Below are 53,567 nucleotides of genomic sequence, written 5' to 3' on the forward strand. Positions count from 1 at the left end.
AGGGTGACAGGATGGGAAGAGTGATAGAAATTCTAATGAGAATTATAAATCCCCAGGAGCAGCTGCACTGCCTGGCTCACACTGGGACACCCTTCTCAGGCACTTGTGAAATCAGCAGTTATTTCAAGGGAGCCCAAACCACACAATTTGTGCTGTTATTTGGATTATTTTAATTCTATTTTTTATTCAAGCTGTCAGGCAGTTTGGGGATTAATGGGTTGTCTGTGTTAAAGGCAGTTACAGAATGATGTGAGACATTGCCTTGATGAAGTTCTGTTTAATTACAAAGCAGACAAGTCTTTCCTGGAGTGTTGAATTAAATAAACCACACATTTTTATGCTCAGTGCTTTGACCAAAGCCAGGATTTGAACAAAAAAAACCCCCCAACCCTCTCGAAGTTTCTCTTGCATCAGCAGCCTCAAAAGGCAATTTTCCTTTTTCTCCCTCTGTGCCCCTGCTCTGGGCATGTATTTGGCTTTTTTCTCTCCCACAAACACAAAGCTCCAGGTTTCCAGTGGCCTTTTTGCACTTTGTCAGGCCCCAGGGAAGCCATGTGGACCATGGAGCTCTGCCATGTGCCTCTCCTTTGAGCAGGACTTGCTGTGCTTTCAGTTCTCTGATTCCACAGAGACATTTGTTCATTTTTTTTTGTGTGTGTATGTGTTTTCTTGAAGGAAGAATTCTGGTTCCCCACCAATTTCCATGAAATTCCACAAAAGAGATTTTCCTTTCTCCCCAGAAATTTGAATGGTGCCATCATTTTGAGGGTGCATCACTCTTTTTAGGGCCTTATTCTGAAAAATGCCCTTCCTCCCTTGTGAGCCAAGGACTGCTTTTGCACATTTTATCTTGGGTTTTATTTCCTCTTGTCAAAATGGCCATTTTCAACAATAGGATCCCATATCCAGCACATGCTGATACTTGAAAGCCTTAATTTTAAAAACAATTACATCCTTAGGCATCAGGCCAGTGGAAAACCTCTACATCCACTAGGACTGACAAAACAGATGAAGATGAAATTGTTTCTGGTTTAAACTTTATTTTCTCCATGAGATTTAGAGCCTTGGGGTGGTTCTCTGCATCCCACTGGTTTGTTCCATTGGATTGCAGAAATAATGTTATTTTTGTGTGGTTTCTTGGTGTTCTCATGGCAGTTTTTGACCTGTGCTGGAGGTCACAAGGCCAAAATGCTCAACAGATGTAAAAAAAATGAGAAGCTGGTTATGACTATCATTAAAAGCAATCTGCAGGCAAAGCACCAGGAACTAATTGGGTAACAGCAACAACACCCAATGGCTCCAGAGGCTCTGAATCTTTGAGCTTTGCTGCCTTGTACAAATAAAACTGTCCAAATTCTGCAAAAAATGTCATTAAAACTGATAAATAGGACAATGAGAACATTTCTTCTTTGTGCCACCTGTGCCAGTCTTCAACACAGCACAACTTTTGTATTTTTTAGTCTGAAATGTTGATATGATCTCACAGAACAAGATCAGATTAATGGATCAGGTCCCCTCTCAGTGTCAGCCAAGCAGGCTGCTTATTCTTTTATGTACTTCAGAAAATGGACAGAAATGTTCCATTTTCTGAAGTTGAAAACACTTCTTGAGACCAGACATGAGAAAGTATTTCTGCTTTCTGCAGTATGTGAGCACAGACCTCTCTGAAAATAAGTGACTTGCTCAGGATCACACAGAAAATCAATATTGCTGAGGAAAAAAAACATTGAATTTCTTTCATCTCAAGTCTTATTTTGACTACTGTGCTTCCTCTCTCCTCATCACTATTACAGCTAATAAGTGTTTATGTCTGATGGAGTGTGAACCATGCTTAGGTCAGAGAAGCTGCTGGCTTGGTGTGCAATCCATCATGCAAAGTCATTTCCCCTGAGATAAACACTGAAATAATGGGGGAAATGAAAGATAAAATGAGCAAAAAAAAGCTACCCAGCTGACAAAAACGGGGTTTTGGACTGATAGCTGAGAGAGGGGTAAAACTGCTCTGGTCTAAACACCCCAAACAACAAACAAATGATTAAAAAGTAACTAAATAAAGAAAGATGTCCTGGTTGCTGTGTGACATCCATGTCAAATTGCACATGCAACCATCCCAGCCCCACCCTCTGCAGTCACTCAGGCACTGCCTGGCTTTGCTCAACCGGTGGATTCCAGAACAAAACATAACAAGGACTATTATGAATAAGTTCCTTATAAAAATAAAGATTTAATTGCTTTAATTGCTTAAGCAATGAGTTGTCAAGTGCTCAGTTCAGACTGCAATGCAGGAGAACTGGAGAAATCCAATTAACAGGTAAATACTGGCTGGGAATTTCAGTTCCTCTTCCCAAACCAGGACAGGAGCAGCTCCTTCATGGTGTGTCCATAGGATTGGCATTTATTGGATTATTCCTTACTGAGCTTGTTGGCACATGCACTGTGAATGTTTTTGCAGCAGTTCTGAGCTCTGAAGAGAGGGAGGGCAGGGATTAAGTGAAAATCTGCTGGGAAAAAGAGGTTCAGCCTTTCCTTCATGACAAGGTACATCCTGAGCAGCCAGTCCCTGGACATCTGGCAATTTGGCAACTTTTTCCTCACCACTTGGCCCAAAAGCTGTGGGAGTCCCATAAAAGCACCTTCACACTCCAGCCAGAGCATCCTCTCTTAATTGAGGTTAAACCCAAAAGTGTCAGAGCTGAAACACCACTGTTCTGTACAAACCTGCACTTTGTCTTGCAGCTCAGCCTCAGTTTCTCCTGAGGATCCTGGTCCCAGAAGGATTCTCACTGCAGAGCCAAAGGCAGTGGCTGCCCCCCTGAGCCCAGTGCCTGCTGTGGCAGCTGGACAGAGCCTCCCTGGGCTGGAACTGCAGCCACCAGGTCACTGCACAGCTGCCAGGTAAAAATAGGTGCCTGGAGATAACAAGGCATCACATCTTATTATCAATTCCCTGGGAAAGCCAACATCCCTCTCTCTTTCCTCTCCAAAGGATGCTTTATTATAATTACATATCACTTTATTAGGCAGCTGAAGCAAAGAGCACATTTGATGCTAATGAAGTGCTGCTGTGGTTGAGGCTGTCACTATTTTTGGAGCTGCACATCTCCAGCACTTTTCATTGGGTGATGGAGGCTTTGGATGTCTCTGGCTTCTTCTGTGGGGGCTGCCCAGGAAAAAGCAGTGACTCAGCGAGCCCAGCTGCAGAATGTTCACATGCTGGGAATGGGAAATGCTGGGGACAGCCAGAACACACACAAAGGCTCTTTATGTGCTGCAAGTTGTGCTCAGGTAGGGCTCAGCATTATCTGAATTAAAAATTCCCTCTGTGCTGGTCACCTGCACAGGCCTTGTTTTTCCTGTTTTCCATCCCTCACTCTGCAGCTTTTCAGAAAGGAGGCAGATTTCACAGAACTCAGGGAAAATATTTGGGAGGTTGGAGACAGACACATCACAGCTGATCACTGGCTGCCTCTCCTTATGGAATGTGAGGGTTTTGCCATCTCCATTTCCTGCAGCAAAGCCTGAAGTAGGAAGGCAGGATTTGGTGTTCCCATTTCCCAAGGTGTGACACTGGCATCCAGCTGGGCCAGTGACTCAGCTCAGGGATTGACAGGAGCAGAGATTCCTCCCTCCATCCTCACCTTGCAGGGTGTGTTACTGTCACCACCTCCTCACACAGTGACAGGAACAGGGCAATGGCAGCACGTGAGGTCACTGCTCCAGACCAGCTCCTGTTGATAACCAGTTCCCATTTCCAAATCACTTCCTGACAGCACACAGGCAGACAAAGCCTCCCCTCCCAGCAAACAAGGCCAATGCTTCCAGCTGCCTCCTGATCCACAAAGCAGCAATGTGTCAGAGCAAGCAGGAATTGCAGAGAACACCCTTGGATCTCCACACCCCACTGCTTTTGGGGCTACTTTGTTACTGCAACTTCCCCATTCCCAAAGGGAAGGGAAGGACTGGAGCATTCATGTCCTGCAGTTCTTCCTCAAGAGCACAAGTGTGTGACTGAATTTGGGGTTGCAGACTGCAATGCCATGTGCTCATATAAAATCTTATGATTCTCCCTGCTGGATGGGGATTTCCCTTTTTAGTGTTCCACATACAAGTTTGAATTTCCTAAGCATTTGAATTTTACTCCCTTAGGAGTAGCAGGGAGATGTGTACAACCCTTCTGTATCTTTTTAGAGCTGATTTACATCAACAGGCCACTCCCAGAACTGCAGGAAAAACTCCCTTTAACTTAAAAACCTCTGACTAATCTCATTATCCAGCAAACCACACACAGGAGAAGATGTAACCAATGACAGACTCAGCTCCAATGGCAGGGGAAATAAAGAACACAGGGCAGAACACAGCACAGAGCAAGAGACACCTCCCAGGCAGGCCAGGAATTCTGACAGGACACAGGCAGCTCACTGCCTCCCTCTGCTGAGCCTCACAGAGAATTCCAGGCTGGTTTGGTTTGGAAGGACTGCTCATCCTGTTCCAAGCCCTGCCACTTCCACCAGCCCAGGCTGCTCCAAGCCCTGTCCAACCTGGCCTTGGACAATTCCAGGGATCCAGGAGCAGCCACAGCTTCTCTGGGCTGTGTCAGGGCCTCCCCACCCTCACAGGAACAATTCCTTCCCAATAGCCCATCTAAGCCTGTGTCCTGTCACACCAGACCTTGTCCCAAGTGCTTTTCCAGCTCTCCTGGAGCCTCTTCAGACACTGAAATTAGTTTTAAGGTCTCCCTGGAGCTTTCCCTTCTCCAGCTGACCCCCCTCAGCTCTCTCAGCTGTTAATCACCAACGGGACCATGGTGGGAGTGCCCAGTGCTTTCACTTCCAGCCACTCTAACACCCACCAGCCCCAGACTGCAGCCCCTTGGTGCAAACCAGCTACTCCACAGGTGTCCAAGTTCTTTCACTGCTTCTGGAGCACTCCAAACCCAATTCCTCTTCCCCACTGAGCAAGGCTCCCACCCCAGGCAGGGCTCTATTGCTCTTTCCTATCCCGTTTTCATGGAGTCCGGATGAATTTGATAAAATCTCTATTTCTCATCAAGCCTAACCCTGTTGACTACCTCAGCTCAGAATTACTGGGCAGACAGATGGTGCAGTTACATAAACCTGGATTCCTGCAGAAGTCTGGCTAAGGAAGAGCTCCAGAGTGCCAGACTTGGTGAACTGTACATGCCTGGTTTGTGTAACAGCATTGATTTCTGCCGAGTTCAACACAGCACTGAGCTCTCCACTCACATTCCCATACTTTTATCCTGCAAAACTGTGGAGTAGTCCCAGCATTTCCACTTCAAAATCAAAGCATAAAAATAGCTCTAAAAAGTTATTTATTTGCTGAGGTTCAGCATAGACATATCCAGATTTTATCCTGCACCATGTCAGCCCAGCATTCACTGCTATTCCCAAAGAAAAATCAGTTCAGGATCCCCTCCCAGCTCATTCAGTTAAGAAAGCTGAATTCCTGCTTATGTTAAATAGGTCAAGAAATTCAACAACCACCACAAAACTACAACAGCCAAAACTCCACACTCCAAATTCTGGTCACTACCTACAGTTCCACCCCACAGCAACAAGCACTGCAACACCTGCTGTCACAGGCTGCAATGAACACACCACAAACCCTTGTCTGTTTTTTGTTTTTTTTTTCCTTGGAGTTTAATGTGGTGATTCCAGAAGGCTCAGAACACCAATTTGTGAGGATAAACTCCATTTGAGAGAGAGAACGTGGAGCGCAGGTACCCCCGGAGCTGAGGCACCTTCTTGATCTGTGCCAGGATCTGGGAATCCACGGCCTTCTGGTCAGCCTTGCGCTGCTCCGTCAGCTCGTATTTCTGCAAAGCACAAAGAGCAACACTCAGATCCTGCCAGCAATGCAGAATCATTCAGAGAGAGGAGAAAATTCAGGGCAAACCCTGAGATTTGGGATTGTTCCCCCTTTCCAGCCTAGCCTGGAGCATTGAGAAGGAAGGAACCACCCTGTCCCTTACTTCTTTCTCAGTGTCAAAGATCTCTCCTTCCTGGTGCTTGGGCTTCCTCAGCCTCTTCTTCTTGAAGTAGGAATCAGTGAGATGTTTGGGAATTTTCACCCCAGTGAGATCCACCTTGGTGGATGTGGCGATAACGAATTTCTGGTGGGCCCTGCGCAGAGGGACGCGGTTGACAGCCAGGGGGCCTGAAGGCAGGGAAGAAAAGAGAGAACAAGGTCAGCTTTTCTACTGAACACCACTGCCCTGAAGCTGAATTTTTGTAGTCTGTGTGATGATCAGTTCTTTCAGAGCTGCCTACAGATAAAATCTCAAAATATTCCAGAAATACAAAAATCTTCTTGAGCTCCTCCAGGTAATCAGATACTGAAGCTTAATTATCTACCCCCTCCACCTCCCTGCAAAATCTCAAATATTAAGGTTGGAAAAGATCTCCAAGATCATCAAGTCCAACTTTTGACTGATCAGCACCTTGACAACTAGAGCAGATCACTGAGTGCCACGTTCAGTTGTTCCTTGGACACCTCCAGGGGTGGTGACTCCAGCACAAAATGTGATTCCCCACTGATGTTCCAAACCAAACATGTGCAGATCTGTTATGCTACTGACCTGAGACAAAACCTAAGAAACCCAAAGAACCCTCCCAAAACAAAAACATTGTGTTTAAATAAAAATTTTTACCTGTAACAAGCAGAAGGCCAGTATCAAGCTGCTTCAGGAACACAACACGCTGAAAAGAAATGAGATGGGACATCAGTGCTCATGTCCCAGTGCTCCCACTCACAGCCAAACTGGGATTGTGCCTCTGGTGCTGGTACAGGCACTGACAGTGCTCCAGGCTGGAGCTGTGCCACCCTGTGAGCCAAGCTACAGCACTTCAGGTACCTCCTCTCCAACTGAGTGTGGCTCTCCACAAACTTTATCTCTCAAGGCTGAGCAAAGCCAAATTACTCCAGTTTTATTCTTTCCCCATCCCACAGGATGGCAGCAGCCATCCCAGCACCCAAACCCTTTGTATGAGTTACAGGCAGGAATTGGATGAACACCACAAAAACCCCACAACACCCCATGGTCAGAACCATCCCCCTGTTGTGTTTTGTTCCTTCTGGTCAAGGTTTCCTTCTCTGAAAGCATTCTTTATGGAATCAAGGAAACCAAAGACAGAGAATTCTTGAAAATAAAGGATGCCTGTTGTGTTGGTGACCATCCTGAGGATGGAGAACCCAATATAACAATGCAGTGTTACCCTGATGAGTACATTAAGAACAAAATTTTAATTTTTCCTTTGCAGTAACTGCTGTAGGAGAAAATTTTGTCTTTGCAGGAGCAGCAACAGAAACAGCAAGACATCTTGCATTTTGGCTGAGCGTGTTTCACTTCCAACAACCTTAATTTAATAAACATTTCACCTCTGCTTCTCTGGACAAGGAAAACACCCAGAGGCTGAGCAGAGTGGGATGAAATCAGCGGTGTCTGTGCCCACCTTGCCGCGGTGCCGGCCGGTGAGCAGGATCAGCACCGTGCCGGGGGTGATGGACGCGCGCAGGCGCCGCTTGTGCTGGCAGAACGGCTTCTTGCCATGGCTCAGCAGCTTCCGGGGAACGTCCTCCGTGGGGTAGTACCTGGGCTGGGAACAGAGCACAAGCACCTTCTGCCACCTGTGTCTCACACCTGCCTCACTGCACAGCATCTCCTCCAGAAGCTTCTCCCCATTTCCCCACAGTTCAGCTTTTGGAAGGATTGCTGCTGCACACACAGTGAGTGTTTTTGTATTTGTGTGTGCTTCCACCTCAGCACAGCAACGCACAGGACAGAGAATTCCCACCTCAATTCCCACCATCTCCTGAGAATGCTGGGTCTGTACTCAAAGCAAGCACAGCTGAGGTCCCTGCATCCCCCTGGGCACGAGGCTCACCACCCTGCAGCAAACCCCGAGCATCCCGGAGCCTTTCCGTACCATTTTCCGGATTTTAACCACCCGGCTGCCTCCATTCTTGTCTCCACCCACTGGCTTAGTGATGGTGGCACGGGGCATCTCCTTCTTCTTCTTCTCTATCTGTGTGCAAAGAACAAGGCAAACTCAACACATTTCAAACCAAAGACACCGTGACAAAGTTGATTATTCCCCCAGTGCTCCCCACCCCACCTTTGTCTCCGGGGCCGTGTACTTGCGCTTGTACAGGGCTTTCCTGGCGTACATGGCCGAGCGGGAATACCTCCCGATGCCCCGGGCCAGGACGGGGTTACGGCTGGCATGGTACTTCTTCACCCTCTTCTTGTCCCCTGCTGCTTTCTTGGGCTTCTGCTCTGCCGGCTTCTTCTCCCCTCCCTTCTTCTTGGCCGGCTTCTTGTCAGCCTTCTTCTCCGGCGCCTTCTCACCCGCCATCTGCGATCACACACAGCAGGGTTACAGAGCAGACATAATAAAAATAAAACACTCCAAACCGTCCTTCACACCTTTCTAGTCGCTGTCAGCCACCTCCTCCAGCAGCTGACCAAGCCCTGCTCCCTGTGCGCATCTACATGACTTAAAACGCTCCTGCACGCTGGTTACAACAGCTCCGGCGCACATCCGAGCGCTCCTCGGTGACAAGGCCGAGGCGACGCGAACACATCCCGGGCCTGCAGCCGCCCCTGTCCCGGCGCTTTGAGCTGCCGGGCCCTGCCCCAGCGGCCTCCCCGTCCAGCCCCAGCCCAGCTCCCGGGAGCCTCCGGCGCGGCCTCCGCATCCCGCCGCGGCCTGGCCCGCTCGGACCCGCGTCACTCCCGCTCCTCCCCATCCCCGCGCCCATCCGGGCCCCCCTCCGCTCCCCGAGGCTGCCGGGCCGCGCCTGTAACCGTGGCGGGACCACCGGCGGGCGGATGGCAGCGGATGGAGCGCGGCGGGCCCGGCGCTGATCGCAGCAGCTCCGCCATCCTCACCTTCCGGGGGAGCAAAAGGGACTCACATCCGGGTGCGCGGGCTAAGGACAGCGCGGCGTCTGACGTCAGCGCGCCGCGCGGGGCAGCACGGGACTCGTAGTCCGCGAGCGTCCGCGCCGCCCGGGGCAGTCCCGGGTCACCAGCGAGGGGGACACCGGACCCCGCGCCCGCTCCGGGGGCTGCGGGACCCCCGGCCCGGAGAGCGGCCCCGCCGCGCCGCCACCGCTTAACCCGCGTCCGCTCGGGGCTCGGCCGGCTCCGCGCCCTGCCCCGTGAGCAGGCGAAGCTGTGGAAGCCCCGCGCTCCGGTGCCGGGGGTCCCGCAGCCCCCCGGGCGGAGCGGCGGCGCGGGGCGGGGCGCGGCGCGGGGCGATGACGGCGCGGGCGGTGACGCGGGGCGGGCCGCGCCGCGCTCGCGGGCCCGAAGCCGCCGTTGTTCGCGCTCCCCGCAGCGCCCGAAGGCCGCGGCCCCGCCGGGACCCCCATGTGAGCGGCGGGCGGCGCGGGGGGGCCGGCGCACCGCGACCCGCCGGGGCCACGGGGGAAGATGACATCGCGGAGGTGAGCGGGGAGCGGCGGCCGCGCCGGCGGGGAGGGCGGCGGGCAGGGGCCGCTGCTTCTGGGGCGCCTCCGCGTTCGCTCCCCGGGGCTGCGGGGACGGGGCCGCTCCCTGCGGGCGGGCAGCACCCCCGGGAGCCGCTCCCGTCCCTGCTCCCGGGGCCCGCTCCTGGCTGTTCCCCTCCTGCAGCCCCCACCCCGCCCGTTCCCGGGGGATGTCCCCGCTCCCGGCTGTTCCTGGGGGATGTCCCCGCTCCCGCATCCCGTTCCCAGGGGAACCTACCGGGGCTGGAGGGGTCGGGTGGCTCCGAGTCTCTCCGAGTCCCCGTTTTGGGGGGTTTCAAGGGAGTGTCCCCACGGAGCAGCAGAGCCGAGGGATGGATTGTTGGTGTGTGAGCCCTGCTCGCTATGGACGGTTCGTGTTCCACGATTTACCCACCCTAAAACACGACCCAGCTGCACAACCCGAGTGTTCCCTGCGTTCTTAATCGGTTATCAGCGTTCGCTCTCATTTCACACCCTTGTGGCACTGTGACAAACAGCCAGCCCCATTTCTTTGTTGTAGTTTCTCACTGTCCGTAGTGGATTTTAATGTTTGGTACCCGGTGTCCTTTTGGGCTCAGAGGTTTGGGTGAATGTTGGGCTTCAGAGGAATTATTGTCACATAAAAGAGTATAAATGTATTTATCCTTTTTAACAGGATAAATGTTTGGGATTTATGGAATCCCAGAATGGTTTGGGTTGGAAGGGACCATAAATTCATCCCATCCCATGCCCTGCTGTGGGCAGCAACACTTTCTGTGATCCCAGATTGCTCCAAACCTTGTCCAGCCTGGCCTTGGACACTTCCAGGGATGGGGCAGCCACAATTTCAATTCACCTCTATAAGTAATTCCTATTAAATTATAATTTCTCCAAGGGTAAGTTGTCCTCTCTCTTCTGCTCAAAATGGTGAATCTGGATGAGTTGGTTTTAATCCATAGCCATTCATAGTAGGATTTGGGGTTTTTTTAATTGTTTGGAGGTTTTTTTAGTGTAAAATGGTGTTTTCTGGATGTCCCTGCTCCCTCTGGGAACAAGGCTACGAGTTACCTTTTGCAACACTGTGAACTTCCTCCTTGCCAGGAATAATACTGTTCCTGTGCTCAGAGCCCTAAATTGTAACTTGTGAGGGAGACTGAAAAAAAACTGGGAAATATCAACTGATGAGCCTATAAATAGGAGTAATTAAAGTACCCGTCAGCACATCCCCAGTGCTGTGGTTGTGACAGCTGAGACAGAACTGATTTCATCTCTCCTTTGCTCTTGCAAAGGTGATTAAAAAACCCAATCACTGCATGGAAAATTGTATTGATTTATTTCTTTGTTGTTTGGTGAGAGAGAAACGTGCTGGCAGTGTGTGGCTCAGGGAGCACAGATCCTGCTGCTATTTGCTGGACCATGATAACAAAAAAGGGATAATTGTGTGAAGGATGGATTTTCCACCATGGTTTTTTTTTCATCAGAAGATTCTTTGCTTTACTGATACCCCCTTGGTTTTATAAATGAACCTGCTATTTCACTGTTACTTTCTTACCAACATTTCCACCTTGCTGTGAATTAATTCTGGCCAGGTCATGGTGTATTCCAAGCCCTTGGGAAGGATGGTGAGGAGCCAGTTTGGCCAGAGCGTGGGTTTGGGTGACTTCTGTGATTGTATTTACTGCCCTTGGCTGGGCCAGCTCTGCACCTGCTCCCACGGAGATGGGGAGGGAAAGCAGGATAAAAAGCCCAAAATGCATTCCATCCCTATAAAAGGAAGCGGGAGAGCAGGTCCTGGGCTGTCACTGCCGAGCTCTGGCCCTTTGCTGTCCCCTCCCAAGGTTGGGAGCGCTTCAAGGAGGATCCAGAACCGCTGGCAGGGATCCCTGACACCCCCATTCTGCTATTTGGGGTGGCTGACAAATGCAGCTTCCTACTCAAAGCCAAAAATACGGAGCTGAGGGAGCAGCAGGACGAGGTGCCAGCACAGCCAGACTTACTTAAAGTGCAAGAAACCCTCCCAGGTGCAGCCTGGCTTTGCTGCATTTAGCATCTCTGTGTGGATTTGGGGGAGAGATTTTGGGGTTTGAACCGTGGATTGTGTGTTTAACCTCTCCTTTAAGTGCTGGTTAAATATTTGTAGTCACCTCTGTAGATAAGTTATTATTTTTTCCTTTATTCATGTGCAGCTACTTCCTTAAGGTTCAGGGTGGGGTAAGGAAGATATTCCCTTGGTTAATGTTTATGGAATGGCAATATAATAAATCTGGAGAACCAATCCCAATAATTACTCCTCTCTCTGTTTAGACATTTTTTGCTATAAACTCCAAAACTTACCAAGATTTCTCTTAAATCCTGTGCATATTTAAAAAGCTTTACAAACTGTTCAAATTATTACTGCACTTTTTTGTGGTTTTTTTTTAAAATTTTCTCCTAATAGCAGTAAAATTTTGGGAGTAGAAATGTGATAAATATATGATCATCTTCTCCAGGCAACCTTTTGTGGGCTGAAATGTGTTATTTAATATTCAGTTCATCCCAGGTACTGATGCTTGTGCAGGTTCTTTTGTCAGAACTTTCCTTGACCCTTGAATTATCATTAAATAAATGGGACATTATTAACTAGCTCATTCCCATTTGCTGTGATAATTTGGAAGTATTTTTGAATAGATTTTCCCATTCATAAACAAATTTCCATTTGTGCATAAATTGGATATTTTCTGTGTTGCTCTTTGGTGAAAGATGGGGACTATTCACTAGATTTTCGTGGTGCAAGCAGAATCTTATTAACTTGGGGAAAAAAAGATTCACAAGAAGATTCACAAAATTTACTTCTGAAATGGATCCTAATTCCCATTTTAATGATTTGCTAGAGATTTGGATTTTCTAGAATCCTGAAACTCCAGAAGAGAATGGTCTGGAGAAGGCTTTGGTGGGAATATTGGCAACTTTTCAGTAGAGAAGGAATTGCTGCAACAATTGAAATTATAACCCTAAATTCAGACCTGTGCTCTCATATTTTGCTGATTTAGCAATTTAGCCTGAAATGCTGACTGGATGAGGAAGGATCAGGAATGCTGTTCAATTTTTCTGGATATAACATCCCTCTCTCTCTGTGATGAGCCTGACTGTGGAGCTTTTTGGATAAAACCCAGAGGTGAACAAAGAGGAGCAGGCTGAGTTCTTTCAGCACACACAAGAATGAGAATTTAACTCTGAGAATTAAAGGTGATTTTTAATTGCTGAGTGCAAAGGTGACTGAGCTGAGCTTGGGGGGGTGCTCACATCCCTACTCTGATGGTTTATTTTTAGAATTTGCCTTCTAAAATCCTCACCAAGTCCTGTCATGCAGAACTCTTTCAGGGCTGCAATAAAAATGGGTAAATTCCTGATAAGAGCGGCGGTGACACCGACTGGCTCCAAATAAGTCTCCAAAGTCAATGCCAGAGGTGGGGACATGGAGCTTTGGCCAGAGCCCAGCCCCAGCTCTGCTGGGCTCTGGGATAGTCATTGAGGGCACTTTGTGGGTGGTGAGGATCAATAGGAGATTCCTCTGTGCTCGTATTTAAGTGAGACAGAGCCGACCCCAGCTCCACATTCCTGGGAGGAAGAGCAGTGGGGTGTCCATGCAGGGAGTTCCTTCCTGACCCCCTCAGCTGTGCCCTAAACCATGAGGTTTTGTTCAGTTTTTAACCTTCAAAATGTTGTCAAGTGTCACTTTGGATGTTTTGTTTTATTTTTAGGTATTTTTCCTGTTTGTCTTTCAGTTTCTTTGTGTGCTGTGTTTTGCTGGAGTAAGGAAATACCACTTCTGGTCTGTGTTTATGTTGTGTACCTTTGATATCATTTTAATCCAGGCAGTCACAGTGGGGATAAATGTAATTCTTGAGTATACAAAAAAAAATGCAATATATAAAGTTGCAATATGAAACTAATAATGAACAGGAATTTTATTAATTTAGGTGCAAAACTCAGTTTGGATTGCTCTGTGTGAGTTAACTCTGAAAACCTGCTGTTTATTTATTAATATTCTTCATTTTTAACCTCTTGTAGATGGTTTCATCCAAACATCACTGGGGTGGAGGCAGAAAACCTGCTGTTAACAAGAGGAGTTGATGGCAGCTTCCTGGCACGGCCCAGCAAAAGTAACCCAGGAGACTTCACACTCTCTGTTAGGTGAGTTTGGATCTTTCCAGTCTTGCCCCAGCTTGGTAATAATCTTAATTTGCTGCTGTCCTGTGGGGAAGGAGCTGTGGATGAGCTCCTTGACAGAGGTGAAAGAATGCTCAGATCACTTTTTAGTGTCATTCACTTTTCTCTCTTCTTTTTCTCCCATTTTCTCTGAGGAGCTTCTCAAACACAACACTCAGCTCTGGGTTGGAGGGGAGTAAATTCTGATTTTACAGCAGGACAAAAATGTTCAGGGGAAGCAGAAATAGCTTGATAATAACATTGCTTTTATCCCTTTACAAATCCATTTGATAACCAGCTGGAAGGAGCAGAGGTGTTGGGAATTAGTGATCCAGCAGGAAATCCAGACTGTCCTCACACAGGAAAAGTCAGCAAGTTTTTAAGGGCAACTGTGGCTTTTTGAGCTTCCAAAACAGGCTTTCTGTGACAGTTGTCCCCTGACACTACATGGTAGGGATGGGGAAAAGACAGCAAGAGGAAGTAGATAAAGGAAAAGGGAAAAGTGGGATTGGTGATAAGAGTTGTGCTGCTTGGATACTTGTGAGATAAGAGCCCTTGTGGCACAGGAGGGGATTCCTGCTGGGAGCTGCTCTTCCTTCATCTCAGAGACTGTGGCAGCAGGCAGAGGCAAATGTTTCCTGAGGGAGAGACCTTGGGAGCTGCTGGCAGTTCTGGAGAAAGGAGCAAACCAGCTCTGCTGGGTCTCTCCAGAATGTTGAACTCCTCTCAGCCTCCACCCTTGTGCTTGTGTGTGGGATTTGCTGTGGCTCTGGGGGTTTCTGGTGGCACTCCTGAGGTTGTGCCTTCAGGGACCCCTCCAGCACAGAATTGTTTTCCTGTTCTCCCTGCCTGCTGGGCAGAGAAGCTGAAGCAGAGGGGCAGTAGTTTGTGCTGGAATTGTGAGTATGGATTTCTCCACCTCAGACATCACCAAATATAAAAGTGATTGGCTCCTCAGCTGATTGGGAAGGGTTTTTTGTCCTCTCTTTCAAATCTTAGACGAACTGGAGCTGTCACCCACATCAAGATCCAGAACACAGGTGACTACTATGACCTCTATGGGGGAGAGAAGTTTGCCACCCTGGCTGAGCTGGTCCAGTATTACATGGAACACCATGGGCAGCTCAAGGAAAAGAATGGAGATGTCATCGAGCTGAAATATCCCCTCAACTGTGCTGACCCCACGTCTGAAAGGTCAGAGAAGTGGTGGAACCTCAATGTCCTTGTGCTTCTTAATAAATGCTTTTTATCCCTGTTATCACTCAGCCTCCAGCTGGGAAAAGGGTGGCCACCACCTTGGATTTGTTTCAGGGAGGTTCCTTGCAAAATGGATGAATAAATGTGGTTAAAGGTGAAGCAATGCAAGCCTCAGAACCTGTTCCCTTCAGCATTCTTCCTTGGGTGGGACAGGACTGGAAAAGAGGGCAGAATTCCCTTTATTTTTACTGGGAGAATGTTTAATTGGAGAAGTTCTCCTGGTGCTGTTGTTGCTGCAAGGAATTCCCAGGGATATTTCTGAGCATTACTTTTTGTGCTTTTCCTAGCAGTTGTCAGAAAGGAAATGCTGTACAAACCCTCAGATTCCTCAGACTCCTGTTTTGAGGAGCGTGGTTAATAAGGAAAATTTGAAACTCTGGGTTTGAGGAAATGTCAGGGATTAGAGCTAAACCTGTTTATTCCTAGAAGTGAAAAAATGAGGAAAAATATTGAAAAATATTCAAAAATATTCTCACTCCTCAAAATGCTTTAACAGAGGTGGGGAGGATCAATGTTTTTTTGGCCCTATTTCCTGAAGAATTGAGATTGCTGGGATTATCCTCTCCAGTTCCTAATGGGATAGAAGAGTGAGGTCTCAAAAATATTACATTTCCACGAGTTGATCAGGGAAGTTTCATGAAGGAAATTAAAGAAGAATGAGTGCCTTGGCTGAGAGGAAGGTTGGAAGGTGTTTATTGGGGTTGTGAAGGATCCAAATCAAAGCTTCACTGGAAGCTTGTAGGAAACTCCATGGAAGTGCTTTGAAGTATTTCTGTCCTCCCTGATGTGCACCTGGACACTTCCAAGGCTTGTTTTATTTATTATTTTTACCACCTGAGGTTTTCCCTAGACCTGGCCATTATTGCTGAGTGAACAGAAGGATTCAATTTCATAATAAACACCTGCATTGAGCTGGAATGCTGAGCTAATGTCTCCCTCTGTGTCTCTTTATTTCCAGGTGGTTTCATGGGCATCTCTCTGGGAGAGAAGCTGAGAAACTCTTGACAGAGAAAGGGAAACATGGGAGTTTCCTGGTGAGGGAGAGCCAGAGCCACCCTGGGGACTTTGTCCTTTCTGTGAGGACGGGGGATGACAAAGGAGAGAGCAACGATGGCAAATCCAAAGTGACACACGTCATGATCCACTGCCAGGTAGGAAAAGCAGGGAATCCATGGCCCAGGAGCTCTGATATATTCCCTTTGTTCCCTGGGTTTGCTGCAGGTCATCCCTTTGATCAAAGTGACTCCTTTGATAGCATGAAAATTGCAGAATTTGCTTGGCTGACTGGCTCCTGTCAGGGCCTTCTGGCTCCAATCACACTTTGCTGTGCTCAGGGAGCCTTTGCAGGCTCCTGGATGGATTCTGTCAAAGTTGGAGTGATGGAACAAATGGGGATCCATCCACAGATGTCTCTCTCCTGTCAGTTCAGGCAGTTTCACCTGATGGATGATCAACAGCCTGTAAAAGAGTGTTCACTCCAAGGAGTGCCCTGAAATCTAAATCTAATTTAGTATAAGGTAGTTCTTCACTGAAATATTATTAAATTACAGTTTTGATATTTAATCTATCTCCATGGACTGCTATTTAAAAAATAATAATATATATTTTTAATGAATTTTTATTATTCTCTTTTACTTCTGTTGTGCCCAAGGACAGTGCAATGACTAAGTTATATAAAAACACCTCAAGTGCAGCAACAGAAGTAGCTTGGTGGAAGAAATGACCCACCAGGACTGTAAATGCTGAATTACCAGAAATGTTTATTTTTTCAAGAAAATTTCTCTGATTTGCAGTTAGCATTTATATCTTTGAGGAAAATAATTTGGCATTGCTTCCTTACAATCAGGAAGGTGCCAGGCAGTGCCAACCTTTCAGGACCCAATCATACACTTAAGTTTGGAAATCAATTCAAATCCCTAATTCCTGAATTCTCATCCTGTATCTCCAGAGCTGCCTGAACCCTGGTTCAGAGGGAATCAACTCTCTAAAAAAGCAGATAAACTGATTTTCAAAGAGATGGCAAATCCTGCAGTGTTCCTGTTATTAAAATCCCTTTAGCAGAAGGATTTCAGTAGATTCTTATACACAGAATTTTAGATTTTTAGAATTTCTGATGCAAGGCACAGCCTAGAGGTGCTGTGGCTGTGCTGGTGGGAAGTGAAATTATTTTGAGGAGATTTTTCTTTCCAGGATCTCAAATATGATGTTGGTGGAGGGGAGAAGTTTGACTCTCTGACAGATCTGGTGGAACATTACAAGAAGAACCCCATGGTGGAAACTTTGGGCACTGTATTGCAACTCAAACAGGTGAGAAGGAGAGCCCAGCCCTGAGCTTTGCCACCTCCAGGATTTGTTGTTGAAATGCAGCTTTTCCATACATTCTGAAAGACTTTTTGCTTTTCTGGAGGAGTTAAACTCCATGAAATGGATGACAAAGTCATTTAAATGGGAGCAATTTTTGTTAGGCTTGTGAAGGGGTAGAGTGTTGTTGCAGAATTTCCTGGTGTCATCCTGGGCTGTAGATTTCTCATCCAGAAATAAGAATTTAATTTATTAAATAAAAACTGTGAGACTTTAAAAACAACTTTTCACTCTCCCCTTCCTCATTGCCCTTCATCTGGATTCCAAAATTCTGACATCCACACAGATGCCTGGATCCTAAAATTCCCATTAAAATCTCCTTATCTTTAGGGATTTGTGTTTGTCTTGTCTTCCCATGGTTGTTATTTGCTAACCCTGAGCTGTTTGGGGTTTGTCCCAGCCCCTGAACACCACCAGGATCAACGCTGCAGAGATTGAGAGCCGGGTGAGGGAGCTCAGCAAACTGGCAGAGACCACAGATAAGGTCAAGCAGGGCTTCTGGGAAGAGTTTGAGGTAATTCCTTACATTCCAAATTGTGTTTCCCCCCAGTGTTTTTCCTTCCTCCCAATGTTTTTTTTCCCTTTCCTCCCAATGTTTTTTTTCCCTTTCCTCCCAATGTTTTTTTTCCCTTTCCTCCCAGTGTTTTTTTTCCTTCCTCCCAGTGTTTTTTTCCTTCCTCCCAGTGGTGTTTCCTTCCCCCCAGAGTTTTCCCCCAGTGTTCAATCTCACCCTGCTAAAGTCACATTGGGTTCTGGTGTTTCCTCCTCTCCATCACCTCAAATCCCTGGTTTTGCTCCCATCTCCAGGGCTTTGCCAGCTCCACTCTTATGGCTTGAAATATTTACCTTTTTTTCCTGATTCTCAGAGTGCTTTTTCTCCACAATCCCTCCTGGATATCCTCCCCACCGTAAGGGAGCCTCATGTGTTTGTCCCACCAGGATAATCCTTCAAATTCCTTCTGCTCTTTGGGAAGTTGGGAACCATTTCTTTAGGGAAACTTCCATTTCTCAGTCCATCTATTGCCACTGTACTTTTTAATACTCGTTTTGGGGGGATCTTAAAGCCATTGTGAAGTGGTGGAAAGCTCTGGGATGATGCAATGTGGATTATATGCATTCCTTGTACTTCTGGAGATTTATTTTTGGTTTGTTTTGGTGTTTCATTTCTCTCTGCAGGCAAAATTTCAATTTTCTTCCAGAAAGAGTGTGTAGGGACATGACAGGGGGAATGGCTTCAAACTAGAAGAGGTTTAGGTGGGATATTGGGAAGAAATCCTTCCAGAATTTGGAAGAAACTCTTCCCAGAGAAGCTGTGGGTGGAAGTGTTCAAGGCCAGATTGGCTGGGGCTTGGAGCAACCTGGGATAATGAAATGATTTGGGTTGTGAGGGACCTTAAATCCCACCTTCCACTATCCCAGCTTGCTCCAAGCCCCCTCCAGCCTCTCCTGGAAAACTCCAGGCTGGATTTTATGGACTGGTTTATACCTCACACACACACCTGACCACCAGTGAAGTCTGGAATTCCACCAGCAGATGGCAACAGGAAACTGGGAAGTGCTCAGGGAGCTCCAGAGAGGCTGATCTGAGAAACTTCCTGAATTGTGATGGATTTGCAAAGTTCATCCTTGGAGAAACAGAAATATCCATTAGCTAAATGCACTGTCCAGTGTGCTCTGATTATTGCCAAGAGAAGGAAAATTAAAATTAAATTAAATTAATCCATGAACAGTGAAGGAATTAGCACTGAGGTGTGTGAGGGCAGTGTCAGATGGTGAGGTGATGGCTTTGGGAAATGATAAAATGAGGATTAAGCTTTATCCTTTCCCTTTCCAGAGGGAGGGACAGTCCCTGATCCAGGGCTGCTGAATGGGCAGAATGGGCAGAATTCCATCTGGAGAGGGAAGGAAGTCAGCAGAGGTCGTGTGTGTGGGAAGGGATCATTGGTTTGGCAAAATAAAACTGAGCTATTAATTCAGTGTTCTTCCCTGACCTCTGGTGCACGTTGGAGAAATTTTTCTTGGAGTGGATTTCTCAGTGAGGCCTTAGAAGCAAAGTGTTTTCCTTACAGAAGAAAAAGTCTACCAGAAAAGCAAATCAATGAAGGATTTTTACTTCACTTCTTTTCCCCTTTGCTGCTGTCAGTGAGGCCAACATTTTTAACATTTCCTTGGGAATGAAGCCCTCTCTTAGCAGTTTTAGTGCCCTGCTTTTCCATTCCCCCAGGGAAGCTCCAGCTGTCCCCCATGGTGGCAGGAGGGGGGAACACACTCCAGGCTGTCCATGGATCCCTGGCTGTGCTGTTCAGGAGCTGCCAGCCCAGATGGTGAATTTAAATTACTTGTCTCCAGGCAGGAATGAACCTCTTGTCCCAGGAAGCACCAGACAGGAGTGCTGGCAGTCCTTGTAATGTTTTTCCTTGTGAAAAGTGGTTATTTCTGAGCTTAGTGCTGGGATGCTGTAGTGAAGTCAAGAAGGATATTCCAGATTTATGGCTGTGTTGTTCCAGCTCTGGATGGGTTTGTTGGGAGTTGCTGCTGCTCGTGGATCTCTCCTCAGGGATGCTCCAAGCAATAATAATTAACTCTAGGAAGGAAGATGTGGTTTCCACAAATTTAATTGCTTCAATTCTTTAACTTGCTGGGAAAGTTTAGCTCTCAGTCCTTTTGCCTGGAATTCCACAGGCAGTGCTTTAGGGGGGAGATGTTTTCTGTTTTGTCACAAGCTTGAAACTTTGCATCTCTTGAATTTCTTTTGTTTAGGATGAGCCTAATTATCGAAGGTCATTAAGTGAGGGAGTATCAGACTGAGACAGGACTGAGCAAATAAAATAAAATCAGCTAAATAAAAGCAAGAATCTGGAGGGTGGAATGATGAGGGGAGCAGCTTCCAAAGCCTGAGTGTTCCTTTTAGTGGGGCCAGAAACTGAAAACTTGGAGCAAAGCTTTGGGATCCTGGTGCCTCCAGCTCTGGGGGGCTTTGGGAGAAGGGAGATTTGGGAGTGGAGAGTTTTGCCCCCCCAAATGGAACAGCATGGCTGTGAAAGTGTTGAATTGCTGCTGTCCCTGGGACATTGTCTTCCAGAAATCCCCACTCTGGGTTGTTCCTTCACTGGGATAATTTGTGGGTAACCCATTTGTCCTCACCTAATGCCCCTCTCCTCCCTTTTCTCTGGGAGAAGGGGTTGCTGTGAGGATGGGCCAGGCCATCCTGCTGTTTCTGAGCCCCCCCTGTGTGTGCTTTCCCCTCAGACCCTGCAGCAGCAGGAATGCAAACTCCTCTACAGCCGTAAGGAAGGGCAGCGCCAGGAAAACAAGAACAAAAATAGATACAAAAACATTTTACCCTGTAAGTATCGACCCTTCCTTGCCATTTCATGTTACTCTGGTTTATTTTCCTCATTAATACATGGTTAATTAAGTACCACTGGGATTTGGCTTCTCTTTAATGATAATTTCCCCTCTTATCAGGATTATCCTGTGATTCCCAATTTGGGTTCACACATTTGCACTTTGGAGATATTTGTAATATTGTTTTTTATCTTCAGCTTTCATTTAAAAGCCTCATATCCCTCAACTATTACTCAACAGGCTGGAATGCTTAAATTTAAGAGGATTAATTTGAGGGACAGAGCTGCAACATGCAAATCCCAAGGCTTTTCCTTGACTTAGTGTTTGAGTTTTCCTCAATTCCTAGGACACGTTTTGGCCCAGCTGGTCACAGCCACTTGTTTAAAGGAAGCAAAAGAGGCAATTTGGGATATTCTAAATCACTAATTTACTAAGTTTGATAATTAATTAATAGCAGCTGTGTGTTCAGAGCTGTAGAATGCAGGTGCTTGACATCCATGTGTGTTTTTTGCAGTTGATCACACCAGAGTTGTTCTCCACGATGGTGATCCCAATGAACCTGTTTCAGACTATATCAATGCTAATATTATTATGGTGAGTGTATTCCCACTTCCTCTTCCCTAAATCCAAGTGGATCTTATCACCATTTGTTAAATTGCTGGGTTGTTTTTCCCATCTCTAGCCTGAATTTGAAACCAAGTGCAACAACTCAAAGCCAAAAAAAAGTTACATTGCTACCCAAGGCTGCCTGCAGAACACGGTGAATGATTTCTGGAGGATGGTGTTCCAGGAGAATTCCAGAGTTATTGTCATGACCACGAAAGAAGTGGAAAGAGGAAAGGTAAAACCAGACCCCAGCTGGCCCTGGGACAGATCCTGACATCTGACTACAAGTAGGAACTGAACTGACTGGGATAAATTGATTTATCAATCAATTTATTTATGGAATGTGGTGTGACACCAGATTCCTTGGAGCTCTGGAAGGTGCTGAGTGTCTTTTTTTATTGATGGTTGTGGGAATTGGAGATTCCTGTCACATCAAACCTCCCTTTCTTAAGGTTTGCCTGCTGAAATTTTAGCTGAATGTGAATCTTTCAAACTTAGGGATGGGAGATGTGGCCAAGCAAGAATCTGGGAGCTTGAAGGGAAAAATTCCTGCTTGCCATTTATTTTGGCTCATCAAGCCTGTGTGGGCCTCCCTAAAAAAGCAGAATGATGGGATTTTTAAACATGGGGATACTGCTTCTTACCTGGGAGCTGCTCTGGCAGGGTTTTATGCTCTCAGAGAGGAATTTTCCCTTTAATGGTGCACCCCAAAAATCTCCATTTACCTTTGCAGTGCAGGGATCTTGTCTTGCTGCCTGGCCTCTGGCAAACCTGGGGATATTTTGGTTTGTTTCTGGTTTTTAATGACACAAGGCAGGAAAAAATAGGAATAGTTGAACACTGATATCCTGGCAACAGCCACACACAACTTCCTGGGGATTGTATGGATTTATCCTTGGAATTTGTTGCTTCTGATCTTTTTTTGTGTTTGATAAACCCCTTCTGTTTTCTGTCATTTTATTTTTAAATTTCTCTGCTTCTTCCACACACTATTGTCCCCCTTTTTACCTTTTTCCATATTCCCATGATGTGTTTCTGAAGGGAAAGCTGTTGTCTTTTTAGAGCAGTATCACTTGTGGAAAAAAAAATCAGATTAAAAACTGAAGTTTCTCTGTGGATGATTGATGATTGCAGGGGTTCTTCACCCCAGGAACTTTGTGTGTGTGGACTGAAGACAAATAACAGAAAACTTTACAGGATTCTCTCCCTAACTGAGGTGTCAAAGCTGCCACTGGTGCTGTTTGTTAGACTTTGTCTTGTGAATTTTTTTTCTTTAGTCTTTGACTTTGTCTTATGGATATTTTTTTTTAGTCTTTGCAAACTTCTGCCACTTCATCACCCTGATAAAGGGACAGGATTTGTGTTTCCTTCCTGAGAATTCACTGAAGGAGGGAGAAGCTCCCCCTTCCCAGTGATAATCTTTGTTTTGGAAGAGGAGAAATAAATCATGGAGTTGTTTTGGCAGAGTTGACTTGAATACACCTTTCTTCCTTCAAGTTATTTATTATTTTTTTAAGAACCTCCTGAATGGCCTCTTCCCCTCTGCAGTTTCTCCATTATTCTTCCCCAAAGTTTGATGGAGAAAACACTTTAATTCCTCAGTGCTGCATTGCTTATTCTTTCTTTACCCTTGAATGCTTTGTGATGCCTATTCCACTTCTTAAAGAATTGCAAATACCAGTCCTGATACCAAATCAAAGCTTTTTTATCTCAGGCCAAGCTGTTTGCAGGAAGGAGAGAGCCCTTTGCAGCAGAGCTCATAGCCTGAGGAAGGGAGGAACTGTGGAACATCCCAGCCCTGCATCGAGTCCTGCCTGTGCTTTAAACTGCAGAAACAGCAAATCCTTAGAAATTAAAAGAGTTTTGGGGTTTTGGAGGCAGTTCAGCAACCAGAATAAAGCTTATTTTAACATCATGTTGCTGTTCAAACTTGCTCTACCAACTGCTCAGAGCTCTGCATTGAAAACTGCAAGTTATTTCTGCTGGCACCCCCCAAAATCAGTTTATTTGCTTCAGTTTCTCCCCTTGTGACAGGAAAAGAAGGGCAAAAATAGCAGAAAAGCATCTTGTTGCCTACGTGGGCATGTGTTCAGCCATCTTCCTGTGCCTTGGGCTGGCAGAAGGAGCTTCCCTGTGCTGTGTTTTATTTCCTGAATATTCAGAATAACTGCAAGTAGACCCCATTGCTCTGTAGGACTTGGTGGTTGGTGGTTGCTCTTGCTAGAAGCTGCTCCTACAATAATTTCTGCTGTGATGCTGCATTCCCAGGAGCTGGCACAGAAGCCAAATCTAAGTGCTGAGAGGTGAATCCATTCCTCAGTGGATGGAATTTATTCCCTGGGCAAAGAAAATCTCGATGGAGGAGCAGCACACCAAAAACTGCATTTTAAAGCTCCAGAGTCATGAACTGCTCCCTTTGCAGGAGCCTGAACCCTCTTTGGTGATGGAACCAGAGCTGCATCAACCCTTCCTGCTGCAGGCCATGGAAAAGCAAGCACCCAAGTTTTATTTCCACTGGAAATGATTTATGCCTTTGACCTTTATTTCTTTTGTAGCCTGTAGGGTTTGGGCTGTGGGGCTGAATTTTGGTGGAATTCTGTATTTTGAGTCCTGTAGCTGGGGCTGCAAAAAGCAGGATTTTGAAAATATCCAGGCACAAAATAACCCAAAAGGTGCTAAGAGAAGAGGTGGCCTGTACCTGTTTGAAATTATCCAGTGGTTGTTATGGAGAGGAGAAACTTCTCATTAAAATGTTCTTTGCCTCCTCAGCTGATTGTCCTCTGTGGACTCTGAAATGGATTGTGTTAACCAATTTGCAAAGCAGCTTTTTTTTTCCCCTGCCTGATTATGCATTTTTTTTGTTGTTGTTTTTTTATTATATTTTGAAATCTTGCAGAGCAAGTGTGTGAAGTACTGGCCTGATGAATATTCCCTGAAGGAGTACGGAGTGATGCGCGTGCGGAACGTGAAGGAGAGCGCGGCACACGATTACACCCTGAGGGAGCTGAAGCTTTCCAAAGTTGGCCAGGTGAGTACAAGAGGAACTCTTGTCCTTTTAGTTCAGCTTGTGGATCACTAAAGAAAAAAATGAGCAGGATTAGCCCATTTCTCTGGGATCAATAAAAGCACTCGGGGATGAATAAATGGAGCCCTGCCTTTCTTTGAAGCTCCACGTTTAGTTCCATCCATCTTTCTCTTTGCCCTTGGGATAATTGAAGATTCTCCTACCTAAGCAGCTTTTGGCAGGAGAGGAACTGCTGCAGAGCTTGCAGGGAATCTGGGAGGAGGGATAATGCTTTTAACTGAGGACACTTCAATCCAGCCAGGCGTCTGCTCCCTCATGGAAGGGATTGCCTTGAAAGGAAAGGTTGTGTGTGGGTCCAGAGTGTGGAAAATCCTCTTAAGGGAAGGGATAAAAAGGTGAGAAAATAGTGTGGAAATCGTGCTTCCTGTTAAGGAACAGTTTGGATCAGGGAGGAGAAGCAAATTTAGTGATTGATGTGCCCTGCCTTGTTCCCTCATTTGGGAATTGTGGAGCTGTGGGTGCTGAGCTGAGCTTGGATTTGGGATGTGCCCCCTCCCTGCTGGACTCAGCTGTTCCCCACAAGGAGCTGGATTTGGGAAAGATGAAACAGGAAAACCTTATAAATATGATTGCCTGGCAAAAGATTTTGAGAATATGGAAACTATAAATGAGATTGAAATGAAAACCATCTCTGAGATACCAAACCTTAGTTACTAAATAAAAAGAAAACAATAGAATGGCTGGCTGAAAGTAATCCCCTCTTGATTAAACAATTCCCTCTGCTTGCAGACAGTCCAAGGGTCAGAGAAGACCCTGCCAGCTTGGCAGAAGGGGTCCAGAGAGGAGTTTTTAGGGTTTAAAGTGTAACACAGTATGGGAATGTAATGATTCTTACAGGCTGTATGTAAATGCTGTAGGATTTGTATCTTGTGTTAGATTGGTTAGTGAAAATTAAAATACTCAACACAGAAGGAGATTTATTGTATTGTAACAGGAACCTCGCTCTCTGAGCTTTTCCTCTTAGCCCTCTGAACTCTCTTAGCTCTCTCTTTTACCACTCTTTAGCTCTCTCTTACCTCCCTCCCGCCTCTTTCTCTCACTCTGTCCCTGCCCTGCTCCGAGCTGTGGCTGGCAGCTCCAGGCACGGCCCTTTCCCCCACACCCTTTGCAATAAACCACAAGTTCCTGTGGTCAGTGGTGTCTCTGAACCTGAGCCAAGCACTTGTGTGTGTTTTAGAGTCTCTGTGTCCCAACCAGAGGAAGAGTCAGGATACTCTTCTGTGTTTCCAGAGGTGTTTATTTTATCTAATCAAAAGTTCTTTCCCTGACTAACTACAATCTGTTCAGCAGGTCAGCCCCAGGCACACTGCCCACCCCTGGGTGGGATTATCTTTTTATACTAAAAACTACAGAAGCATTATTTGCAATTATCTTCCAATACCCATCACTTATATTGTACAGTCTGGTTCTTCTCTAAACCAATCTAAAAGTGCCAACATCACCCACAAGATGGATTCAGGAAGAAGGAGAAAGAAGGACAGAACATACCCAGGTTCCTCCATCTTGACCCCAGACCCTTATTATAAACAATCTTAAAAACCTACTTTTTCACCTTATAATAATCTAACTTACACTCTACTTATTTTTTGTGACTTGTAATTCTTCATGTAAGGGTGGTAATTTTTCCCGGGGAGAGAAATCAAAGGCACAGGGGTTCTGGGCAGTGTGCCAAGGTCTCAAACCATCCAGGGCAGCCAGAGGGATGTCTTGGATTGCCACAGTTGCAAGGCCTGGCTTTAGAGATCTCACTGTCCTGACTGTCCTACCCATGTCACTCCCACAGTCTCCTCTGTGGATGATACAATTCCTCCAAAGCCATCTTCCCCTGGCCCCTGGAACTTGCTATAATAGATAAGGTTTCCTAGATACCAAGGCTGAGCCAAATTCCTTAAGAATTTTGTCACTCTCTAACACTTTGCAAGATAATTGGTTAGAAATTAGTCTGTGTAATTGGTCAGTTCAACTTTAGAACTTCTCACTTAGATTGGATGCTGTTTTTTGTATAAACTTTTTATTGGCTGTAGATTGAATCCCCCAAAACCTATAAATGTGACTGTCTGCCCTTTGTCTCTGGGGATGCTGCTTGACTCCCTCCCCATGAAATAAAGATTCTTGTGGAACACATCAAGTAAGGCCTCTGCTCTTTCTCTGCTGGCTGATGTGAGCTCCTGAGAGATGGCTGATCCATATCAGCACTCTCAGCTCCTGGTAAAACAACTACCAGAGACAAGAAGGAAGCTTCCATCCTCCAGGGCTGCAGGGCTGTGTGCTTTGCTTGCAGGGGAACACGGAGAGGACGGTGTGGCAGTACCACTTCCGCACCTGGCCCGACCACGGCGTCCCCAGCGACCCCGGCGGCGTCCTGGATTTCCTGGAGGAGGTGCACCACAAGCAGGAGAGCATTCCTGATGCAGGACCTGTGGTGGTTCACTGCAGGTGAGGGCATGGGCTGGGCTCCTGCCTCTCCTCCTCTTGGCCATGAGACCTTTAGAAAGGACAATTTTCCCTGGATTGCTCAGAATTCCATTTTCTGTCTGTACAGTGCCACGTTCTGGGTGTCATCCCTTGGGAAGGGATTTCAGAGTGTGAACCTTTGTGTAAATGAAAACTTCTGCTCTTAGATGTTCTCATGGCTGGAGCATTTCAAGTGCAGGATCATGGGAATTCTGGTGTCCCATCCCACCTGTGAGAGCTCTGTCCTTTTTGGGTGCTCCCAGCTTGTAAATGAGATGTTTCTTAGGCAAGGAAATATTAAATCTGACCTTATGAGTTTTTTCTCATTCAGAGGTGTTTATAAACACTGAGGGACAGAAGTGTTGATTTCTGTTCCTCCCCTGAGGTCTCTGTTTGGCTGTAGTTTGGAAGCCTCTGGCTATAATTTAGAAGCCTCTGGCTATAATTTGGAAGGTTCTGGCTGTAATTTAGGAGCCTCTGGCTGGAATTTAGAAGCCTCCTATCTCCTAATGCCATACTCTCCCTTTGGCTGGGCTTTTGGTGTGCATTCAGAAAGAACACAACAATTAAATTTCCTTTTTTTTCCCCTTCTTCCAGTGCTGGGATTGGGCGAACAGGAACTTTCATTGTCATTGACATCCTGATTGACATCATCAGAGAGAAAGGTACCTTGTCCCCTCTGATCTCCCTGCCTGCTCAGGGATGCTGATGGAGCATTCAGGTGAGCCCCACCCTCACTGTGATTATTGCCGTGGATGTCCCCAGGGGTGGATTGTGACATCGATGTCCCCAAGACCATCCAGATGGTGAGGTCCCAGCGCTCAGGGATGGTGCAGACAGAGGCTCAGTACAGGTTCATTTACATGGCAGTGCAGCACTACATCGAGACCCTCCAGCGCAGGATCGAGGAGGAGCAGGTGGGTCCATCCCAAATACCAACAGGAGCCTGGCAGGATTCCAGCAGGGAGCAGCACTGGGGGGGTTGTGTTGTGGGAAGTTTGGGTCTGAAGGTGTGAACTGTCTCCTGTCTTTCAGTTCATTATGCTTAAGAATTAATTACGTTGTTTGGTGAAATCCTGTCCTGAAGTTATGAGGTGGAATCCTGTCCTTAAAACCTTGAGTGCAATCCTGTCCTTAAAACACTGAGTGGAGTCCCCTCCTTAAAACATTGAGTGGAATCCCTTCCTTAAATTATGGAGTGGAATCCTCTCCTTAATTGAGTGGAATCCTCTCCTTAAATTATGGAGAGGAATCCCCTCCTTAAAACATTGAGTGCAATCCCCTCCTTAAAACATTGAGTGCAATCCCCTCCTTAAAACATTGAGTGCAATCCCCTCCTTAAAACATTGAGTGCAATCCCCTCCTTAAAACATTGAGTGCAATCCCCTCTTTAAAACATTGAGTGGAATTCTCTCCTTAAAACATTGAGTGGAATCCCCTCCTTAAATTATGGAGTGGAATCCTCTCCTTAAAACCTTGAGTGGAATCCTGTCCTTAAAACATTGAGTGGAATCCTGTCCTTAAAACATTGAGTGCAATCCCCTTCTTGAATTGAATGGAATCCCCTCCTTACATTACTAAGTGGAATTTTCTCTTTAAAATATTAGGTGGAATCCTCACCTTAATTTAGGTGGAATTCTCTCCTACCCCTCCCTGTCCCCAGATCTCAAATTTCCTCCCTATTATTGAATTTCCTGTGAAGGAAGAATTAAAGATAAGGGTCTGTTAATTAAAGCAGAACCTCGTGATCTTTGTGTTTTAGAAAGTTTTCAAATTTTGCATTTCTGAAAGGGGAAAATCAAATGTTGATTACTCCAATTCCTGTTTGGGGAGTTCATTGGTAGGAGATCAATGTATTGGAGTGGAAAATGGAAGGGTGAGTGTGGTTATCCAACAAAAAACACTTCCAGGAGTGTGGTGGGATCAGAAAAGTTTGGGAATAAATGGTGACAACCACAGGACCTTCCCCTCCCCCTTCCTGTTCAGGGAATTCTTTGCAATCCAGTTCTGGGGGGGTTTTACAGCAGTTTCCTGGTTTTGTGATAAAGAGCTGATGTTTTCTCCCTGTCCCTGCTGCTCCCTGCCCTGACCTCAGAGAATTTGGGATTTGTACCTTTTGCTTTCTATGCTAATTAGTTCCATTTTTTACTCTTTTTTAGTATCTTTTTTTTTCCTGCTGGGGACTTTCCAACATGTACTGATTTAATTCTTCTTTATCAGCTGGTTCCTACAAAATGTCCTTGTGGTCCATCCCACAAATTCTGCATTCCTTGTGTCCCCCAGTCCATCTTTCTCTCCCAATGTTCAATGAAGCAAATCCAACTTGGCTCAACAAAACTTTTCCCAAGCTGTGTTCCCACAAACTGCTCAGGGCAGCTTTGTTAAATGCTAAGAGTGATTTAAGAATCACCAGAAAGATCAGAATGAGCTGAGTGACTTTCAGGAGACCATCTTGGAAAAGCTTCAATCCCAGGAATGTTCTTAATGGGAATTCAGGAGCCAGAACTCCCCTGCCAGCCTCTGCTGTGAGCTTGGGTCAGGCCTCAGGACTTGTTGCACCATTGAAAAACCCCAAATAAACCCACAACCACCTCCCTAAACCTCAATTCCCTGCAAAATTTTCATTTCTACCTCGTAGCTTTCAGTGTTTTCAGGCATTGTGAATGTCTGGAAAAAGGAAAAATCCACATCCTGTTTCTTTCCCAGTGTAGTTCCCTGGCAGGAGCTGGAGCTGGGTGCCAGCACAATTGGCTGCAGCCTGGAGCATATGTGCAGAATCCAAATAACAGCTTGGCTGCTTTTTATATCAAACCTAATGGGCTCAGATATTATTTTATTAGAGCTCCTACAAACAATGGTGTCGCTCCATTGGCCCCAGCTCCAGGCTGGAAATAAGGTCAGTGGGAAGCCCACTGGCTGCTCAAGAATGAAATGGGGAATTTTCTGCCAAGGAGATGAGGATTGAGTGCATTCAGAGGGTTGGTGTGTTCTGCTGGAGATGGTGGGATGGGGGAAAATAGGGATTGTCTTGGTTTGAAAGACAGGTGTCTGCTAAGGAAGGCAGGAGCCTCTCTTGAAATGGAAAATGTAAACTCCCTCCAAATTACTGTAATTTTGAAATTAAGGAGCTCTCAGGCAAACATATGGGAATGGGAATAACAGTTCTTTGCTGGGAAAATTAAAATAAAAATACAGTACTACAAAAAACCAAAACACTGACAGAGAATCCAACCTGACACCTGTCAGTCAGGCAGGGTGTTGGGAGCACTCCCTTTAAATGGTGGCTGCAATCCTGCAGTGACTGATGTGGGTGCAGCTTTCTTCTGAAGGTCCAGGGGTGATGAAGATGAGCCTGGTGTTCTGGGAATTCAGTGGAGAAAGGCTCTGATGTTCCAAATTCAGATTTTATCTAGAAAGGCTTTATCTAGGAAAGGCTTGGCTCCTCACCCTGGGTAGAGCATCTCCCAGTGGGATGATGGAATTTTATCAGTGGGACTCAATGGGCCATTGACAGAGGATATCTCCTGGACAAAGGAGGGGTCCTGGAAGAGGTAAAGAAGATAAAGAACACTGCCCCACCTGCTTTTAACAGCTGCTGCTGCTAGAACACAAACTGCTGGTTGCACCTTTGCATTGCAACCTCAGACAGGGATTTTCAGGTTTTTGTCTCACCAAAGCCAAGCTTTAGGTGAGCTCAGTGATGTGTTCACTGCAGGACTGAGCTCTCTCCTCACAGACAAACCTAAAACCACCCATGATTATCTCTGGGAATTGCTGCACTGTCTCAGTGGTGGATTGCTTGCTGGGATTAACCCCAAACCTGGCTTTTTTGTTGTGTGTTTTGCTTCACAGAAGAGCAAGAGGAAAGGTCACGAGTACACAAACATTAAATATTCGTTATCGGACCAGACGAGTGGGGATCAGAGCCCTCTCCCCCCCTGCACCCCAACCCCAACGTGTCCAGAGTAAGTTCAGTCCTGCTCTCAGCTCTGAGCTCTTCTGTCTCATCCTCAGACCCCTCAAACGAGGCTGAGTTACCCCAAACCTGCCCTGTTGTCCTCTGAGCATAAATCCAGTAAATCTCTGAATTATGTGCTGTGTGTAATAGGATTTTTATTTTTTTTATGTCTCAAATGAGATTGGTGGGACTCTAAATGCTGATTTCATTTCAGAATGAGAGAAGATAGTGCTAGAGTATATGAAAATGTGGGGCTGATGCAACAGCAGAAGAGTTTCAGATGAGAAGATGTTCAGAGCCTTCCAGGCCAAGGCAGGTGTGTATGGCCACAGGAGGGGCTGTTCCAGCCTGGCTGGGGAGAAAATGTACCCAGGAATGCCCAAAATGCTTGGAATTTATCCCCAGAGGGTGCCTGAGTTCCAAAAGCTAATTTAAATTTAATTTTAATGACCTCTATGCACAATCTCATCTTTTACTGCCAGAGCACCCACACAGTTTCTAAGCCAGGGTTGAGACTTTGGGGTGAGTTTAAACTTTATTGAGTCAAAACTGAGCCCTTCTGTGCACTGCCTGAATAAGAAATAACTGCTGGGCTTTTTCCTCAATAATTCTTCTTTTTTTTTTTCCTTTCCCAGACATGAAAATGGTTTTTAAAAAGGTCAGGAAAGAGATGGAAGAAGCTTCACGTGAGCAGTGAACTCTGAGGGCTTGGTACCTTTTTATTTACGGTTTTAATCCTTCAGTAGGCAAAACTTCAGAGCATCTAAAGATTGTTTTTATCTCTTCTCTCCAATTTCCAATTGCTCATTTTCCAAATAAAAGGAAATCCTTTCTACAAGGTAGACAATTACTTTGTAGAGTCAGTTTTGAATCCTGCAAACTGTTGGACTGTCATCCATTTGTTTTTTTTTTTTAAATAGTATTTTGGTTTCACAGTATGGCTGATAGTGGGGTTGTTTTATGGTTTTTTTTTTCCTTATTTGAGCAGTTGTGGGGTTTTTGGGGGGGCACTGGGTGGGGGGTGGGTGCTGGGAGAGCCATGCCATGGATAAATCTGTGACATGAAATGTAAAATACTGATGGGAACAATGTGGATTGTTGGAAAACAGTGGATCACCAGCGTGAATAGAACCAAGTGCATGATCAAATTAGTCCTGATACATTTCAAACTCAGACTGAGCTTCCTGGGGTGAGCAGTTCTTGAGATGAAGGTGCTTTTTTGTGATAATTGGTGGCTTTGATTCCAATTTTGCTGTATGGCTGGATGGGCTATTTTGGAGGAATTTATGCAAAGTTGCTTTTCCATCAAAGTTTCTTTTCTGTGATCTCTGCCCAGAATAGGAATCCCTGTGTCCTTCAGGAGACTTCACCTGGGGGTGGCTTGTGAGGACACTCTGTGGTGACTTTGAGACTGAAGCAGTAGAGTTCAGGTATTAATTAATAAGCTGCAGGATGTTCACACCAGTGAAACCAGTAACCCAGTGCTGGTGTCAGGAAGGAAGCTGTGAGCAGCCTCCTGCATTTTCAGGGGAGGAGGGATGTCCTGGTGGGACAGGGAGCAGCAGGGCCACACCAGGGGCACTGTCCCACCCCAAGTGCCTGGACCTTCCTGCCCCAGTTCCATGGAATTCCTTCCCCTGGCTCCAGCAGCTCCCCTTGGATGGCAGGATCAGCCTCAAGGAATGGGGCTGGTGTCCCCCCAGCACCTTGTCCCTAATTTTGGGGACATTCTGTGACTTCAGTGGTGCTGAGGAGTGATTCCCATCCTCTCCCAGCATGCCTGACCTTCCTGTGTCATTGGAGTGGGGTTATTGGCCTTCCTGGTGGAGCTCTGCTGGAGTCTGGAATGTAATTATTGCAGCTTTGTGGGAGATTGCATCCCCTGCTCCTCAGAGTGCTTTGCAAATTCCAATGTTTGAGCAGTTTGTTTGAACTGAATGAAGGTGCTTCATAAATGTTAAGCAGAATTTTGTTCCTTAGCCTCTTGTCCTTTTTGTCTTTTGGGGCTTTGGGATTTGATTTTCTGGAACTCCTGTCACCAGCACACCATAAATGTGTTTGACTTTGTCACAGCCTTATGCTCTAGCCCTGAATCCTTACCCCTTCCCAGACTGGAATAGATGATGAGGAGAGAGAAATGTGGTGATTTGGCAGAGAGATTCCTGTTCTCCATCCCCTGCCAGCCTGTCCCTATTCCCAGCTCCCTCCTGCTGAACAGGGATCATTGGAAATGTTGAGATTTGCATGGAGCAATTCAATATTTGCCTCAAACTCTGTGCAGAGTCAAATTCTGCACTTCAGAGGTTGGAGCAAGGTGGGGACACACCCAGGTGGGGTTTGGAGCTGCTCTGCTCCAAACTGAGAAATCAAGGAGGGGAAAAGTGAGGAGAAAGGAGGGGAAGGATCCTGAGGGAACCTCAGCACTCAGTTCCTGTGAAGTGTCTTAAACCCAAGCTGGAGCTGTGTGAGCAGCAGTCAGCCCACAGCCAGCTCAAAGTTGCCTCCTGACCTCGTTCAGAAGCTGCCTCTGGAGGGTTTGGTGTGGAATTGTTCTCCTTGGGAGCAGGGAATTGTTGCTGCAGAATGTGTGTGAGTCCTGGGGAGCACATGGTGGGGGAATGTCAGTGAGGGGGAGCAGGATCTGAAGGATTCTAAAGGAAGAAATTCTCCTTTCTGAACCAAAGGGGAGCCCCTGCACCCTAAAATCTGTCACCAGAGACAGGGAAGGGTTTTAAAGCATTTCCTGCATGAATTCCAGCAAATCATGTGGGGTTCTGCCAGAGGAAGCAAACATCCTTTGGTTCAGGGGAGAGAGTGAATGTGGCATTCAGGGATTGCCAGTTTTAGGGAGTTCAGTGGGGAGCTGAGCTTGTGGAGCAGGGATGGAAAAGGATTTCAGGCTCCTCTTGGAGCAACCTGTGAGATTGACCCCAACTCCCCAGGCACAGTGATTGATGCCAGTGTGAATTTGCTGCACACTTCATTTACTGAATGTTTTAGAGAAATACATTTAATTTCAGCTAATTCCTGTTAGGCCTGATTGGTTCTATTAATCCTGACCAAACTTTCCTTTTTTTCCTCCTACAAAGTTGTGTTTGAGACATGATTAACCAGGCCACAGCTAACAAAGGTACCCAACCCACCCTGTTCCCTTTTTTTGTTGTAGGGCTGAGGAAATTCACAGCTGGGACTAAGATGTGTTGTCAGGGTTTGATTTTTCTACCCATAACTCCATTATTTCAAATTAATTGTTCATTTCTCCCTTTTCAATAGTGAAAGGTAATGAATAATTTCAAGCCTGTTTATTTATGATATTACTGTGATTTTTTTTTTTATTGCAGTACTAAAGACTAATGAAAAAAGATCTTATTAGATGGAATAGGCCTTGCATTTTTTTTTCCTGCAATGTATGAAGTATTGTACCAGAGTATTAAATGAAATGTAATATTTTATTGCAAAATTTCTATCCTTTAAAAGGAATACATTTAGGATGTCATCAATTTGATGTGAATCATGTAAATGTTGAGAAATGAGCTGTTTATTCTACATCTGGTGTTTCAAAAAGATTTCACCTCTTGCCTTTTGCCCACAGTCTGTAGCCCATTTGTCAAAATGTGACATTAAATAATAGTTCCTGTATAGAAATAGTGGTGGTTGTCCATTGTTTTCTGGGCTGGTATTTATGGGGTTTAATTCAGTTGCAGTGGGTTTGTTTTGTTTTTTTTTTTTTTTTTTAATTGCTGCCAAGCTGTGTTATCAGAAATAAATCATATCTGTAAACAGCAGAAATTCCATTAAAAAAAAGGGAAAAAAGAAATTCAAAATAGCAAAAAAAAAAAAAGAAATAAAGAAAATAAAAATCATTTTCTTACCATGGTTTGTCAGTCCCTGTGTTCTCCAGCTGCAGGCATCCAGGATGGGATAACGGGAAAAAATAATTTCTGGGAGGGTGGGGAGGGGCTGAGATAGAATTCTCAGAGAAGCTCTGGCTGCTCCATCCCTGGAAGAGTCCAAGGGTTGGGCAGGGCTTGGAGCCACCTGGGCCAGTGTGAGGATGGAGCTGGATCCTGGCAGTGCCTCCAACCCAAACCATTCCCAGATTGTGATTCTGCTCTCACAGCTGCAGGAGCTGGATCCTTGCAGTCTCTCAACCCAAACCATTCCTAGATTGTAATTCCATGCTCACAGCTGCAGGAGCTGGATCCTTGCAATCCTTCCAACCCAAACCATTCCCAGATTGTGATTCCCTGCTCTCACAGCTGCAGGGGCTCAGCCTCTCCTTTTGCTCTTCATGTGTGAGCAGTTTGAAGTGGGAGGGAAGGAAAGTCAATCCTGTTCTTTCTGCACATCCTGCTCTCCTGGGATGAGGGAGAGCTGTTTGTTCTTCCCCCTCCTTCCATTTCCCACCTCTTTCTCCCTTTGTTTTTGGGGCTCTGCTTTTTCTGAGATCCTTTAATGTCCCAGTGCAGGGGCTCCAAGGAGGGCTCAGGGCTTGGAGCAGGAGCTGGATTCTGTCCCAGGCTCCTCCTGCCACACTTCCAAAGCTCTCAGCATTCCTGACTCTCACACCTGGATCCAGACACTTCCCAAAATGTCAGATTTTCCCAGAGCAGATGAGAGAACACCCGCCCTGGGCTTTTCCATATCTTAGCTCCATCAGTACTGTTTTTTCTGATTTTTACTTCTCAAATCCATTGGGAATGTTCCCACTGGGGCTGTCCTTGTTGTTGTTGATCCCAGCAATCAGCCTGCATGAAGGGGTTTGAATTCCAGGGAGATCCCACCCATCCCTTGATCCTGCTCTCAGTGTTAAAAACAGAACTGGAACTTTCCAGGGAATAAATCAGCTCAGCCTGAGCAGTGCTGGTTGAAGAGCAGCAGAATCTGGAGTAAAACAAGCTTTAATCTCATGGCAAAGGCACATCCCAGGGATAATCCAGGCAGGAAGGAGGCAGAGCCCCAGGGCTGGCAGCAGGATCCAAACCAGGCCAGGAGCTCTGTGGAGCTGCTCTAAGGAGATTATCCCACGGAGGAAGATTGATTTATTTGATTTATGAACACATCCAACAGTTTGCATCCATCTCTGGGAGTTTTTATAATCCCTGCCAGGGCTGGGAGGGAGAGAAAAAGGGAAGGAGGGGAGGGAGGGGCTGTTCCAATCTGAGAACTTGGACAAAGATTGGAAGTGATGGGGCTGGGGTGACACTGGGTGTCTCCTGGCTGTGACTCCTGCTTGTGGTGACACTTCCAGCCCCTCCTGCTTTGTGGTGACACTCCCAGCCCCTCCTGCTGCTCCCAGCTCTGTCTCCCACGTAGGTGAGTACAAATCCATTTATTCTCCCGGCGCTCTCGGTGTTTGTACAAACGGAGGTGATCAGATACTGCTCAAGGACAAGTTTCTTATCTCCCTAAACCTTTGAAACTTCGGCTGACTTTTGTCCAGGATGAATTCCTGTGCACTTTGGGTCGGGGAATTCTGAGTCATGCAGCTGCTCTCCCAGTCAGGGTGGGAGAAGGGAAGGTGTCCTTCAATCCACATCTGTGCTGGGACCTCAGGAATTTTTTTTTCCAGCTCCACTCTCTTGGCAGAGCTGGTGCAAACCAAGTTTTGTTTTCAGGGTGGCAATTCCTATTTCACATCCCTGTGTTTTCAGGGTGGCAATTCCTGTTTCACATCCCTGGTGGTGCCTTTGGAGCCTCCCATGCTCACTTTTCCTCGGGATCACCCTGGAGCTCAGCACGAGGCTCTTGTGCCTCAGCTCCTGGAAATCTGCCTTGAACAGGGGCTTGAGGCTCGACTGTGTCTCTATTTTTTTTCCTGTGGTAAATCTTGGCCAGGATACCTTCAAAGGATCCTGAATGTGCTGCTCTCTTCCCATTTTCCCCACGGAGCTGGGCAGCAGAACAATCTTGAGATCAAAACGCTGGATTTGAGAAATCCCAGCTCTCCCAAGGAAAGCCTCGAGTGCTGGGAGGGCTGGGACATTTTTGGCACATCTCATCTTGACAATTCCCTGCTTTTCCTGACTCTGTGTGCAGGTTTGCTGCTGAAGGAGGAAAAATCTTTGGATTTTTGGCACTTTTCTCAGTCTCCTTATTTGTGTCATTGGGAATGAGAGGGGGAGGAACTCCCTTTTCTCTCTCGTGCTGGGGATCAGGCTGGGAAATTCTGTGATTCCTTCTGCTCTTTTTATTAAACAGTGTTTTGTCTGAGCTGGAGTTTAGGATTGTTTTCCTGGCTGGAATTTTGAATTTGATAGCAGTCCTACGGATATTTCAATCTGAGGGACACAAAGTGCTGTATAAAAACCAGGAGAGAGAAATACAGAGCAGTGGTGGCTTCCCCAAGCTGCTCCCGCTGATCTGTGTGCATTTAATGTTTTGTTTTTGTTGGGGTGGGGGTGGGATGTGCTCCCATCCTGCCCATCACAGATTTGGGATATTCCTCCTTGATTCCCATCCCTCCTGAGCAGCACTCAGAGCATCCCTGCTGCATCTCTGCCATTCCCAGTGTCCTGCCCTGGCCTCGGCTCTGGGATGAGGAGATTGGACTGAACACTGCCTGCAATCAGTCCCTAAGGATTCTCCCACCAGGATCTGCAGGAACTTAACCTCATTGATCCACAGCAGCTCATAATTGTCCAAACCAGCTGCAGGAATTCCTTTGATCTCTCTGCTCCATTTCCCAAGCCAAGATCCACCCAGGAATGTCAGTCTGGGAAATTGCTCCTGGAATTCAGCTGAGTCCATCAAAGGGCCTTGAGTGGGGACTTCCATCACAGGGATGATAATTCAGACAGAATTCCAGGCTGGCTTGGCTTGGAAAGGACCCTACAGCTCATTCTGTCCAATCCCTGCCAGTTCCACCATCCCAGGCTGCTCCAAGTCCCAATATCCAACCTGACCCTGGACACTTCCAGGGATCCAGGAGCAGCCACAGCTTCTCTGGGCACCCTGAGATCACCCCTCACAGGGTGGGATATTCCCAGTATTTACCCCAATGGACACCATAAGAACCTGAGGGAACCATCCAGGTGCTGGATTGACAAACCCACTCCCCTGGAAGCTCCAATTTTGGAACAAATAAGATTATTTTGGGCTGAGGTGTCATCAGCCCCAAACCATCCCAATGCCAGCATCCCATTCCTGGATCCCATTCCAGGCAACCCAGCCTGGGTCTCACAGGTCTTGGTGTTAATTAATCATGCTTTAAATGTGCAGAAATTGCTGTGAGTTGGTGTTCTCCATCCCTGCCTGCCCCTGCCCTCCTTCCCCGTTGTGCTCTCCCGGTTTTCCTGGGATTTAGTGGCTCTGCACAGGCACAGAGCTCTCCAGGCTGGGGCTGATCCGTGCTGGAGCTGTTTTCTCTCTATTAATAGTGATTTCCTCACGGAGGATTTTTCTGCTTCCGTGCACTTAGGGAAGGTTGCTCTCAAATCCTCTGCCCATCACTGCCGATAAATGGTGTGGCAGCTCCAGGATAAACAGGCGCGATGGGGAAAGGCGTTGCCGTGGCAACGCAGGGATTTCGGTGATTGGTATCCATGGCGATTGTTGCTAAATTCTGAGAGGTTTTAAAATCGCTTTTTTTAGGTTTTTTTGGTTTTTTTTTTTTTTTGGAACATAAGGGGTGCGCTGCTGCCTGGAAGCACACGCGGGGGTGCGGCCGCACACGTGCCCGGTGCCTGCTTCCCGCAGGGAATTCAGCAGGGAAGGGGGAGTTTATTCCGTTTATTTTAAGGCCCTCTGGATGCTGTGTCATGTGGCATCAGGAGCCCTGCGCAGGGGATCCTTCCCCACTGAGATCAGAGCCCTTGGAAGGGGTGGGAGAGGTTTTGGGGGGGTGGGAAGGACACCCCGAGCTGCCCCTGTGGGGTTGTGGTGATTGGAGCAGCCAAAAGCTGCACAGGGAGCTGCCATGGGATGTCCTGGTGTGGAGTGAGGCTTTCCCAGCTCAGCATTTATTCTCCTCAAGGAATGGCCCCACTGGAGCTGCCCTGTGGGACAGGAGGATGCTCCTGAGCCTGGGGATGGAGCAGGGCTGGGGATGGCAGTGTGCTCCTCCAGGAGCTCAGCTGGCACAGGGGACAAATGGGAGAAAATCCCTTGGGCTGTGGGAGCTGGGTGTGAGCCTGGGAGGAGCAGAGCTGGTGGTGATGGTGCTGCTCCCTCCTGATCCATCCCAGAGTCCTGCAGGGAGTGCCACTGGAACACCTCTCCCAAATGGTCCCAGCTCAGCTTTTATCAGCAGGGATGGACAGTCAGGAACTGTCCCTCAGGGCCCAGCTGGTGCTGGTTTAATTTTGCTTTTGGATGCAAATATTTCCCAGGCTTGCTTGGGAAAGCTCTGTGTGACAGGAGCAGGGGCCTGGGGAGGGAAGGTGCCCCTGGCTCCATCTGCCAGCCCAGATTCCCAGGCAGAGCCCAAACCTCCCTGTCCCAGCTCAGAGCAGTGTCCTGGGCACTCCTTGGGAACAAAACCACCTTAGTTTGGGAAGAGCTCCAGGTGAGAGTGTCCAGGGATGGTTGGTTTAATAAGTGGGACAATCTTAAATCTCATCCCATTGCACTCCCTGCCATGGACAGGACACCTTCCACTATCCCAGGGTGCTCCAAGCTCTGTCCAGCCTGGCCTTGGGCACTGCCAGGGATTCAGGAGCAGCCACAGCTTTTACATCCAGAGCCTCACACCCTCCCAGGGAAGAATTCCTTCCCAATATCCCATCTAAATCCCCACTCTTGGTTTGAAGCCTTTCCAGTTCCTGATGAAATTCCCTCTCCAGCTCCCTTGTTCCCCCTTCAGAAGGTGCAGTGAGGTCTCCCCACAACCTTCCCTCCTCCAGAAACTTTTTACCTCTGGAGAATTTCCTTTGCTTTCCAGTGTGGTTGGGCCAGGGATGAAAAATCCTGCTGATTCTTGGGTTGGGGTGTGATGCCCTGACTCCCTCCCTGGTGCTTTGCTGCATTTTCCACCCCACATCTCTGCCTGGGGATATTTTGAAGGTGTCCTGTGCTGACCCCACCCGGGAGGCTCCTTGTTCCACAGCTTCCCACGGAGCTGACAATGATGAGACACCAGGGATGAATTCTGTGCCTGAACAGAACCCACTGAGCCTGACTGGACCCCGTTAGTGCTGCCTCAGTGACACCAGCAGTGTCACTCTGGGGGCAGCTGTCACCTGGGGCTGTGCTCCACACCTTGTGGAGACACCAAATCCCTTTGTGCTCCTGATGGAATCGTGACCTTGGCTTTCCATCTCGCTGCCCAAAGCTGTTCCAAGTGAAAGGATCCGGGATGGATGGTGCTGATGGGAGAGCGCAGAAATCTCCAGCCTTTCCCTGGCTTTCCCTTGGGAATCCATCAGCTCTGGCACATGCCAACCATCATTGGGGGCTGATAAATGTGCTGCTGATCACGGCAGTGGGCTTGGGAGAGGAGCTCTGGATGAGCACAATTCCCTTCCTGAGCTCCCAGCCACCACCAAACGCTGCTGTCCGGGCTGTCACAGGATAATTGGTTGGCAATATGAATCAGGAAAGCGGCTTCCCCCCTGGAATTTTCTCCTGACACTTGATTTAATTCCTCCTGACATCCCATCCATTGCACTGCCTCGTCCTCCACAGCCCCATCTGCGTGCTGGGAGTGGGGACCAACAGGTTACTCAAGGAGTAAAGAGGTTGTCAGCTCTCTGAAAAGGGAAAATCCCTCCTGGAGCAGCTCAGAGTTGGGAGGAAGCAGCTCAGACCTGAGGGGAGGTGGCTCTGCTATCCATGGGCTGGGATGGATGGGGATGGGACACCAAGGAAAAGGGACTGGGAGGTTGTTTTATCCAGCTCTGCTTGCTGTCCCTGTGCTTTCACATTCCCCAAACAAGGCACAGAGCAGGCACGGTGCTCTCTGCACGCCAGAAATTCCCTGGGATCCTCCTGGGATGCTGCTGGGGGGATGTGCAGCCCCTGCTGGGGGTGGGATCTGCTCCTCTCCTGGATTCAATCCCGTGTGCCAGCAGTGCCGTGGACCAGCACATCCAAGAGCTGGGAATGTTCCAGGGTGTTGTCAGGAGAGGGTTTGGATTCCCAGAATTTGAACGAGTTTTGTGGAAAGCCCTGGGAGGCAGAAAAGCCCCTGGAGCCCCCCAGTCACTCCTGGTGCTTCTATTTTGGCATGTTGGGATTTCCAGTAATATTCCCACTGCTGCTCCAGAGGGTCCCAGGCTCCCTCCTCCCCTCCCCCAGATGGATAATTAGTGCCAGTGTGGGATCCCATTAACTGCAGCCATCCTCACGTTTGGACTGATGGGATAATTGCTGTAATGTTCTCTGATCACAGGAATTAACCTCCTCCGAGGGGATCAGAGCTCATTCCTGCATCCCCTGCTGGGATCCCTCCGTGCGTGCTGCTGGCTGGGAATTCCCTGCGGTGTGTCCCCTCCACACAAATCCTGGGGAAGCTCAGGGAAGCTCAGCCTGTGCTGCTTTGCCTTTGGGAAGAGCTGGGCTGCACGGGTCACTGCGCTGGGTGTGCATCCCTGGGTGGCTGAGTCACCTCTGCAGGATTTATCCAAACTTGGCACACCCCGGCTCCGGAGCCTCCGTGTCCCTGCGCCCCAGACCTGCTCTGATCCATCCTTTGTGCTCCTCTCCTGCTTTTCCTGGAGGAGGGGAAGGACATGGATGGCTCAGAGGATCCTGAGGTGTAGAACTCTGCCAGAGCTGGCTGTGGTTTGGGAATGTGGTGGGCAGGAGATGAATCCCTGAGCCAGCACTGAGGGGTCACTGGTGGAATTGCTGATGGGCAGGAATCAATCCCGGCTTGGCAGAGGATTCTGGAGCAGGAATTTGTGTCTGGGCAGACCCCAGGGAGGAGGAGAGGACAGGGATTCATCACCACGGGAATGCTGGAGCATCCCTGCGCTCGCAGACACAAACCCAAAGTGCTGCTGAGCTCCCAGGGTGAATCCCCTGCCCTGGAATCCCCGGAATGTGCCGAGCCCGAGGTGACCCCGCAGCAGCTCGGGGTGTCCTGTTCTGTCCCCTCGTCCCTCCTGCATTTTTCCATGAGGATTTGCAGAGCAGGAAGGAGCCTCTGCCTTCCCTCCCTTCCCTCCCTGTGCTGCTCTTCCCACTCCCCTCTGAGGAATTCTGGCTCTGGGATCCTCCTTGAACTCCATCTCAGCATCTCTGCCCCTGTGTCACTCCCAGTTCCACCCCAATCCCCAGCTCGTCCCTTCTCACATTGTCCCAGTAAGAGATTTTTTTTTTTTTAAATTTTATTTTTCTTTTTTGGCTGCCTGTTGCAGAGCTCACTGCAGATTTCCCAGGAGAGGAGTAAAAGCCAGAGCACAAACCCAGCCTGGAAAATCCCTGCCAGCAGGGCAGGTCCAGGGATGGAGCCTGGATTGGAGCCCCAGGGATCATCAATATCCCAAACTGGGTGTGTGTGTCCATCCAGGCAGGGCCCAGCTCTGATTCCCCAATGTTTCCCCAATTCCTGTATTAAGGAATTTTTCACCCTGAGCTTTGGTGCTACCCAAAATCTGCTTTCATGATCAGCTCTGGTTATTCCAGGAGCTGTAATTCCAGGTGCTGCTCCCATCAGCACCCATTACTCCCTTCCCTGGAATTTGGGAACTTTAAGAGCTTTTTTTGGTGATTTTTAGGCTGTTCCAGCCTCTCCATCCAAATATCACCCACAGTTAAATCAAACACCCCAAACTCATCTGGGAATCTCAGGGAGAGCTGGGATAATGAAATCTGATTTTCCAAAACGTGTCCTGATTGGCACTAATTAAATCCCAGCCCTTCATTAAGCAAATTTGATGTTTCAGATCTTGCCTTGGTTTTGCCTGGCTTCAATGTCAGCCCAAGCTGGATTGTTTGAATCCACAAGGAAATGAATAACCCCACTGGAATTCAAAGTGGGTTTTAAAAAAGACCTTTAAAAACAGGGAAAAAATTAAAATCATATCTAAAAATAGCTCCTTGGCCAGCGCTTTCAAACCAATTAATTGCTCCAGATCTTGCTGATTTTTGAGAAGTTTGGCACTAATAATCTCCATTTGTTGGTTTATTTTGGTTTGTTTTGCAACACAAAATATCTCATCAGGCTTTGGCACAAAGGCATCATCTCTGTATTAAATAACCCAAATTTCTCTGCATTATCAGCAGCATTTCCATCACCTGTGGGCTCCAGAGCTGGACAGGAACTGTGGATTCCTTCCAAGCATCTCTTGCTCTCATTCCTTTTGCTCCCTTTTGAATTAACAACTCTTTTGAAAAAATATTCTATTTTTCCAAATCAATCTTTTTAAGCCTGATTACAGCTGCCTCCTCAGTGGGGCCTTTATGAATTTGTCTCTGCAGCTTTTACAATAATTAATTGTCCCTGAGCAGCGCCCAGCTCTCCCTGTTCTCCATTCAATCCTCTCTCCAAGCTGGCACCTCCTGGTTTTGTGTCTCAGCCCTTTTGCAGCAGGCAGAGGTCTGATCTGGCAGATCTGCCTTTGTTGTGCCCCAGCACAACTCAACAAAACAATTCCAAAGGCAGAATCCTTTGGGATCCCTCTGGGGATGCATTGAGGCTTCTCGTGGCCTTGGGAGAGAGGAGGGAGCTGAGGGATCCTGAGCTTACTTTAAAATAAAACTCAGGGCTTGGAGAAAACCCTGGGAAAGTGGGATATCCCAAAACCTGGGATAGTGGGATATTCCAAACCTGGGAAATGGGATATCACAAACCTGGGAAATGGGATATCCCAAACCTGGGAAAGTGGGATATCCCAAACCTGGGAAAAATAGAATATCCCAAACCTGGGAAAATGGGATATTCCAAACCTGGGATATTGGGATATCCAAACCTGGGATAGTGGGATATCCAAACCTGGGACACTGGGATATCCCAAATCTGTGATAGTGGGATATAACAAACCTGGGAAAATGGGATAGCCCAAACCTGGGATAGTGGGATACCCCAAACCTGGGAAAATGGAATATCCCAAAACCTGGGATAATGGGATATCCCAAACCTGTGAAAATGGGATATCCCAAACCTGGGATATTGGGAGCTGTCCCTACCCATGGAATGGGATGAGCTTTAAGGTCCTTCCCAACCCAAATCATTCTGGGCTTCTCAGATTCCTTACTTCCCTCTTGGTTTCCTCGGATTAAATCTGAATTTCGGAGCTGTTTGAATTCCCAGGGTTGAGTTTTGTGGGGAGCAGCCCTAGGAAAGGCTGGACCAGAGGCTGACATCCTTTTGGACTTTGCTGAAAGCCGCGGACTGTGCAGATTTGGGGATGGAGAACAGCGGGAACAGCGCAGGAATCCAACCAGAGGATCTGGGGGGAGCAGCTCCATCCCCATCCCTCATTCCCTGAGCAATTCCAGCTCGGGCGGGTGTGGGCACAGCGGGGGAGCTGCTGACAAACACATCCCAGAAAATCTGCCTCTGGCGAGAGTTTTGACGCCTTTTCACCCCCCTGGTGCCTCTGGAATTCCATTAGCGCATCATCGGCGGATCCATCTCCTGTGAGAGCCGAGCAAAGGGAATTGCTCTCAAATATTCGCTCGGTTCGTTCCCTGCTTATTTTTCTTTTCTTTTGGAGTGGAATAAAAGGCAGGAAGAGGAGGAAGAAATGCCTCAGCCTTGAGGGCAAAGATGCACAATCCGTGATTGTCCTTGAGGATTTTAACATCCTTTAAATTTTCCTTTCTGTCCTCTCTCCCTTGGAGCCTCCAGTTCTTGGCTCTGCGGGGTGAGAGGTTCCTGGATTGTTGGGAGGCAAAGGAGTGAGAAAGGGAAAAACAGGCTGGAAATAAAATAAGGGGAGAAGGAAGAAGAATTGGGGAAAAAAAAAAAAAGACAGAGAAGAAAAGAGAAGAAATGGAGAAAATAAGAAAGAAGAGGAAAAATAGAGAAGGAAAGGAGAAAAAAGGAGGGAAAAAATGAAGGAAAAAAAGAAGAAAGGGAATAATAAGGAGAAAGGGAATAATAAGGAGAAAGGGAATAATAAGGAGAAAGGGAATAATAAGAAGAAAGGGAAGCAAATTTGAATCCCATGATCTTAGAGAGGCCTTTTCCAACCTTAATGATTCCATGGAAAAGAACAAAGGGAAGAAAAAGGCGGGGGTGTAAAGGGAAAGAGAAGGGAAAATAGAAGAAAAAAATGGAAGATAAAAGAAAAAAAGGGAAGGAAAAAAGAAGAAAGGAAGAAAAAAGGAACATCAGTCAGCAGAAGAACTCAATTTGCTTTCCCCTCTTGCTCCTTGTCTCGTCTTTCTTGATTCTGGAGCATTTCACAGCTTGTCCTGGAACGTGGGTTTGGGCTCAGTGGGAATTAGGGAAAAAAGAGGAAAATTCCCAGGATTTCTCCTTTCTCCATGGAAAGGAAAGGAAAGGAAAGGAAAGGAAAGGAAAGGAAAGGAATTTATGAGATTTTTTCTCTCTCTTCTCTCCTTTGGGCAGCTCTGGCTCCCATCATGGCATGGGAAGGTGTCCCTGTGGCTGTGTCCCCATCCCTGTCCCCATTCCCCCATTGGAACCTGGTGATCTCTGAGGTCCCCTCCAACCCAAACTGTCCTGTGATTCCATGGATCAGTGATCCCAGCTGGAGATTCTCAGGATCAGCCTTTGAACCCAGCTACCACCACTGTCTGGATGGAGGGGAATGCCCATCCCAATGCCATCCCAATGCACATCCCAATGCCAGCCCAATGTTGTCCTAGTTTGGAGGACAGGTGTCTATTAAAAAAGGCAGGAGCCTCTCTTTGAAATGGAGAATGTAAACCCCCTCCCTCCAAATTATTATAATTTTGAAATCAAGGGGCTCTCAGGCAAAAATATGGGAATTAGGAACAACAGTTCTTTTCTAGGGAAATTAAAATAGAAATACAGCACTACAAAGAACAAACCCCAAACCCTGACACAGTCAGAGTACAACCTGACACCCGTCAGGCAGGGTGTTGGCAGCAGTCCCATTCCATGGTGGCTGCATCCTCCTGCAGTGACAGATGTGGCTCAGCTGGAGCAGTGCTCCTGTACAAGGTGCAGTTTCCCTCTAAAGCTCCAGTGGTGATGTGGAGAAATCCGGTTTTCCTCTGGAGTCCAGTGGAGAAAGGGGCTCCCTTAGTGTCCCAAAACCTCTGTTTTTATCTTGGTAAGAAATGTTGGGCTCTTCCCCCTGGCTGGAGCAACTCCCAATGGGATGCAGTAATTTTATCAGTGCCACAGTGGGACTCAATGGCCATGAGCAGAAAATGACTGGCTGGAGGAAGGATGGGTTGTGAAAAGATAAAGAACAATGCCCTGCCTGGTTTCAATGGATGCTCATTAGCAGAATATCTCCCACAGAGATAAGGATCACTGCCCCCACCCTCAACAGATGGTGATATCACACTCTGTATCGTAACCCAAGACAAATGCCCATCCCAATCCCATCCCAGTGCCCATCACAATGCACATCTCAATGTATATCCCAATCCCATCCCAATCCCGTCCCAATCCTGTTCCAATCCCATTCCAATGCTCATCCCATCCCATCCCATCCCATCCCATCCCATCCCATCCCATCCCATCCCATCCCATCCCATCCCATCTCCCACACCTCCACACCAGCACCATCCCCATGTCCCCTCCATGTCCCCTCCATGTCCCCTCCTTTCCCCAGGACACTGTGCTGGAGCTGCCTCTGTCCCTCTGGAGGAGCCCTGGGAAGCCAGGCAGGGATTTTCCCAGCGCTGCCGGAGGGGATTTCTCCCTGTGCCCGGCGGGAGAGGAGCAGCGGAGCTGCCCGAGGGAGGGAGGGAGGGAGGGAGGGAGGGGTCTCTGCGTCACCCCCTTGATTTACTCGGTCCCCGCTCCCCTGCACTGCGGAGCAGATGGAGCCGCTCCGTCCTGCGCCTCCGGGGCTGTGCACAATTCCACAAACCCTTCGCTTCCCCCCGCCCTTCCCCCCGGCTCTTAAATCCTTTGGAGCGGGGAAGCTTCAGTGAATTTTAAATAAGCTCTGGAAGCCGTGCATTAAAACCTAACGAGGCAGAATATCAATTATGAGGGAAATGAGGAGTCATTCCAGGGGAGGGAAATGGTGGCGTTGGGTTGGGGCTGCTGGTGGGAGATTGGGACCTGCTGGGTGATGGGGGCAGGATGAATCCAAATCCTGCTTTTTCCCACCAGCATCTCATGGATGAGCAGGGAGAGCTGGAACAGAGAGGGGAGAGGAAGCTCAGACAGGAATTAAAACCTGGATTAGCTGGAGGTGCTGAGATCTCTGATCCCTTGGGAAGCCAAGGATGTCACTGAGCATCTCCCTGCTCCCAAAATCCCCTCTCTGCCTTGTTCTCATCCACATCACCCTGTGGCTCAGACAGGATCTGGCTGGCTCTCTGTCCTGCAGGTGAATGCACCAAAATCCTGCTCAGAATCCCCATCAGCTCTGATTAGGGAACAGGAGGTGCCAGTTTTCCTTATGAGGCTCCTGCCCGGTGCCAGCTCCTCAGGGATTATTGATGCTCTCTTTGTCCTGCGAGTTTGGGAGCTCAGGAACACTTCACTCCCAAAATTCCAGCTGTACTCTTTGCTCTGAGCCTGTTTTTCTGGCTGTTAAGTTAAATTGTGCTGCTAGTTTCTCTCCTGGAGCAATTAAACCCCAAAATGTCAAAGCAGGAGGATGCTGGCCACAAACTCCACATGGCACCATTGAATCCAGCTCTGGAAAATCCTCTGGTTTGGGGTCACCAGGCTCTGTTTGGATAAATTGTTGACAGCTTTATCAGCCAGTTTTGATAGCACAGGACTGAATCATTGGAAGGGAGAGCTCTGAGTGACTGAGTTCAATCCTCAGGCTTGGCTCAGCAGGGAGGGATGTGCTCCAGGATCTGGGACAGCCAGGATGGTGCAGGGATATCTCTGGTCCAGCTGTGCTCCTCTGTCCCTCCTTGGGGCTGGATCCCTCTGGGATCTGTTCCAGGAGTCATTTCTGGCGTGTGGTGCTCACCCCAGCCCCGGCTGTGTGGGGATGTCTCCAAAGCCACCTGGATTTCTGCCAGTCTGAGGAGTGGAGCAGGAAAATCCCTTGGGAAGAGCTTTGGCACCTCCCAGCAGCACCTGCCCTGGCTGTCATCACACCTTGGCTGCTCCTGTCGCTGGGATGAGCTCCCTCAGCTCCTGGGAGGTGTCACAGAGGGACCCAGGAATTCTCCAGGGGGATTCCAGGCGTGGGCACCACCAGGGATGGGACAGCACATGGCAGCACCTTCAAACCATTCCCAGCATGGGGGATCCACTCAGATCCACTTTCCATGGGCAGGAAAGTCTGTGGGGCCACAAGTTCTCCCAGGAAAAACCCAAAATTAGGAGAGGAGTGGGGCTGACCTGTGGGGAATCGCTGCTGGAGATGCCACAGGGGGAAAACTCAGCTGGGAGGGTGGCAAGAAAAGGAAAATGTGTCTTTAATCCACTTTGGGGAACGAGCTGAGGCAGGAGAAGCACGATGTGGGTGGGAGAGGCCCAGCAGCTCATCCTGGCTGTTATAAATTACATTTTCCAACCCATCCCCAAACTTTTGTGTCACTTAATTCAGTGCCCGACTCTGCAGCGGATAAATCCAGGGCAGGTTTGTAAATGCTGCATTGCTGGCAGCCAAAACACAAATACAACCTGAATGGCTGCCAAATGGGAAAAAGCAAGGAAAAAAAAATAAAAAAAAAAGCTCTGTGTCAGGATTTACAGCCCTAGAAAAGAACAGGCTCAGCTTGGGTGGCTGAGAGGGGACTGGCACTGCTCCTGACTTCCCTCCTGGGGCAGAGATTTGGGAAAAAGAGAAAGAGGAGCTGTTTTCAGGCTGCCTGGAGCTCTGGAGTGGGGCCTGGAAAGGGATTTGGGTGGGTTTTGAGTCTCTGGGATGCTCCAGGCTCAGGGAAAAGTGGAGGAGTAAAAATGGTGTAAAATTCCAGCTGTGGTGGAAGGATTGTCCTGCTGGAGCATTGCTTGCTCGCTCCTTCCTTCCTTCCTTCCTTCCTTCCTTCCTTCCTTCCTTCCTTCCTTCCTTCCTTCCTTCCTTCCTTCCTTCCTTCCTTCCTTCCTTCCTTCCTTCCTTCCTTCCTTCCTTCCCTCCTTCCTTCCTTCCCTCCTTCCCTTCCTCCCTTCCAGCATTTTCTGCTCAGGAGGAGCCCCAGGAATGATAAATCCTGGGTGGCCTGAATTTATTGATCTGGTCTGGGTGACTTTCTCCACATTTCTCCTGGAAAAGGGAAGGTGCAAACACCCTCCTGGGAGGATTCTCTGGAGGTTTTCCCACTAAAATCCTCCTTGTGCACCTTCACAGAATCCAGCAGGAGTACACTGTTCACTGTTGTTTTCCCCCAGTGTTGGTGCATTCAGGAATATTTTCTCCTGGTGATTGGATATTCAGGAATATCAAAGCCCAGAGGTTGTTTTTCCTTTAAGCAGCAGCGAGATGACTCCACCAGAGATCAAAGCCACAATTCTGGCATCTCTCAAACCCTCTCCTCTCCCTCCCCTTCAGAGGAGATGCAGGTGTTGGAGAGAATATTCATGGAGAGATACTCCAGGATTAACCCTTCCCAGGGCTGGGGAATTGGAATTACAAATGCTGCAGTTTGCTCTGTGAGAGACTTGTCCTTGCTGGAGCATCCCAGCAGGATGTGCTCCCTGGGATGAGGGAGATCTGTTGAGCTCATTCCCAAATCTCTGACAGCTGGAATGATCCCATCCCACACCCTGTGAGCTCCAACCAGCCCTTTCCCAGCTCCCAAATTAAATTGTGCTGCAGGCCCAGCAACCTTTCCATTCCCCTGTGGGAATTTCAGCTGCTGCTGCTTTAATTCCTCAGAGCAGGGATCAATATCCTGCAGGATTTGCTGGGAAACAAAACAAGCTGGAAAACAGCCCTGGGAATGAGATGGTGGCTGCTGGCTCTGGATGTCCTGTGGGATGCTGAGCTGGCACCCAAATCCAGCACATTTGGACTTGCTGCCTCCCTGGGGCTTCCTGGCCAGGCTGGGATTTGTCCCTGGGATCGATCATTCCATGCTGGGAAGACTCAACAGACAAATCCCTGTGTGGCAGTGCCAGGCAGGACTCGGTGACAGCATCGATCCCAGAGCTTGTTCAACAACTTGTGTGCCTGGGAAAGGCTCTCCTCACTCATTCCCGTGTGGGAATGGCTGGAAGTTCCTGATCCAACAGGGATTCTTTTCCCCCCTCCATGGGGAAGTGACATTTTCATGGAATCTCAGAGCAATTTGGGTTGGAAGGACCATGAAGGCAGAGACACCTCCCACTGTGCCAGGGTGCTCCAGCCTGGCTTTGGAAAATTTCAGGGATGGAGCAGCCACAGCTTCTCTGGGAAAGGAGGGGCAGGATGTTCAGGGTGTGGGACCCTCTAAAAATCAGGGAGAAGAGAAATAACAACAAACGGACCCCAAATCCCACCGTGTGCTGCCAGGGAGTGTCTGGGCGGGATAACAACGGGGTGACCACTTGGGAAAACCAGGATGATGAATTCCATCCCTGCTGGTACTCGGTGAGCAGTGCCACGGTGACCTGGCAGTGCCATCCCCACTGCCTGGTGCCCTTTGTGCCTCTCCCGGTGATCCATGAGCGATGCTCCGGCCGGGAAGGGGCGGGGGAGCCGCCAGCTGAAATCCTGCTCCGTGTGCTGGCAGAACACGAGGATATTCTTGGAGCCGGGCTGGGGAGCCAGCAGACACCTGCCGTGTGCTGGGCTCTTCTTTCCCAGTGTAAAATTTCCATTTGGGAGTGAGATCAGAGCGGGGCGATGCTGCACAGAGCAGCCACCCCCTGCCCACGGCAGAGTGATTCCAGCCGGGAATGCACCCGGGCACGGCTCTGGCTGCGAATCGATGCACAAAAATCGCTTTAGATCGCGGAGGGATTGTCCTCGGTCACCGGCTGGGACAAAGTGGTGCCACCAATGCAGCGGGGGGCTTGGGGACAGCAGCACCTCCAGGAACGGGACTGGCGGCTCCTGCTGTGCCCATCCCGGAGCTGGGAATTTGGGAATTTTGGGCATGCGGCGCTGGTCCCCTCCAGCATCCCACACAGCCCATCCCGCCCTGTCCCCATCCCTCCCCTCCGGCTGGCGGCTGCCACAGCCCGGGCACGGCAGCAGCCCCCGGCCGTGGGAATGGGAAGTGGAGAGGCTCTATTTTAAACCACCGCTGTGGGTTGGTGACCTAGAAAAGCAGCTCCGGGAGCAGGAGTGTGAAGTCCAACCTCCCCCGCTGCGAGCGGGGCCGCCGAGCACAGGGTGACCTAAATAAAACCATGGAGAGGTGTCGGGGGTGCTGCTCCCCCAAATTAAACCATGGAGAGGTGTCGGGGGTGCTGCTCCCCCAAATTAAACCATGGAGAGGTGTTGGGGGTGCTGCTTCTCAAATAAAACCATGGAGAGGTGTCGGGGGTGCTGCTCCCCAAAATTTAATGATGGAGAAGTGTCGGGGGTGCTGCTCCCCCCAAATTAAACCATGGAGAGGTGTCAGGGGTGCTGCTCCCCCAAATTTAATGATGGAGAAGTGTCGGGGGTGCTGCTCCCCCCAAATTAAACCATGGAGAGGAGTTGAGGATGCTGCTCCCCTAAATAAAACCATGGAGAGGTGTCGGGGGTGCTGCTCCCCGAAATTAAACCATGGAGAGATGTCGGGGGTGCTGCTCCCCAAAATAAAACCATGGAGAGGTGTCAGGGGTGCTGCTCCCCCAAATTAAACCATGGAGAGGTGTCGGGGGTGCTGCTCCCCCAAATTAAACCATGGAGAGGTGTCGGGGGTGCTGCACCCCGAAATTAAACCATGGAGAGGTGTCGGGGGTGCTGCTCCCCAAAATTAACCATGGAGAGGTGTCGGGGGTGCTGCTCCCCAAAATTAACCATGGAGAGGTGTTGGGGGTGCTGGACCCCAAATTAAACCATTGAGAAGTGTTGGGAGTGCTGCTCCCCTAAATAAAACCATGGAGAGGTGTTGAAGATACTGTTCCCCCAAATTAAACCATGGAGAGGTTTTATTTTATAAGGTGCTGCTCCCCCAGCCCCAAGTTTGCAGCTCAGCACCATCCCTGCAGGTTTCAGAGGGGTAAGAGGAGTTTCAATGGATAAATCGCTGTGTTTGGCAAGGATGCAGCAGGAGCAGCTCTGGGGGTCCCTCGTTCTGGATGCTTATGGAAAATATCTGTGGAATATTTCAGCGGTGATTTGGCAAAGCTGATGCTCCCCGTTGAGGGGTGGGAGGGGAGATAAAGCTGAAGAGAAAGCTCCTTCCTCCCCTGTTTTTAATGCGCTGTCAGGAGAAATTTCAATTATTTAAAGCTCACAGGTACGTGCTCCTTGCAGCCTCCAAAATGAAACAACGCCCAGCTCTCCTCAGCCCCAAACCCAGGAAGGTTCTGGGCTGCTGCCTTCAGCTGAGTGCAAGACAGCCAATTAATTAAATCAGTAAATAAGTTCTCCTAATCCCATTAACAAAAGAGGAGCTGGAGATTAAATCTTTGATGGCACTTACTGCAAAATTAATGCAGGCAGCGTGTTAGGAAATGTATTCTTCCCCTCACCTCGGCAAGGATAACAGAGCAGTTTTATAGGACAGGGCGTTATCAGGAATGGGAAATGGATGTAAAACCAGCCCAGATCTCATTAAAAGGGTGTAATGAGCTGCAGACTGAGCGAGCTGGGCCTGCAGAGCTCGGGGCTCTGCGGCGCTGCCACACCAGATCCTGCCTGTGCCACCACGGGGAGGGGACACGGGGGTGTGCTGAGGGGTTTGGGGTCCCTGGGGGATTTCTCAGCTCTGGGGTGAGGCAGGAAGAGGCTGGGAATGGGGATTTTTCAGCAGGATGAGAAGGAGCAGGGTGGGATGCTGCGGAAGCTCCCTGGGGTTCCTGGCAGGTTGGGAGCAGGGCACTGCCAGGCTGGGGGGAGGCACGGGGGGGTGCTTAAAAACATCCTGGAACCCTCCCAGGAAAATCCCTACTGGCTTCCCTGTGGCACCTCCAGAAAAAGGACAAGGGGGGAAAATTCCTTTTCTTTATTCGTGGCTTTATTTTATCCCAGCACTTTCACTGGGGGGATGGATGGAGGATGTCTCCTCTGGCTTGTGCCCTGTTTGGTGTTTTCTGAGGGTGGCTGGAGGGGTTGGAGGTGTTGGTGGAGCAGGGGGATCCAGCTGCATCCCAGGCAGGTCCTGAGGGAGAATCCCAGGGATGGTTTCCTCCTCCTCCAGCCTAAATCTTGGCTTGGGGATTTCTCTCCTGGAAAAAGGAAATGCAAACTTTGTGATCCCTGAAGTTCTGGGACAACCACTCTGGATTCAGCTCAGAGATTCTCCATCACTCCTTCTCCCTTCTCCTCCTGCTCTTTTCTCCTCCCTGTCTTTCCCCAAGAGTCATTCCCAGCAAGGAGCTGCTCTGGGAGGCTGGGCTGGATTTGGGGTGCTGGATTCTGGATCCTTTCCCTTCTCTTTTGTGTCTCCAAGAACTAAACCCTGCAGAGCCTTGGTGGGTGTGCTGAGCAGCACCTGCTGAGGATGAGTTATGGAATGTGGGTCCTTGTCACACTGCAGGGAGATCCTGGAGGCAGATCCATCAGGACCAGCCCGGGGGGAAGAGCTCAGTGATTTACAGCAGTGACAAACGCTCCCCTGGGTGCCTGAGCTGCCATCAATCCTTTTCATTTAACTCATTGGAGCTGCTCAGGGAGGGCCTGGCGTGCTCCTGATTTATTTTCCCTGGATCAGAATTGGTGACAGCAGCTGTTATCCAGAGTTTTGTGTGCCTGAGCTCGGAGACTTTAT

At 48.2% G+C, this 53,567-nt stretch overlaps 2 protein-coding genes across 3 annotated transcripts; one reads left to right on the forward strand and one right to left on the reverse strand.

The window, feature by feature from the left end:
* Window positions 1–5,641: 5,641 nt before the first annotated feature.
* Window positions 5,642–9,008, reverse strand: RPL6 (ribosomal protein L6). 2 transcript variants are annotated; one of them, XM_033076193.1, is made up of 7 exons: window positions 8,912–9,008; window positions 8,136–8,375; window positions 7,947–8,045; window positions 7,473–7,616; window positions 6,671–6,719; window positions 5,993–6,177; window positions 5,642–5,836 (listed from the first exon to the last, which is right to left on the reverse strand). In XM_033076193.1, the coding sequence occupies exons 2-7, from the start codon at window positions 8,373–8,375 to the stop codon at window positions 5,684–5,686; spliced, it is 870 nt and encodes a 289-aa protein (XP_032932084.1). In that variant the 5' UTR covers window positions 8,912–9,008; the 3' UTR covers window positions 5,642–5,683. The 2 variants fall into 2 exon arrangements, with proteins under 2 accessions (XP_032932084.1, XP_032932085.1); XM_033076194.1 differs by lacking the exon at window positions 8,912–9,008 and adding an exon at window positions 8,821–8,875.
* A 375-nt stretch (window positions 9,009–9,383) lies between these two features.
* PTPN11 (protein tyrosine phosphatase non-receptor type 11) lies at window positions 9,384–34,545 on the forward strand. The gene is made up of 16 exons (XM_033075883.1): window positions 9,384–9,471; window positions 13,543–13,665; window positions 14,680–14,874; window positions 15,896–16,088; window positions 17,128–17,244; window positions 17,699–17,812; window positions 20,548–20,644; window positions 21,161–21,240; window positions 21,329–21,487; window positions 24,149–24,280; window positions 26,619–26,773; window positions 27,389–27,456; window positions 27,557–27,708; window positions 30,644–30,756; window positions 30,964–31,065; window positions 31,385–34,545. The coding sequence occupies exons 1-15, from the start codon at window positions 9,458–9,460 to the stop codon at window positions 31,031–31,033; spliced, it is 1,782 nt and encodes a 593-aa protein (XP_032931774.1). The 5' UTR covers window positions 9,384–9,457; the 3' UTR covers window positions 31,034–31,065; window positions 31,385–34,545.
* Window positions 34,546–53,567: the final 19,022 nt, after the last annotated feature.

Source organism: Catharus ustulatus, chromosome 18 (genome assembly GCF_009819885.2).
Source record: "Catharus ustulatus isolate bCatUst1 chromosome 18, bCatUst1.pri.v2, whole genome shotgun sequence".
Taxonomy (NCBI): Eukaryota; Metazoa; Chordata; class Aves; order Passeriformes; family Turdidae; genus Catharus; species Catharus ustulatus.

What these genes read in the sequence shown, in the direction of transcription:
- PTPN11 (XM_033075883.1), top strand. An exon ending in GCTTCTGGGAAGAGTTTGAG is followed by an intron (nt 17,813 to 20,547) that starts GTAATTCCTTAC and finishes CTTTCCCCTCAG; the next exon opens with ACCCTGCAGCAGCAGGAATG. An exon ending in CCTGTGGTGGTTCACTGCAG is followed by an intron (nt 26,774 to 27,388) that starts GTGAGGGCATGG and finishes CCCTTCTTCCAG; the next exon opens with TGCTGGGATTGGGCGAACAG.
- RPL6 (XM_033076193.1), bottom strand. Translation starts at nt 8,375, where the DNA reads ATGGCGGGTGAGAAGGCGCCGGAGAAGAAGGCTGACAAGAAGCCGGCC. An exon ending in TGGTTAAAATCCGGAAAATG is followed by an intron (nt 7,617 to 7,946) that starts GTACGGAAAGGC and finishes CTCTGTTCCCAG; the next exon opens with CCCAGGTACTACCCCACGGA. An exon ending in TCTTTGACACTGAGAAAGAA is followed by an intron (nt 5,837 to 5,992) that starts GTAAGGGACAGG and finishes TGTGCTTTGCAG; the next exon opens with AAATACGAGCTGACGGAGCA.